Source organism: Capricornis sumatraensis, chromosome 14 (assembly GCF_032405125.1).
Source record: "Capricornis sumatraensis isolate serow.1 chromosome 14, serow.2, whole genome shotgun sequence".
Taxonomy (NCBI): Eukaryota; Metazoa; Chordata; class Mammalia; order Artiodactyla; family Bovidae; genus Capricornis; species Capricornis sumatraensis.
Genome location: NC_091082.1, coordinates 86,966,321 through 87,017,847, shown reverse-complemented (window position 1 = coordinate 87,017,847; position 51,527 = coordinate 86,966,321). Strand labels below are relative to the sequence as shown.

At 53.4% G+C, this 51,527-nt stretch overlaps 3 protein-coding genes across 4 annotated transcripts; all 3 read right to left on the bottom strand.

Moving 5' to 3' along the window:
* Positions 1-3,502: 3,502 nt before the first annotated feature.
* ADIPOR1 (adiponectin receptor 1) lies at positions 3,503-16,866 on the bottom strand. Of its 2 annotated transcripts, none has more exons than XM_068985658.1 (8): positions 16,810-16,866; positions 9,390-9,623; positions 8,261-8,377; positions 7,465-7,636; positions 6,894-7,080; positions 5,719-5,906; positions 4,593-4,786; positions 3,503-4,292 (listed from the first exon to the last, which is right to left on the bottom strand). In XM_068985658.1, exons 2-8 carry the CDS (start codon positions 9,528-9,530, stop codon positions 4,164-4,166), a joined length of 1,128 nt encoding a protein of 375 aa, XP_068841759.1. In that variant the 5' UTR covers positions 9,531-9,623; positions 16,810-16,866; the 3' UTR covers positions 3,503-4,163. The 2 variants fall into 2 exon arrangements, with proteins under 2 accessions (XP_068841759.1, XP_068841758.1); XM_068985657.1 differs by lacking the exon at positions 16,810-16,866 and adding an exon at positions 16,507-16,609.
* Positions 16,867-21,780: 4,914 nt separating this feature from the next.
* CYB5R1 (cytochrome b5 reductase 1) lies at positions 21,781-26,695 on the bottom strand. The gene is made up of 9 exons (XM_068986212.1): positions 26,650-26,695; positions 26,195-26,344; positions 26,009-26,081; positions 25,412-25,518; positions 25,062-25,191; positions 24,342-24,425; positions 23,167-23,252; positions 22,643-22,742; positions 21,781-22,342 (listed from the first exon to the last, which is right to left on the bottom strand). Exons 1-9 carry the CDS (start codon positions 26,662-26,664, stop codon positions 22,170-22,172), a joined length of 918 nt encoding a protein of 305 aa, XP_068842313.1. The 5' UTR covers positions 26,665-26,695; the 3' UTR covers positions 21,781-22,169.
* A 6,110-nt stretch (positions 26,696-32,805) lies between these two features.
* LOC138090319 (alpha-1,3-mannosyl-glycoprotein 4-beta-N-acetylglucosaminyltransferase-like protein MGAT4E) lies at positions 32,806-40,839 on the bottom strand. Its single transcript, XM_068985806.1, has 4 exons — positions 40,806-40,839; positions 35,548-35,777; positions 34,647-34,803; positions 32,806-33,953 (listed from the first exon to the last, which is right to left on the bottom strand). The coding sequence occupies exons 1-4, from the start codon at positions 40,837-40,839 to the stop codon at positions 32,806-32,808; spliced, it is 1,569 nt and encodes a 522-aa protein (XP_068841907.1).
* Positions 40,840-51,527: the final 10,688 nt, after the last annotated feature.

Sequence of the window (51,527 nt, the reverse complement as noted above, 5' to 3'; positions counted from 1 at the left end):
GAGTAGCAACAGAAATTTCTTTGGAGAGAGGAACTGGTTGTTTGGGAGAGACAGGGTGGGAGAGATTTTCTCCTCTACGTATTTTTGTCCCTTTTGAATTTTACATCATGTGGACTTAATGTATGTATAATTTAAATAAAAATAATCCCTTGTCTTCTGGCTGCAGAATGGCATCTAGATGCTTTAATGATATTGCCTAATTCCTGGCTGCAAGCAAGGACACTGCCAGCAAGAAAGCCAACACACCGAGGGGCCTAGTCAGGCTTCTTCTGTTTTCTCCAAGGGTACAGCCCTAACATGTTTTGAGTCAAGTCACGGGGACACCGTCCTCATGTGAGAATATTTCTAAACTTTGGATATCTGACTCGGTACCCTGCAGCCCAAACTGATTCTGAGTTCTTAGGTCCGTTGCTGGAGGGCTGTGTCTGGATGAGGTGAGTGGATCAGTCAGGTTCCACACATTGCCCTGCCTTGGTGTTTGGACTCCTGGGAAGACTCTGGGTGTTGACAGCTACTGAAGGGTTTCAGTAAGGGAAACATGGATGTGTTGTGGAGCTCTACATCAAGTACATCGAATGTGGGGCAAATCTCGAAACCAGTTAGGCAGAGGGCACTGCATTTTTGTGCCATCAGAGCGTGGCAGACAGGAGAATGTGCCTCATAATTATGGAATGTAATCACAGCAGGGCCCCAGCTGCTGCTTTGAAATTCATCGTGAATTTGCTCCCAGTCCTAGCTCATGCCCCCAAGGCCTGGTTCCTGGTCCTGACTGAAGATAAGGCAGATACTGAGGAAGACACTTTCTGGGGAGATGGGACTCCTTTGTCAGCGGATTTTGGGTCAAGGACTTCTTCACTCACAGGGCCTTGCTGGACCTTTCTTAGGCTGCAAGACAATAGATGTTCTACACCTGGAGATTGATTAGTCTCTTCCCTAATTGTTTACCTGATTGGAAGAGGGTAGAGTCAGAGTCTTAGCTTTTATTCTCGGCCTTTCTCTAATCAGAACTCATCACTGTTTCTCTCATCACTTTTCTCCTATAGTGCCCTCAACAAATATTTAGGAAATGAATGAACGAACCATAGCATGCAGTTAGAGAAAGAAGGTAGTACCTGCTGCTAGTTAGCAGAGTTGGTGAAGGCGAGGCTGGATAGTCAGTCAGGACTTTTAAATGATTCGAGGCTTTGAAACCTGGGGTTTAAGTCAGATCTGAACCTGGATTCAGATACTCTGATCCTGCCATCTTGTGAAGAAGTCCTGGTCTTTTAGGGCCTTAGCTTTTTTCATCTGTGGAATGGGATACTACTACCTACTATTAAGGGTTAAAAATAAAAGCGTAAAATGACGTAGGGAAAGTGCAGAGGATTTCCCTGGGGACCCAGTGGAGAGGAATCCGCTTGTCAATGCAGAAGACACAGGTTCGATGCCTGGTCCGGGAAGACCCCACACCGTACAGAGCAGCTAAGCCCCTGCACCGCAACTGCTGAGCCTGCGCTCGAGAGCCCGGGAGTCACAACTGCTGAGCCTGCACTCGAGAGCCCGGGAGTCGCAACTGCTGAGCATGTGTGCCCAGAGCTTGTACTCTGCAGCTCTGTCCTCTGTACTCTTCTGGTTTGGGAGAAGCCCCCCAAACCAGAAGCCCATGCAATGAAGAGTAGCCCTCGTTTGCTGCAGCAAGAGAAAGCCTGCACATGGCAACGAAGACCCAGCACAGCCAAAGAAAAAGATGCTCAGGAGATGTCCTCGCTTAGACCCTTTCCCTGGTCCTGTCCACCAGCAATGAGGAAACATACACACGGGGCCTCACCAATAGCTGAGGGTCTGTTTCCTCAAGTACAGTACGGATGGAGCTAGACCAGATGTGGTCCTTTCTGTACTAGTGGACGCCTCCGAGGGCCAGACAAGCGGCTGCACTGCTGGGGAGGGCTGAGGGTGAGCCTGAGAGGCAGCCCTTTGTAACGATACGGCTGCTATTGGGCTGAGGTGGGCTGCTTCCACTGTGCAGCCCACAGGTCAGCAGTTTGAGACTTCTGCACTCAGTTAATTCTGTGCATTTTTGAACAGCACCTCAGTGCAGTCACACCAGATATAGTATCTCTAAGTAGCCCTACTCCCTTCTCCTAATCTTGAGATTCAGCCACATTGTCCTTCCTGTAACTAGTTCTCATTGCTGAACTGTTTCATAAGAATAAACCAAGATTTATTTTTCCACTCAGCAGTTCTGGACATTTGGCTTGTCTGCAGTATGTTGCTATGTACAGCTACAATGAAACTTTTTAGTACAAGCTAAGTTTCTCAAGGGTGAGTTTTTTAAAATGTGAGTTGTGACCCACTGATGAGTTATGAAACAACTTAGTGAGTCAGAACCAGCATTAAAAAAAATTTTTTAAGCATCCCGTGCTGGAAGCACTGGAGCCGCTTAACCACTGACTGCCAGGGAAGTCTCCCAACATTTTTTAAATGAAGTAACTTAGGTGCCAGATGCTGCTCACACTGTAGTGTTATTTCATGTAATGTTTGACTGTTGTAACCTGTGTATCCTCCACACACCCAGAGTGGTCCCATGGATGATTCCCCAGCAGCGTCTGGTCAGATCCCCATCTGTACCAACACGCAGTCTTAGAATTCTCAGTTTTACTTTGTGGCTGCTCTGGGTCGTTGCTGGGTAGGGGTTTTCTCTAGTTGCGGCGAGTGGCGTGCAGGTCTCCATTGCGGTGGTTTCTCTTGTTGCTGAGCACAGGCGCCAGGGTACACAGGCTTAGTTGCCCAAAGGTATATGGGATCTTCCCAGGCCAGGGATTGAGCCTATGTCCCCTGCATTGGCGGGTGAACTCTTAACCACTAGACCACCAGGAAAGCCCACCATCTTAAGATTTTAATTTGTGCCAATCTGGTAGGAGTCAGTTTGGCTTTATGTTTTCCTGATTAGCGCTGGAGGCAGAGATCTGTTGGCCTCGTTCAAGTTTTTAAAAGGATCATTTATTCACCTGGTTGTTCAAATTTGACTGCTGAAGTGAATCCAACTCTGTAACTTGCGAAGACCCCCATCCGGTACCTATACTAGCTCACGAGGCCCACTTGTAGGCCTTTCGTATCCAGTGGACACAGCTTGGTCAGGACATTATGCAGAGGCAGAGAGAGGTGTGGAGTGACCTCTCGGTGAGACAGCCTTAATCACAGCGGCTTCCAGAGTCTACAGCATTCTGCGGCAGGCCGCCTGTCACGCAGGCATCTTCTGGTCACGGGAGGCTGCTGCAGCACCCTGACGGTGCCAGGGCGCGTCTGTGTCCCCAGGAGAGACGGGCAAAGCGGCCTGGAGGAGCAGGCCTGGGGTCAGCTAGGCTCGCGCACCGGCCCGCCCACGCCAGCCAAACACCTGGGATTCAGACTGGAGCCTCAGCAGAGTCTGGACCGACTCCGCTGGCTTCAGTCCTCTGGAGTTACGTGCGAAAAGCAGAGACCACACAGGTTTCAGGATGCCAAGTGTCTTCTGTACTTTATCAGCATCACAGCTTTGCATCAAGATACACAGCAATGATAGCAGGTCTCTTTTTAAAGCTTAGTATTAAATATTAAATATCTTTCCCCACTTTTTACATTACTCTGCCAAGAAAAAATTAAAACTCAAGTTATCTGAAGCCTGGACACACTCCCATGATTAGCCGGGCTGCGTAGAAGTCGGTGGCTTGTTCTTCCTGCCGTGTGAGCGGGCCCAGGCCCTAGAAAGATGGGACCAGGCTGTAATTGTTTTTGAAAAGTGTGCTACAAAAACGGACGGCCTGTTATAAGCCAGGTTACAAAGTCAGGACAGGGGTGAGGGAGGGACAGTTTCTTCCAGAAACGGAATCTCTGAGGAGTCCCAGTCCATCGCTTTTCCCCAGAATGGAGCGAGGAGGGGTCAGATCTCACCGTGAGCTTCCCAGCCCCATCTCTGGGAGGGGGCGGCTGGGGGCAGGGTGGCCGCACCTGCCCTCCCCCACCTTTCTCAGCGAGGGAATGGAGTTTATTGCCCAGTGAGTGTGAAGTGGGCTGAAGCTTGGTTGGTACTGAATTCTCTAAGAGGTTTCTTCTAGAAACAGACAACTCAGACTCTTCCTCTCACTTCAGCAAAGAAGTTATTTTAAAAGCACTTGGGAAGTTCCTCCTGCGCCCCTGGGGGCGGCTCAGAGGAGGGAGTCGTCAGTACAGCCCCCTTCCAGGCCGTATCGGAACTCCTGCAGGTTGGAGACCCCGTAGAAGTGGACGAAGGCGGCCGCCACCACCAGGACATGGAAGATCTGATGAGACTGGAACTGCAGGGACAAGAGAGAAGCTTCAGGGCGATGGCAGGGAGACCTGAGGGAAACGAGAGGCAGCACTCGCCTCTCCTAGTTCCTCCGCAAAATTTCCTGCACCATAAACCCGATACATTTGTTGAAGGAGAAAAAAAACGTGTAGGTCCTGTCAGGGATTCACTCACCCACATGCACCAGCATGAGCAGGGACACGCGTCACCCCAGACACCACCTGCCCATGTCTCTCTCTGCCTCTGACCCCGACCTCCACCTTCGGGCAGACCCACCACCACCGCCCTGCGAAGAGTCATTTCTTACCCATATGTCGAATTTTCCAGGGAAGAAGCGCTCAGGAATGCGTGCGGCATAGAGGCCGGCTCCAGTGATGTACATCACAGCCATGAGGAAGAACCAGCCCATCTGGCCCACCGTGGTGGCCTTGACGAAGCCCTCCGCGATCGTGAAGTGCATGGTAGGCACGACGCCGCTCAAGCCAAGCCCCAGGAACACCCCTGAGCAGACGGATGGAGCGTGTCAGGCACAGGGACGGCCCTGCTGCCCTGCTGATACAAGTTACTTTCTGGTGAACAGCACGTGTTCAGGAAATTTTGCACAAGATGGAGAGCCATCATCAGATGCTGCTTCAACGTCCAGAGTGGGAAGGAGGCTGGGTAAGTGCTGACACAGCCGTTCCCTCCTATGGAGCGCCAAGAACAAACATCGTGTGTTCTTTATTATCTGTTGAGCAACCTAGGCGATCATGTGCATCAGAACTCTGATGGCTGCCTCGGCTACAAAGCCGAGATGGTTAAGGAATAGGAGTCTGACCTCCTGAGGGGACAGACCCCAGTGAGAAGCCATCAGATAAAGAGCAGATGGCGCCCCTCCACACCAGGCCCCTGCCCACGGCCGCCGGGCAGGGCTCCGCTTCACCTCTGCAGACGCCCTGGGTGAGGCACCATTGGCTGGTGCTCGATGAATAGTTAACTCTCTTAAATGAGGGTTAAACCACGGCGATGTTAAGTCTCAAGGGACTGGAGACAGTGGTAATTGACGTGTGGCTGCAGTAAAGCTGGAGTCTGGACAAGACACCAGGAAGGGGCTCCTGCTCACAGCGACCCTGTCCCTCAACACGGCTCGGGCTCAAGGCACTTTCTCTACCAAGCCACGCCTTTCATTCCCATAGGAAAAGAACTCCCGGTGAGCTAGAGACTGTGTTTCTTACCTTCCTCAAACCAGATGTAAGAGTAGTCTTTTCTGCACTTTAATTACTGTCCTATTGCCATTTCGCTGAAATAGTATGAAACTTGCAGGGGAACTGAGCTTTGAGAATTCACGCTGTTTTTAAAGTTCTAAACACAGGTCAGGGTCTGGGTGGGGGCCGAGGGCTGGCCCCTTAGGCTCAAGGCCCAGACACGCCCGGGCACCCTGCCTTGCGACCCACCTGCTCGCGTCTGCCGGTGCTTGGGCGTGGCGAACCGGTCCCACTGCGCCACGACGATGGCGGAGATGCCCAGGGCGCAGACGATGGAGAGGTAGATGAGCCGCGGCTGCGGGGAGCAGTAGAAGGAGTAGTAGAGCCAGGGCACGAAGCTCCCCATGATCAGCAGCGCGATCCCTGAGTAGTCCAGCCTGAAAGAGCCAGGGCGCGGGCCGCCAGTGGAGGGGCGGGGCGGCCAGTGGGAGGGCCGCAGGGCGGGGCGGCCAGTTGGGGGGCCCAGTGGAGGGGCGGGGCGGCCAGTGGGAGGGCCGCAGGGCGGGGCGGCCAGTTGGGGGGCCCAGTGGAGGGGCGGGGCGGCCAGTGGGAGGGCCGCAGGGCGGGGCAGGCTCTACTGCCCTCGGCCCGACCGGAGCCCCCACTCCCCATGCGGTCCGGCCTGTGTCCTGACTCAAACCCCCACACGATCAGGCACTGTTTGGGGCACCTTTGAAGGGCACCCCTTTGCCCAGGCTGTCAACAGCCACACCCCCTCACAGACACTCAGCCAGGAGCTGCATCCATCACAGTCCAGCCAGGCCCCAACTTCCATGTGGCAAGGACTCTGAGTACTCCCCAGTTCTGACAGTTCTAAAGCCAAAACCCTTATCGTGGGAGCATCACTAAGGCGGTAGTAGTCTCTTTCAGTTGACTTTAATGATAAAAACGTATTACTTGTTGCTGGTGTTACTGAGAAAAACAGAACAACTCAGCAACACTTCCAGAACCAAAAATAACAACAACAGAAACGAGCAAACAGAAGCCCAGGCTCAGCGCTGGGGAGGACGGGCGTCTGGGGCTCCTGATAAGCTCTCCCGGCGGGTGGGCAGGGTGCCCGCGGGCGGCAGCGCCCTGACGGGAAGGGGGCGCGGCCGGGCGCTTGGTGCGGGAGAGCGTGGCGGCACCGCCAGCCTCTGGACAGCGCTGCGCTGGGATGACGTCTACCCACAGCGGGCTCTGTCTGGAGGAGGCTGCAGTGAGAATTTTCAAGTCGGACTTAAGAGAAAAGCTTCCTGACCCTCTTACACCCACAAAACATCAGGGAATCTTGAGGAGCCCCTGCAGTTGCCAGGACCCCCCAGCACCCGGATCACGGGCGTGAGGACAGCACGTGGCTCTCCCCCACCATCCCTGTGACTCACTTGGAGAAAGTCCGGGAGACTTTCTCTGAATGACAGTAGACAGTGTGGAAGAGCCAGGAGAAGCTGAGGCAGAGCACCGCTCCCAGGAAGAACATCCCGAACACCACCTTCTCCTGGAGCGGGGCCATGAAGTACATGTTTGGCCTCAGCATGGTCAGGATCCCCAGGAAGAGAAACAGCACAAAGCCTGCAGCAGGGGGAGAGGGGAGCCTGAGGAGAAAGGCAACAGGCGATGCTCTAACCCAGCCCTGACGCCACAGGCTGAGCTGCGGGAACCCAGAGACCCAGACCAAACAGAGCGTCTGCCGAACGCTGACGTGTCCTTTCTAGACGGTGGATCTCTGACGGGACGGAGCCGCCAGCCCCGGGACGGTGCTGACCACAGAGGACATCCGTTCCGACGTCTCCCCCACTCGCACACCAGTGATGAAGGGCCCTGCGCTCCCCGGCAGTGTAAAGACACCACCAGCTCCCTCATAATCGCGACAACGGTGTTTCTCCTTCCCGTGGACAAAGGCCACACAGCTCCCGGGCAGGAAGCAGACGAGCCCGATGTCCCCCGGGGCCTCACCAAGCAGGTGCGTCCAGATGTTGCCGGTCTCCGTGTGGATGCGGAAGATGCTCTTGAAGCAGGCGCGGAAGGAGGGCATGGGCGGCCGGTGGCCGTGCAGCAGGTAGTCATTGTCCTTCAGCCAGTCTGGGAGCACGTCGTACGGGATGACCCTCCAGCGGCCCTCCCAGACCTGCAACCACATGCGCTCTAAGCAGGGCTGGGAGCCACGAGCCTCCCCAAGGACGTGGCGTGCAGGAGAGCATCCGCCGGGTTCCAGAGGGTCCTGGGGAGCGGTGGGGGCCAGCCCGAGGCTGCAGACACCAGGATAGCAGGAGCGAGGCTGCCCCCGGACCCCCGCTTAGAGTGTCTTTGTTCTTGTGTCAGGAAGCTTATCTGGATGTGCTTATCTGAGCAGGTCAGAATATGGCAGGACCTCCTCTCAGCTACCTGAGAAATACACGTTTACCGCCCCCCCCCCACACTCTGGCGGCTGTCTGTCATCGTCCCCCCTAAGTTCTCACTGTGTTGAGACTTTTCAGAGCAGGAGTTCTTAATCTAGGAGGTAAAGACAGCGGACAGTGTCCAGAGAGCCGGTGAGCAAGGCTAGTCAGAACTCGTGACACTGCCCCCGTGGAAATCATACACATTTTCATGTCAGTTTTGCAGTTATCGGTTTCTACTCATCGCCACTCAGAAATGACAAGCTCTGATAACACAGCTCGTCGTGAGTGCGTGTTCAGCGTGTTGATAAAGGTGCAGTGCTCCCGCCTCAGCCCCGGGCGGGTGAGCCCGCCCCCTCCCCGCGGGACGGGACCTTGTACACGAACTCCTCCATCTTCTCCATGGCGTGGTGGGCCTGCAGGGGCAGCGTGAGCACTCGCACCTCCTCCTCCTCCTCCTGCGGCCCTGGGCAGGCCTGCTCCTCCTCGGCCTGTGGGGAAGGGGAGAGCGGCTGCAGCCCTGGAGGGCCTGGGGACGCACGCGTCCGGCGCCCAAGAGGCAGGCCACGCCGCCCTCTGCCCGGCCTCTCCTGCACACAGGCCTCGGGTCTGCTCTCCGGAAGCAGGATGCTACCTGAGTTTGCAATGTCACAAGCGCTGGGGGAGAGCGCGCCGCAGCGCCCAGGGGAGAGGCCAAGGGAGCCAGCGCCTGAGGCGCAGGGTCAGCAGCCCAGGCCTGCACCCAGGCCCTGGCAGCCCACCTCTGTCTCCAAGATGGTGGCCCTCAGCTTCCCCCAGTTTCCCAAACACTTCTCATTTAGACCGCTGAACGAGGAGGAATAAGACAGAGGCTCAGAGATCCGCTAAGACTCTCAATCTGATCGGTGCCCTGTGCACCGGCCCTGGGGCCCAGACAGTGTCCACCTGCTCCGGGAGAAGCCAGGCCTCAGAGCCGGCTCCACAGGAGCAGCACAGGAGGGCCTGAGAGGGCTCGCCTCCCGGGAGACCTCCAGAGCCGAGGCGGGGAGGGCAGTTCCTCCGTGGGGCGGGTTTTTCTCCTGCGATGCTTCCTCTTAGATCTTGTGATAGAGGAACACCCCCCACCCCCCACCAAATTCATCCTCTGTCCGTCTAGGCACAGAGTCCCTGGTCTCCCTGAGTGGGGATGCTACTGGGGTTTTGCTCAGGCACAACGAAAAGCCCACTTGGCTGTACAAGAGGCCCTGCCAGGTCCCTCCAGGGACAGGGCCTTATCTCCCCCCTCCGCCCCTCGGGGACTCTGAAGAATGAGATAAAGCGGCCAGGTGCGGCCTCCACAGCAGCCTGGGGCAGCACCTGCTCCTCCCACGAGCCTTCCAGCTGGCCAGATAGGCAGGGATTTTCGATGGTATATGGAGCCTGGCCTGACTGCTTCCTGCCTTCGTCAGGACAGACAGTCCAGGGCGCTGTGGCTCTGGGGAGACCAACAGGTCTCAGGAGAGGCTGACCAGGGAGATGACTTACTTTGGTTGGGCTGGTGACCGCCCGCTTGCCCTTCTCCTCGAGCAGGGGTCCCAGCTCGGCCAGCTCCACTGTGTCGGCCACCCTGTTGCTGGCGGGAGCCCCGTTGCCCTGGGCCACCGCGGGTCCCTTGTGAGACGACATCAGGATGGTACCTTGGGGCCCTCCGGCTTCAGCCTGGGGAGAGCGTGGGGTCTCTTGGCCCCAAGGGCCAGAGAGCTCCCTGTGATGGGGACACTGGAAGCAAACACAGACACAGCGTGTTGACAGTTTATCCTTCTGATGTCTCATTTCTGAAGTCAATACTGAGAAAGAGACAGCCCCCCACTCATACCCCCTCTAGTCCCAGCGGCCAGTTAACTGCACCTCTCCTCCTCTGTACCATCAGCCTTTACTGAGGCTTCACTAACCTTAAAATCTGAACACCTAGTTGCTTCAAAAGATTTGTGTGTTTTGCACCAAACTGTCACCCCAGAAAAACAGCTACCCACCCCACATCCCTCCCACAAACACGGAGCCCGTTCAGTGAGCCGAGTTTATCCTGGTTCCCAGTGCTGGCCCTGGAAAAGCCTGGCTCCAAGACTGAGCAGCAAAAAGAGGAAGCCGAAGCCTGGCTGTAATCACCACAGGCCACCCAGGCTGAGACGTGAACCAACTGTCAACTGAGCTCAGCAGGCTTTACCTACAAACGCCCTGAAACGTGTGCGCCGCCTACAAAAGTGGGCCGAGGGTGGGCTGGCGGTCCAGGGGTCGCCCTGAAACGCGTGCGCCGCCTACAAAAGTGGGCCGAGGGTGGGCTGGCGGTCCGGGGTTAACTTTGCAAGGCCTGATGCTTCTGCTGGAGGATCACCACCCGGCTCTGTGAGGAGAGCACACTTGGCTCACAGCCCTGTCTTGCAGCAGCAGTAACTCACCTGGCCGTGGGAGGCTGAAGACACGAGGCAGCCCCCCCTTGCCCTGCCACCAAACCAGCTCAGCACAGGCCTGTCCCAGCAACCACAGGTCATAACCAAGGCCCCACTCCAAAGAGCTTTGGAGCTGAGACACAGACCCTGTAGGAGGCAGTCTTTAATCAGGCCTCAGGAAGATAAGATGAACGTTAAGAGGAGGGGAAAAGTGCCCCAAGACTTCCGACCCCCCCGCTCCCAACAAAGGAATTTACTGCTCACAGCAACAGCAGCCAGAATAGTAACATTTTCCTGCATTGGTCACCTGAGCCCTGGGAGCCACCAGGCAATGCAGAGATGGCCAGGTAACACCTGCACGGAGCAAGCTGCCCTCCGGGGAGGAAGCAGAGCTCGGGGGCCACCTCCTTCATCAGGGCGGTCAGCACAGCCTCGCCCCCGAGGGGGCAGTTCTGTCTCCACAGTGGTCACTGCGCATCCACCTTTGACATGTGCACCTGCTCTTCTACCCGAGAGCCACCTCGGTTCCTTCTCAGAGATTAAGACCGGATCTGTGTGGTCAGGTGAGGGCAGCCCGCAAGTTTCCAAACAGTCATGCCAGGCTCAGCCATCGGCACAGCTGAGAGCTGGTTCAGGAGAACAAATGACCGTGACTCCGTCCACAGACCCCGCTCTGGTGCCGACACACAGGCACTGGCTCCTCCTCCACACAGGCAGGACTCTGCCAGGAAAGATGCCAGCCCACAGCCGCAGCCAACGACTGAGCCCCTGGAGAGCAGGAAGCCAGAGGCCCACGAAACCCTCAGGAGACAGGCGGCCCACGTGAGCAGAAACACTGGGCAATCTCTTTCAATAGGCTGACCACAAAGACACATTTCCTCAAACTGAAGTACTCCCGGACAAACAGCTTTAAGAAGAAACAACTGACACTGCAGTGAAAACACAGATAGCTCTGGGCACCCCAGACAAGGATGAGAAGGGGGATATACTCAGCTAGAGTCCAGTACTCGAGAGGCGGCCACTAGGGTCAGAAATAGACATTTTCTCAGGTTCTGGGATGCGGTGCCACACAGATCACTAATTTATGCATGTCCCTGATTGTGGTCAGAACCTGTATTTCAGAATAGGTGGAAGAATGACGGAGGCAGCATTCCCACCAGCAAGCATGTGACCCGCTAGCTAAGGTGTTACGCACTTGTGCCCCTGGGCTGCTCTCTGTCCCCATCCCCAGAGCAGCCAACACCCCCCCGGAATACTTAACAAGTGCACTTAGTGCCAGCGCCCCGAGGTGCTTTAAGGCACTGTGCAAAACCCCAAGTCATGCAAGTCGCTGTCCTGAAGGAGCCTGTAGCCCGGTGGCATGAGGCCGCCCGCGGCACGTGCAGAACCAGGGGCAGCGCCACTGCTCCAGCAGGAGAGCGCAGGAGAGCCCTGGGCTAGGATGGCGCACCCCCGGTGCAGGTGAGTGCTGTGGGCCTGACTCACCAGTGGGGGTGAGAATGATACACATTATACGCCGGGCAGTCAGGGCCAGAGAGCAGGCGCGGACTCCAGCCTGGCGCACTTCCAAACTTCCTCACTGGGTCTGACGCTCTCACGCCCTCAAGCCCAGCGTCCTCCTAGGAGGACCTCGGTCTTGTGGCAATCTTCAAAGGCTTTCCTCGTTCAGTCGAAACCACCTTCTGTTGCTTCTGAGCCCCTCTGGCTCCCACACCCCACCCCCAGCATTATCTCTAGACCCAGAGTCACTAACTCTGACAGGCACCCGGTAACTCACAAGCCAGGCACGTTACAGCTCATCACACAAGACACATCGCCACGCATCAAAGAACAGACGGCGACGCTCAGCGGAGGTCACGTCACCACAGTGAGCAGAGTCCACCGTCCAGCGGGGTCTTCTAAACTACCAACACAGGGACAGGAAGGGAGAGAGAGGGGGCGGAGGTCTGGTAAGAAAGAAAAGCAAGTAACGCTAGAACCTGAAAGTCTCCTTGGCAGGGTGGGCCTCTCACAGACGGCTGACGACTGGGACAGGTGAGCCTTCCGGCACCCGCTGTGCCGCGCCGGCGCCAGCCCCTGGGGCGCGAGGACGGACTCTGGGCACTCAGAGCCAGATGGCCTTCACTGTCCCACGAGCTTTGCTTCTGATATTTTAATATTTCATGGGTTTCTTAAAATTTTTTAAAGATTAATTTTATTTACGGCTGTGCTGGGTCTCTTGCTGCGCCGGCTTTCTCCAGTTGCGACGAGCAGGGGCTTCCCTCCGGTTGCGGGTGCAGGCTCTAGGCCATGCGGGTTCAGTAGCTGCTGGCTGCGGCTGCGGTGGTCGCAGCTCCCAGCTCGGGCGCAGGTTCAATAGTCGTGGCGCCCGGACTTCGCTGCTCCCTGGCATGAGGGGTCTTCTTGAACCTGTGTCTCCCGCATTGGCAGGTGGATTCTTTACCACTGAGTCGCCAGGGAGGCCCTCACAAACCTTCCTGTCCTTATATGTTCTAGAGGAGACACCTTTCTCCTCAAAATCGCCACATCCAATGAAGCAGTTATAATTGGGCCAAACTCCACTGAGTGCATTTTTGATGGGATTTCTTTACTTCAAGTTAATACATCTTTGCCACTAAGCTCTCCCACTGGATAGCCCTGTGACATTGGAGGGCAGGGCTGTGGGGGCAGGGGCTGCCTGTGCTCCTATGAACAAGATTATCTGGCGCCAAACTTGGGGAAGCACTGATTCTTAGTTGCCAGCCTTCGTTGGTGAGTTTATTTCCCTCACACTTTTGGAGACGTTTATTTTGTGAACCAGTTCCCAAGTTTTTCACATTATAGTACACTCCTTCTCAGGAGTCAAAGGCACAGAACTTCTAGAAATTTTTAATCTAGGGTCCCTGAGCCCTTGGAGGTTCCACAAGTTAAGCTCCTTCTTACGCCTACCTGACTCTCACAGTAAAGCAAGACTTGTTCTTGTTCTGACTCTTTGCAACCTCATGGACTGGAGCCCTCCAGGCTCCTCTGTCCACGGGATTCTCCAGGCAAGAGCACTGGAGTGGGCGGCCATGCCCTCCTCCAGCGGATCTTCCTGACCCAGGGATCAAATCCACATCTGCATTGCAGGAGGATTCTTTTTTTTCTTTCCTTTCGAACGATGGAGGCAGAGTTTTTTTTTGTAAAGCACACACATCAAGGACCAGTTTGCTGTTAGATCGCTGCACAGATGCAGTCCCAGCAACAGGCAGAAAACGCCACGACCACAGTGTCCATTCACATTCGGTGGGCTTGTCCTCATCAGCAGAAAGATTGAGCCAAGCAACCGTGATTTCTATGCTGCTGCTGCGTTGCTTCAGTCGTGTCTGACTCTGTGCGACCACATGGACGGCAGCCCACCAGGCTCTGCTGTCCCTGGGATTCTCCAGGCAAGAGTACTGGAGCGGGCTGCCATTTCCTTCTCCAAGGAAGATTCTTTACCACTGAGCCACCAGGGAGCCCAAAACAAGACGAGTCCAAGCAGTAAGGACAGAGAACACAGTCGTCTCTGCCGCTCTGTCAGGGAAGGTGGCTGCGTAGCGCTGCTGGGGGAAACGAGTCAAGGCAAAGGCTTACATTTGAAAACTGCTGAATTACAACAGTGGAGCCTCAGCTTTCCTATTTAAGTACAAGTGTCACCGACTTAAGAGTCTGCAATGAAAACCCAGAATCTGACTTTCTTTGTAGCTCTTCTCCAGGTAAAGCTATCTCAACAGAAACAGGTCTTTTTTGAATCCCAAACAGACAGGTAAGCTTTCCAAATGCCATAACACAAGGTAAAGTAAACAGGAATGGGAACGCGTTTCATACCAGCCCTTGATTTTAATACCTGGCTTTTAAGTACATTAACGCATCATATGGTCACTGTATACTGTGAGAGCCCAGATGAAACAAGTAAACGAGATACATGTCTAAGAGCGAATCACTCGGAACCAGTTTGCCTCGAGGGCACTTTCAAGGATCTATTCAAGCTAAGACAACTTCATACGCAGTAACCATGCCCCCAACATTTCTGAGCAGGAAAAGGCAATTCACCTTGAAAATAGTGAAAGGAACACAGTCCAGTGGGGACATGAGGGATGAATGGACATTAAGGGCAAACCTAACAACTCTGATGGGCACCAGCACCAGAAAACACCGCACCAGTACTGGTGGAGCGTCTGCACGTAGAGATGGCTTCGGTTTTCCCTGGTGGCTCAGGCGGTAAAGAATCCACCTGCAATGTGGGGGACCTGGGTTCAGTCCCTGGGTTGGGAAGATCTGGAGAAGGGAAAGGCTACCACTCCAGTATTCTGGCCTAGAGAATTCCTTGGACTTGTAGTCCATAGGGTCGCAAAGAGTCACACATGACTGAGCGACTTTCACTAACTTCACTTAGTTCACCAGTATGATCACCAGTAGGTGGGGTTGTGTTCCAAGTGTGTCAAACAGTTCCTTTCTGGCTTTATATTAAAGAAGCCAAGGAGATTTCTTAGGGAAATAAACAACAGACTTACTGGCCTAGAAAGAAGGGAAAATTCTTTACTGTCCACAAAGAAGCGTGGCGTTGTGGCTGCAGAGACAAGGCAGAGAGGAGCCTGGCCTTGATGTTAAGAGGAGGCAGCAACTCATCTGTCTCCTAGCACCGCTACAAGGCTAAACGCCATAAGCGCTGGAGGAATTCAGGAGGAAGCTCAGTTTGAGCTGGAACATCAGGAAAGGTTTTGTGGAAGATTTTAAGAAAGGATTTTGATAGGTAAAGATAGGATCAAAGCATTCCTGAGGGTAGTGCTGTGAACCTGGGCAGGCTCAAAAGAACAGAGACCCCAGGGCAGTGAATAATCCACTTTCCACAAGGAAATCTTGGAAAGGCAATGTGAGGCCAGACTTAAGAAGCTGAAGACAGTCTAAAAGCTGAAATCCGCAGTGCACTTTATCCAGTAGCAACTGGGGGCCCACTGGGAAGGGTGTGCCCTGTATGAACTTTCAACATGCAGGCAAAATAGTTGCTTAAAATTTCTGTTTATCCCCTGGGCACCAGATAGTTTCTTGGCCCCTGAGAAGAGAATGCTTTCAGATTCTACTCAACAATTAGGTACAGTTTCGGGGAGACCTGCCCTAAGATGGCTGCTTACAGGCAACACACCAGTCCTTAAGACTGATGCCCCAAGTACACGGAAGTTACTCCTGGGGTGAAGAAATTCCAGGGCGGCAATCCGTGTGTCAGCGCCCCGCCTGAATCCCAGCACTGCGTGGACACTACCAAACATCAGCAGCAGCAGCTGCGCCACAAGAGGCGATGCAAGCCTAGGTCTTAGTAAACAGCCGTAAACAGACCCTAGAGCCCCTTCACTTCAGAGAGAGCCAGTCAGTCCAGTGCTCGCTTGATTCAAGCGGGGAGCCTATACATCCTTTCCCTGCTGTGTCTTCTCCCTCCGTGGAGGAAACGCCAGATTAACATAGCAAAGCACTCTGCAGGCCTCCTGTTGCTCCTCCGACACCTGAAGCTCCCTAAATGAAATTCGCCTTGTCCGTTTCCCACTCGCCTGCGTAGCGCCTGAAACCGAGAGGAAACATCTATTCCATTAAAAACTGAAGGCTTGACCAAAAACCTCAAACAGGATGGCACCAAGGAGAGATTTCTGAGGGAATAAAATTTCCTTTTTCCCCAAAGTACTTTAGCTTTCGCTCACATTGCAGCATTTAGGGCCACCTTACACACAGGCCAACTGTCCACCAGCCTCCCCTTCCCCGCCGCCAAGGTGGGGGCACTGTCACGGTCTAGTAACCGCGGGGCTCCTCGGGCTGCCGAAGGCGGGGGCTCCCCGCCGGACGGCCGCTCCGAGCCTCAGGCCCGCAGCCCCTCGGCGCTCGCCTCGCGCGGTCTTGGGACCAGGCTCAGCTCCGGCCTGGCGGCCCTGAGCCGGAGCCTGAAGCCCGACGTCTCACCCTGGCGACTGGTGGGTACGGCCGCCACCGCGGCTGTTGACAGCGGGGGACGCGACTCGCACGGGAGGGGCCGGGAAGGCGGACAGCTGACGCGTTGAGGCTGGAGGAGCGGCCGGCCCCGAGCGGGGGTCCGGGGGCCCTGGGGACGCCCGGGAGGTCCAGCCCTACGGCAGCTGCCTCCGACCCGCGCCGAGACTCCCATGGGGAGCCCGCCCTCCGGCCGATCCCCGCCCTCCGGCCTCCTCGCCACCGAACCCAGGGGAACTTACGGCGGGCGGAGGGCTGTGCTGGGGTCGCGGCACCGGCGCTACATCCCGCGTCGCTGGAGGCGGCCTGCGGCCGAGCGGCCCGGATCGTCTGTGCCCTCCCGGGGCCGGAAGGGGCGCGCAACCGCAGGGCGTCACCTCCGCGAGAGCGTCACGTCCTCTCAGACGCTCGGCTCCCGGCTCTCGCGAAGCCCAATCACAGGCCGGCCCCTTGGACCCGCCCCCAGGACGGCCCCGCCCCTCCACCTGACCCCGCCCGCTCTAGCCCGGTGATCTTCGTTGTTCAGCCGCTAAATCGTGTCTCACCCTGCGACCCCATGGCCGGCAGCACCCCTAGACTCCTCTGTCCGGCAATCTTTCCGCAGTCCGGACCACAGGCCCGCCCCTCGGCCCCGCCTCCCCCTGTGGCCCCGCCCCTCCCGGCGGCCCCGCCCCCCCGCCGTACGACAGCGCCTCAAGTCCCAATCGCAGGTCCGTTCCCCTCGGCCCCGCCTCCCGCTCACGGGCCCCGCCCCCTCGCTCTGCTCCAATCGTAAACCTTCCCTCGCAAAGCCTCGCGGGAACCGCACCCTCCAAGTTGCTAACCTGTGCTCCCGTCGAGGAAGGAATTTCTGGGAATTAGACAGACCTGCGGAGTGAAGTGAAGTCGCTCAGTCGCGTCCGACTCTTCGCGACCCCATGGACTATATCCTACCAGGCTCCTCTGTCCATGGAATTTTCCAGGCAAGACTACTGGAGTGGATTGCCAGCAATGCTGAATTTCCTGTCCCGCACCTGTCCTCTAGGCTGGGCACTTCTTAATTCTTCTTCTTCAACCTCATGGCCCCTCCTTTCTGCAAATATTTACTGAGCGCCCCACGCGTGTGAGGCATGAGGCCAGCAGGTTCCTGGTCAGGAATAGCGGCGAGGCATTGGCTGGCCTTTCTCGCGGACTCCCTGCTCTGGCCCGGGCTCCGGCTGAGGCTGGATGGGGACCGCAGGGTGCCGCAGCCGCCATCTGGGGGCATGACACCTCATTTGTCACGAGGCTGGTAAGTGACCAGTCTATTCAAGATGCAGAGACACGGTGGTTTATTATAATCCTGATATTTCAGGGTCTTTTCCAACGAGAAGAGCCGACTCAATGGACGTGAGTTTGAGCAAGCTGTGGGAGTTGATGATGGACAGGGAAGCCTGGCGTGCTTCAGTCCATGGGATAGCAAAGAGTTGGACATGACTGAGCGACTGAACTGAACTGAGCGGATGCTTCAGGGCAGTGGGAATAATTCTCCAGGTGCTGGTTAAAACTGTAGGCTCTGAAATCACATAGACCCAGGCTTCCATCACTAGGTAGCCTCTGACCTTGAGCACGTTTTTGAACCCTCCATGATAAGTACCTCGTCTGAAAAATAGGAATAAAACAGTGCTGTTTCATGGGCTCTTTGTCAGGATTGAGACAATTTATGCAGGTTTTTGGCTTGATGCTTAGCAAATCATAAATGCTTCACAAATCTTAGCTATCATGTGCTGTCCACTGTATAAAACCCTCAGAAATGGCTGCTGTCCACAGAAGTTTGCTCTCAGCTTGGCATTAAAGGCTCTCACCCACTCTCAGGCCTCACCTGCCTCCACTTGCCCTCTGGCATTTGGGCTTCAATGAACTTGCCGAGTTCTCCAACATGAACTTCTCTTCTGTCCTTCAGGCTTTTGTACACGCCGATTCTTCTGTTGGAACACCCACCCTGTCATTCTCTGCCAAAAGATCCAAGCAACTTACAATGCCCAGTTCTGGTTTGCTTTGGACCAAGACAATCCTAGGTTCATACTCAGGCTCTGCCAGCCACTGACCAGCTATGTGACTTCCTACATGTCCTGGCTCCCAGACTCAGGATTATCATAAGGATTCAGTTACACCATGATCATGATCAAATCCCTTACAATTATACAGTGGAAATGACAAATAGATTCAAGGGATTAGATCTGATAGAGTGCCTGAAAAACTATGGACAGAGGTTAGTGACATTGTACAGGAGGTAGTGATCAAGACAATCCCCAAGAAAAAAGAAATGCAAAAAGGCAAAATGGTTCTCTGAGGAGGCCTTACAAATAGCAGAGAAAAGAAGAGAAGCGAAAGCAAAAGAGAAAAGGAAAGATATCTCCATTTGAATGCAGAGTTCCAAAGAATAGCAAGGAGAGATGAAAAAAAGCCTTCCTCAGTGATCAGTGCAAAGAAATGGAGGAAAACAATAGAATGGGAAAGACTAGAGGTCTCTTCAAGAAAATTAAGAGATACCAAGGGAACATTTCATGCAAAGATGGGCTCAATAAAGGACAGAAATGGTATGGACCTAACAGAAGCAGAAGATATTAAGAAGAGGTGGCAAGAATACACAGAAGAACTATACAAAAAAGATCTTCAAAACCCAGATAATTACTATGGTGTGATCACTCACCTAGAGCCAGACATCCTGGAATGTGAAGTCAAGTGGGCCTTTGGTAGCATCACTACAAACAAAGCTAGTGGAAGTGATGGAATTTTAGCTGAGCTATTTCAAATCCTGAAAGATGATGCTGTGAAAGTCCTATACTCCATATGGCAGCAAATTTGGAAAACTCAGCAGTGGCCACGGGACTGGAAAAGGTCAGTTTTCATTCCAATCCCAAAGAAAGGCAATGCCAAGGAATGCTCAAACTACTGCACAATTGCATTCATCTCACATGCTAGCAAAGTGATGCTCAAAATTCTCCAAGCCAGGCTTCATCAGTATGTGAACCGTGAACTTCCAGATGTTCAGGCTGGATTTAGAAAAGGCAGAGGAACCAGAGATCAAATTGTCAACATCCATTGTATCATCAAAAAAGCAAGAGGGTTCCAGAAAAACATCTATTTCTGTTTTATTGATTATGCCAAAGCCTTTGACTGTGTGGATCACAAGAAACTGTGGAAAATTCTTCAAGAGATGGGAATACCAGGCCACCTGACCTGCCTCCTGAGAAATCTGCATGCATGTCAAGAAGCAACAGTTAGAACTGGACATGGAACAACTGGTTCCAAATAGGAAAAGGAGTACGTCAAGGCTGTATATTGTCACCCTGCTTATTTAACTTATATGCAGAGTACATCATGAGAAATGCAGGATTGGATGAAGCACAAGCTAGAATCAAGATTGCCAGGAGAAATATCAATAATCTCTGATATGCAGATGATACCATCCTTATGGCAGAAACTGAAGAACTAAAGAGCCTCTTGATGAAAGTGAAAGAGGAGAGTGAAAAAGTTGGTTTAAAGCTCATCAGAAAACTAAGATCATGGCATCTGGTCCCATCACTTCATGGCAAATAGATGGGGAAAGTGACAGACTTTATTTTGGGCTCCAAAATCACTGCAGATGGTGACTGCAGCCTTGAAATTAAAAGGCACTTGCCCCTTGGAAGAAAAGTTATGACCAACCTAGACAGCATATTAAAAAGCAGAGACATTACTTTGTCAACAAAGGCCCATCTAGTCAAGGCTATGGTTTTTCCATTAGTCATGTATGAATGTGAGAGTTGGACTATAAAGAAAGCTGAGCGCTGAAGAATTGATGCTTTTGAACTGTGGTGTTGGAGAAGACTCTTGAGAGTCCCTTGGACTAACAAGATCAAACCAGTCCATCCTAAAGGAAATCAGTCCTGGATTTCACTGGACGGACTGATGCTGAAGCTGAAACTCTAATAGTTTGGCCACCTGATGCGAAGAACTGACTCATTTGAAAAGACCCTGATGCTGGGAAAGATTGAAGCGGGAGAAGGGGACAACAGAGGATGAGATGGTTGATGGCATCACTGCCTCGACGGACATGAGTTTGAGTAAACTCTGGGAATTGGTGATGGACAGGGAGGCCTGGTGTGCTGTAGTCCATGGGGTCACAGAGTCAGACACAACTGAGAGACTGAACATTTAGCACAATGCCTGCAGTATGGCTGTTAACTAAAAACCATGCTTCTCTTCCTCTCAGAATCTTTTCCAAACTCTTACCGTCTGCACCTTCTATCTGTCCCATAGTGCTCACCGTGGTGCAGTTATTTATCATTGTCTTCCTCTAGACTATGAGTTGTTTGGGGTCTAAGAACAGTGAACCCTCAGGACCTAGCACAGGGCTTGGGGCATGGAATGTTTGTATACTGAGTGGATAAGACAGCAACCCATGCGAGAGAAGGAATGAGCTTCTGTGTAGGGAATTCTCTCTGCTGGGGTGCTTCACTCTCTGAGCCCAACAATCCTAAGCAAGATTTTCCTCTTTGGTGGTTAGGTGTCCAAGTGCTCACATAGCCCAGTACATACACATGGCAACTGATCAGATATGCCTGAAGGGACCCCAGGAGCAATTCAGTACTGGCTCTACCCTGGGGGGGGGGCCACAGCCATTCTTTCTGGGGCCCCAGGAGAAGTCATACACAGTTCCATGCAGAAAAACAATGCCAACCTTCCTCCTGTCCTGATGCATTGTTCTGTGCCAGTGTGACTAACAGAGGATCTGAAGAGGGAGGGACCCTGCTGTGATGCCGAGAGGGAGTGGACTGGGACCAGTTGCTGGAACAGGAAAAGGGCAGTCAGGACAGATGGGTCCAGGGAACTCTGTCCAGGCACCAGCCAGTCTGGCCAGGGCTGGTGAGGTCAGGTTACTTTTTAAAGGACCAAGGCTTCTCTTCCAAATAGAAAGACAATACTTTGACTTATTTGCCAGGCACCCTGAAGAATAAACGCAGTGAAGGGCCAAGAGAAGGCAGGAGAGCAGGAGCGGCCAGACCCAGGACCACTGTGAGGGCACCTGGGCTCCAAAGGCTTCCCTCTCACTCATATTCTCCTTCATCCTCCTGAGGCGTCTCCAGGGAAACCCTGCACTTCTGGCTTTGCTGGGACAGCTGCTGAGAGGAGTGTGGACTTTGGGGACAGCTCACGTTTCAGCCAGGGCACAGCCACTCCGAGGTTCAGTGGAAGACCTGAAGAAAACTCTATGCTGGGAAACAGTTCCTCCTCACATTCTCAGCATGAAAAGCCTTGGAAACAAGGACCCCAGACACAACAGCCTCTTAGCCTAACCCCAGGGCCTGCGCCCCATTTATTTGCATAAGCCAGAGGTTTCTGCCGCAGTAGCAGTCTCAGACCAGGGGCAGCCCCCTCCCTCCAGCCTCGGCAGGTCCAGAGCGAGACAGACACCAGACACAGTTCAGATTCCTTTCTCTGAGGCTGAGGAGACCATTTCCCCCCCTCCCTTGTCTTTAAAAGACGAGGTCTCTAAGCCTGCATCCCCACCCCCATACACAGTCTGCTATGGGTTAAGTGCCAAATATTACATGAAACCCATTACACAGGGTTCTTTCACCACAACGACTGCGATGCCATCGGGGAACCAGCCAGTCTGGGAACAGCTGTGCCCGCTTCCTTCTCTCCGACTCATGGGAGAGTCTGCTCCAGGAGCCTGACTTGCATGTCATCACAGGGAGACTGGGGGCCTTCCAAGGGAAGACTCGGCCTGGGCCGTCTTCCATGACTATAAGGATGTTGTTCCTGCAGGGACCGTCCAGACCTGAGCTCTGAGTAAGGCAAACAGGCTGATACTGTCGGGAAGGGCGTCCGGGGCTTATGGCCTTTGGGTGCTGACTGGGGGCAGGGGACAGCCACGGGGCAGGGGAGTGCGGGAGGCTCAGTAGGTGAAGCGCATCTTCGGCGAGTAGCCCAGTTTGTCCAGGCTAGGGTGGCAGGCCTGCTGCACCATCGGGGGTGGTCCACAGAGCAGCAGCAGTGTGTCCTCCCCGGGGGCAGGCAGGTGCTCCCGGATCATGTCCGCAGAGACGAAGCCCTTGCTGTAGGCCCAACCTGCATGGGAGAGGAGCGCGCCACCTTCCAGAGCTGCGCTGGCTGCAGGGGCAGTGTGGGTGGGGCGGGTGCTCTGCACCCTCTGGACTGGCTCCTCAGAAGGCCTCCAGGTGCAGCAGCACCAGTGGTCAGTGGGACAGCTAGCCCTGCCACCCCCGGTCAACAGGAACCGCAGGGAAGGGTCCAGGGGAGCACTGAGTCCATGCACCCGGAGGCTGGCAGCATCAGCGGGCTTCACTGAGACCAGAACCCACGGGAGGGGGAACCCTGATCTGCGACGCCCAGCAATGGGGATGGCACCTTCTGGGGGGTGATCCAGAGTGAACCAGAGCTTAAAGCGGTTGGGGTGTCGGGCCTGCAGCTCCTCCAAGTCCTCTCGTAAGATTATGTCCTTTTCAGTCTGAAATGAAGCGGAGAAGCAAAGTCTTTAGGAACCTTCTCAGATTCTGAAACATAAAAAGTTCTCTGCTATAACAACTCTCCAACCAGGAAAGAAAAAGCAAGCAGAAGTTCAAGGGTATAAGCAAGGCTTTGAGGGAGTTAGGATGAAAGGAAGGAGCCTTTACTGACACAATAAAAGGAATGAAGATCGACTGTGTAACAGGAAACTCAGGGAGCCAGTCTCTGCGCTCTGTAAATGTTTCCTCTTTCTCTTTCCTCAGGGGCCAGGGAAGGAATCTGGCTCAATGCTCTGTCCTGCTTACTGTGGGGAGGACCCTCTACCCCAGTGGGGCCCTGGGCAGAGGCTGGGCCAGTGTATCCACTAGGACCACCCTCCCCACACAGTAACTGTGAAATCCCAGGACTGAGAAAAGCGAAGCAACCTGATTGGCAAACAGCAGAGAGCACTGGGTAGGATCTTCTGGGTCTTTCAGGATGGCCCGGATCAGCTGCAGCATTGGAGTGATTCCTGCGCACAGACACCCCACGGTGAGACACAAGGCCCACTTCCCATCCCTGCCTGTGAGCTGCCCGACCCGATCAGCTTAATTCTACTCACTCAGCCCTTCACTCTGCTTTCCTTCATGTTCTAATCCTCTGTGCTTCTCCTGTGACTTCACAGCACCAACATTTCTGGACGGATGTGCCCTTTATCCCAGACTCACTAAATTTCCTATCTGGTAGGTGACTTGGGATCAGGTGCTCAGTGTTCACATAAGTTCATGTTGTTGAAAAAAAAACCTCAAAGTGAAAGTCGCTCAGTCACGTCCGACTCTTTTTCAACCCCATGGGCTATATATATAGTCCACAGAATTCTCCAGGCCAGAATACGGGAGTGGGTAGCCTTTCCCTTCTCCAGGCGGATCTTCCCAACCCAGGGATTGAACCCAGGTCTCCCACATTGCAGGCAGATTCTTTACCAGCTGAGCCACAAGGGAAGCCCTCATGTTGAAATCCTTCTAAAGAACCAATCCAGGACTCTCCTGAAGTCCGCTGGAGGGTAGGGCTTGATATCCCAAATGACTGTAAGCACCTACTGACTCCGTGATGAGGGTCCTAGAACCCTGGACTTGCAGGTTAAGTGCCTGAGCTTTGGAACTGGGCAGAGCTGCACACTGACCCTGCCTCCAGCCATGTGCGGAAAGTGTTCAACCTCTCCGAACCTCCGTTTTCTCATCCCTAAAAAGGGAAGGCTCATACCTACGTCACAGACACATACGGAGAGACGAGCACAGTGTCTGCCGCAGGCAAACGTCCAACGCCAGTTTTCTTTCTCCACTGTCCTATTCCTAGCGGCTTCTCTGTTCTCACCCCAGATTTATTAGATTCATTCAATTTGAGGTCTTGGGAGAGCCCACCTCATACTGTCAGCTGAAAATAAATTCTGGGAGGGCTTCTACCTGATTACGATTTTGCTTTGCAGCACCCGGGGGGCTCTAGGCACTGCTGGGGACCCCCCAGTTTGGCCATGATTACCAAACCTTCTGAGGGGCACCCGGAGCTGTCACGGCCACGGTCACAATGGAGGGAGGGAGAGGGCAGCCCTGGGGCCATGCACCTGTGCCTCCGGCAATCATTCCCAGGTTCCTGGCCACGCGGGCTTCTGGTGGAGCCTTTTTGTTGGGCTGGATGTTAAACTTCCCTGAGAGGTTAAGCGGAGAGATGGGAGAAAGAACAAAGTCAGTTCAGCGAAGCAAGAAAACAAATGCAGAGTTGGAAACACGGCCCAGGCCAGCTCAGCAGCTGCTGTGGAATCCGATCCTGGGGCGGCAGTGTTGGGCCAGCCCTGACAACGAGACATTTGCGGGACAATCAGGCCAGGACTGTCTGTCCCACGTGATGAGCAACAGGGAGTCATTAGCTGGCTCCTGCAGAGGGTCGCTCCCTGCAGAGGGCGACAGGCATGGGGCCAGGTGGGACTCTACCTCCCCAGGGGCCTAGAGCAGCGCCCAGGATGCCTAATGTACCCGCTGTTCCCATGGGAAGGGCAGACGCCATCGTCAGCCCTGGCTCTCTGCAGCCTGGCCTGAGAGTGAGTCTCTGAGGCGGAGCAGGAGCAGCGCGCCTTTGTCGGCCATCCCCACAGCTGTCATGGCTGCTGAACTGTGAGGATGCGGGACTGGCCTCGGGCACACGGGGCTGCGGAAGACGCCTGTGTCTAACACCGGGGCTGCGTCCACAGGCGGGGCAGGCGGGCCTCACCCCCGTGCACGCACACACAGAGCCACAACCCACAGAGAGGTCCGCGGGCACCAGAGTTGCAGGGGTGGGCCATTACCTTTTCCCGCGTAAGTGAGCAGCCCACTTGGCCCCCGAAACTCCACCACGTCCCCAATCTTCAGGCTATCCAGGTACTGAGACATCTTCCCTCCCTCAGGAAATTTGGGGTGCACGCCCTTCAGATAGACCTGATAAGACAGAACGGAAAGAAGTTTATTTGAATGTCCCTGGCTTCTGAGTCCCCCGGTGACAGAACCTTCCTGAAGCTGGGCAGGGATGACACCAGGGCTGTGTCCTCACGTCCACCAAAGAACATGCAACGCCTCCTACCCAACACATCTTGGAAGTTTCTACAAAGCTCAGAGGGAGGAGGATAAGGGCTCCGGGGGCTCCTTCTGACCCTCTTACCTTGATGACAAGATCCACGTAGCCCTGGTCCTCATCGCTGGTGACGGGAGTGTACGGCCTGATGACCAGGCTGCCGTCGATCCGGGCAGAGAGGTAGACATGTTTGCCTGGGGACCACGTGAGAGCTACATGTGGACCGGCTGCATCCGGCTGCCTTTCAGAACACTCTGGGAGGTCTGAGAGGAGGAAAGCATCTTGCTCCCTACCGGGGTCCCCGTGAGCTACCAGGCAGGGAGGATTCAACCCTTTGAGGCCCTAGCTGGACCCTTCAAAAGCTGCCCTCTGCAGAAACTCTTATCAGCGACTGCCAGGACTTGACTGGAGAGCTGAGGGTCTGGGCAATGGGGAGAAGGGCAGAGATTGCTCAGGAGCAGTATTTGCTCAAATCCTGCAGGAAGGAGGGGGAGTGTTGAGTGCTGAAGATGTCTGGGGGCACCGAAGCCACGCCCAGAGTGGCCCAGGGCACCACGCAGCCTGGAGGGGAGAGGGAGACAGAGCGCAAAGGCAGCGGAAGGGAGGAATGCGGTGCAGGAGACCCCAGGAGGGGAGCCACCCTGTCAGGGCACCAGGGACAGGAGCCCACGCCACCCTTCTTACCCACAGGCAGCCCCAGAACGTGGTGAGCCGTGGGCAGGGCAAAGCGGAACCTCTTGGTGTTGTGGTTCACGGTCTGGAGGACAGATGACAAGCGTCTCACCAGGCAGGTCTGGTGCGGCCAAGGCTCCCGGGCACCCCAGCCACGGTCTAGCGGAGCTCCGGCCCCGCCCCTACTCCATAACTCACAGTCTTGTCTAGCAGTCGCAGCCGGTACTTCTCATTGGGGTCCAGGAGCGTGACTGGCGGCCGGCGGGACCTCCGCACCAGGTAGGCGCCCAGAGCCACGCCGACCAGCGTCAGCAGCCCCACGCCCAGGGAGGCCAGCAGGACCGGGCTCTGCAGGCAGAGAGGGCAGTGACAGCCGCGCTGGGGAAGAGCCCACGGCGCGGGCGGGGACGGGCCCCGGCGACCTGCGCCCCAGGAGGGCTAGCCCGGACTCCGGCCCAGGGGCCAGCCGAGGCCCGGGGGCAGCCTGGGTGGGGCCCCCAGCCCGAGCGTGCGGCCCCGGGACCCCGGCATCCGGGGAGGACGTGAAGCCCTGCTGGGCGGGGCCGGCGGCGGCAGCCCCTGGTCCGGACCTGAGTGCCGGCTCCCAAAGGGGACGGAGTCCCCCGGCGCGGGGTACAGAGCGAGGGTCTTACCGGCTGCAGCCCCATGACGAGAACCGCGGGGCTCGCCGCGCAGCCGGCCGCCGGATCCCACAATGCGCCGCGAGGAGGGAGGGGGAGGGGCGGGCGGGGCCGATGGGCGGGGAATGTGGGCGGGGCCGATGGGCGGGGCCACCGGCGCTCCACCCCTTCTCCCCAGACCCAGGAGCCCTACCCGGAGGGGCTGCCGCTCCAGCCCCTTCTCCCCAGCCTTCGGTCGGTGGCCGCTTGGACCGCTTCGGCTCCAACAGGCAGAGTTCTGTCAAACGTAGACATACCCTGCGGGAGCTGGGAATCTCAAGCGTGCAGATGCTCAGCGAGAGACAGGCTCAAAGCGAGAGTCAGGCTCAAAGAAGAGCGGGAGGGCCTGCCAGTAACTAAGGGTTGTGTAGTCACCTTGGTTTCTCAACAGGCAGAATTTCAACCGGAGGATCCACAGCCTGGCCGAGTCTCCTCAGGAATGACAGGGGCAACTTCGTTGTTTGCTTCCGTGACTGATTTTGCTCGCACCCGGCCAGCAGGCTCATTCAGGAGCTCACTTTGGGTCCAGGTCAAGATTCTCCAGCTTGCTGGGTGGCTCAGTGGTCAAAAATCGCCTGCCCATGCAGGAGATGCGGGTTCCATCCCTGGGCCAGGAGGATGCCTGGGAGGAGGAAAGGGCAACCCACTCCAGTATTTTTGCCTGGAAGATTCCATGGACAGAGGATCCTGGTGGACTGCAGTCCATGGGGCCACAAAAGAGTCGGACAGGACTGAGCACAAGCTCCTTACCAGGATCGGGGTTCTCCTGCCTCCAGGGCCGAAGACCTGGCTTTGGGGGTAGACGAAACTGAATCAGAACCTGGACAGCTTACTCAGCCTCTCTGTGATTCCTGTCTACAGATGGATGTGTGTTATTGTCTGTCTAGTTCATAGGCTGATGTGAGACCCAAGTGAGACATGTAATGTACTTAGCGTGTGGCCTGTCACAGAGCAAAGCCCTCAACAGGCATCAGTTGCTGCAGTGACTCAGCAGACAGTACTGATGCTCGGTTCGGGATTACAGCTGAGCTCTGCTGGCAGGAGTAGCCTGGGACAAGAGGAGTCAGACACAGATGCTGACAGCCTGGAGCACACGTTGGCCAGGATGGCCATTCTCTCTAATGCGCAGTTCCCAACTGGAGTGGCGTTTGCCCTGGATTTCTCCCGAGGCTTGATCCCTTGCTTGCAGATGGCCGTCTTCTCACCATATCTTCACATGGTCTTCCCTCTGTGTGGGTCTGAGTCGGCGCCCTTTTTCTGCTTGGTCAGACAGTAAATATTTCGGTGGCATACAGTCTGTGTAGCAACTCTTCTACTTTGCTGCTGTAGCATGAAAGCAGCCACAGATGATACAGAAATGAATAAAAGTAACTGCTTTCTAGTGAAATTTTATTCACAAAAACAGATGGTCAGTCCTCATCCAGCATTACCAGAACCCCTCAGATAAACTGGTACTCAACCCCTTCCAGACCCCACAGAAAAGCACTCAGAGACCTGTTCTGGTGGAGGGGGTTGGAGGGGCGGCCAGACACTCCAGTCACAGAGACACACTCCCAAGTGACCCAAAGGACACCAGCTCAGGTGGTGAGCACTGACCACCAGGCTCCCCACAAAATAAGTCACCCAATTCCCGCCCATCCCCCGCCATCCAGCCCCTCAGAACCGCCTTCACTAGACTGGACAATGGGTGGTGAAGCTCCAGGCTCAGAAGAGCTCCCTAACTCCCTCCTCCTGATACGACCTCCCTTCTCCATCAAAGCCCTCATACCTTCAGCGACTCTGAAGAACACTGATTGTCTCTGTGTCCCATTGATTTATCTCTTAGGTGACTCTGCTGGGCTTCTCCTTTGAGCAAAGTGACTGGTGGGAGAAGCTTCCGTAGTTGGTAAGACTTGGCTATCAGCCTCAAATGACATGGCAGGGGGACTGCTGGCTTCGCGGCCCTTTAGGAATTTGTATTAATGGGATCATACAGTATGTGGTCTTTTGTATCTAACTTCTTTTTTGCACTGTGGTGTTTGTGAGATTTATCTGTATTGTTGTGATCATAGTTTCTTCATTTTCATTGCTGATTAGTGTTCCGTTGTATGAGTGGATCAAATTTATCAATACCTACCTGTTCTACTACTGATGCCCATTTGGGTGGCCTCCAACTTGGGGCCGTCACAAATGATGCTGCTATATGCACTGTCCTCCATGTCTTCTGGGGCACAGGCGCTTGGGTCTCTGTTGAGTGTGTGCCCAGGAACGGAATTGCCCCATCGTTAGGTGCTCGGTGTTAGAGGCAGTGGATTCTGCAAACAGTCTTCTAAAGCAGTTGTGGTGGTTTGCCCTTCCACTAGCAGAGAGGAGAATTCTTGCTTCTCTACATCAGAGGCTGACAAACGCTTTGTCTAAAGAGCCAGACAGTAAATGTTCTAGATTTTGTGAACTATAGCATATCCGTCACTGCTATCCAACTCTGGCCTTGCAGCATGACAGCAGTCCCAGGCAGCGTGTAGAAAAGTGATTATGGCCGTACTCCGATACAGCTGTGTTGGTGAAGCAGTCCATGGGCTGTGTTTGGTCCACAAACAAAAGGTTGGCTGCAGTTTACCAACCCTCGTACATTCTTTCCAACGTGCGGTACTTCCTAACTCAGACGTTCTGATGTTTATTTGCAGTTCTTCGAGGAAAAGTGAGAGGACCTCCTTGTGAAGCACTTCCGCATTCGCACGGCTCCTTGTTGAGGTTTTCGGCCCATGGGGTCGCCTGTCTTTTTCTCACTGAGCTCTACTTGCTCTTTATGTACTTCTGGGTGGATATCCTTCGTCTGTCACACGTTGACAGTCCTCTCACTGCATAGCTTGCCTTTTCTTTCTCTTTACGATGCTTCTTCATAGGGCGTTAAATCTGGCCTATATTGAAGGCATCCTGCCTTATATTTTCATTGTTTTTTTTTCTTCTATTTTTGCTAAATTCTTATGATGGATGCTTACCTTTTTAATTTTTAGTCTCGTTTATTTTACTTATTGGTCTCACTTGTTTTCATGTAAGACTGTAAATTTCCTTCTGGAACAGGATTAACTGCATGACCCAAGTTTTCCTATTAGTAATTCCATTATGATTCAGCTGTAAATATATTCTAGCTTCCATAATGATTTTTCTTTAGCTTATGAATTATTTGGAAATATGTGTTTATTTTTAAAGTATGGGTTTAAAAATCTTTCTTTTTGTCATTAATTTGGAAACCAGGTGGGTTAGAAGCTAACTGTGCTGCCAGAGGCCTTGGAGTGTCTCTGCAGTCGTCTGGGACTTGCTGAGCGGCCGCCTGGTCAGTTTTCAGGCGCGTTTCCAGCTTTTCGTGTTGAATGTGGGCTCCTGGTGCTGAGGCTTAGCTGATTGCCTCCCGCACCTTGAGATCCTGTCCTTTGCTCGTCGCCTGCACCCCGCTCCGCCTACTATCACAGACACTGGATTCCCTCAGGGCGAAACCAGCTTAAGTCGTTGTTTACCTATCTGGAGTCCCATTTTTGTTTAATTATTTGGTCTCTGAGAATTTCAGATATTGTTTTCATCCCAGTAATCACCAACTCAATGGACATGAGTTTGAGCAAGCTCCGGGAGTTGGTGATGGACAGGAAAGCCTGGTGTGCTGCGGTCCGTGGGGTCACAGAGTCAGACGCGACTGAGCGAGTGAACTGGACTGAATACACATGGCAGCAGCTTTTACGTGTTACATCTGGTATATTGAGTTGTTTTATTTTGTTGGAAGAGCTTCTGCATCTGCTCCTTTCCGGCTGCGCTGGGTCTCTGCCTGCGCTCAGGCTTCCTCTGGTTGCAGTGGGCAGGACTCCTCTAGTGGCGGTGCTCTCCCCATGTGGGGCACAGGCTCCAGGCTGCGCGGGCTTCGTGGCTCCTAGGCATGTGAGATCTTCCCGGACCACGGATCAAACCTGTGTCCCCTGATTTCTAACCACTGGATCACCAGGGAAGCCCTGTTCAATGTAAGGGTTCATAGTCAGACAAACTGCCAGTAGCAAAATCTTCGATAGTTTATTTGTGATTATACTGAGTAGAAACGTATAGATATTTTGCATAAATTAATAAATTCTGTATTGAAAATATTGTCATGAAGCCTGAGTATTTTCATTTAATGGTTGTATCTTGAAGCTCTTTTCAAGTCGTACTTAAAAGTTGTTTTTTTTTATAATAGCAATCAGGTAATTTGAAACTTCTTATTTCAGACAAACTAGAAAAGTTGAACAAATACATACAGCATCTGATTGAAAGCGACAGCAAGGTTTCAAGGTAAGGAAAAATTACCAGGCTAATGCAAAAAGGGCTTCTGTCAGCTGAAAAAAGCCGTATCAAAATTGAAATGGAAATTCACCCAAAGACTTAGCATTCATTTTACTGGTTAACACGTATTACAAGGAACATGGTATTTTTTTTTAAATCTTTTTTAGATGTATAGCTCACTGGTAAAGAGTCCGCCTGCCAATGCAGGAGATGCAGGTTTGATCCTTGGGTGGGGAAGATCCCCTGGAGAGGAAATGGCAACCCATTCCAGTATTCTTGCCTGGAGAGTCCCATGGACAGAAGAGCCTGGCGGGCTGCCGTCCACAGTTGCAAAGAGTCGGACACGACTGAGCGACTGAGCGTATGTGCATGTGTGGTCTTCCGTGATGTTATCCTGTTTCTAGTGAAGTGGCTGAATATATCCCAGGGAGAGGCAACTAGTTATATTCAAACACTATTTTTTAAAAAGTTAACTTCAGGAAAAATTTCAAAACCCCCTCAAAACCCTACAAAACCCTTTCAATTATGTTTTTATTGGGCTTCATCAATTTCGTTCATCAAATGAAAGAGAACTGGTACCTGTGTTGCATTTAATTTTAATTATTGATGTTTGCATTAAGTTCTCTGTTGGTGTCACTCAAGCTTGGTTCATATTATTACTACTAACCTTGAGTCTGTACCCAAATATTTCCTAAATAGATACAGGCAGGAATGTGTGATTCTGACTCCTTATTTTTCGATGGGCATAGAAAGATTTCCAAGTTACATATTGTTTCTTTCCTCTAGAAGGTTATAGCTGCTGGTTCAGCTATTCATAACTTTATGAGGCAGATAATGGACATTTCAGTTCTCTGGTGAAAGTAAATTGCCCTCTCCTTAGAAAAATGCACATGTGTAAACACAGTTCTAGCAGAGTCATGAATACTTGGCGCGTCCGTTCCTGAGTCCCAGCCGAGCAGGCTGAGCAGGCTTTCCTCCAGCAAGGTCTTAACCTTGACACCTTAGAGGCTTGGGTCTTCCTGTGGGGTGTGTGTGTCCCCCCGACCCCAGAACTCATACCTTGAGATCCTAACCCTCAAGGGGATGGCAGTAGGAAGTGGAGCCTTTGGGAGGCGAATGGGGCTTGAGGAAGGGGTCCTTTCGAATAGGATTAGTACCCTCATAAAGGAAGTCAGAGAGCCCCCTGCCCCCTTGGTGCGCGTGTGAGGACACAGCAGAGAGACAGTGTCTGTGAACCAGGAGGTGGGATCTCCCCAGACACTGAACCTTCTGGCACGTTGACCTTGGACTCCCAGCCTCCAGGACATGAGAAGTAAAGTTCTGTTGTTTATAACCCCTGGAACATAACGGCCTGAACTGGCTGAGACAGGCGTGTGGACGTGAGCCGCTGTCAGCCCCTCCATGATCATGGTGCTGTCACGACTGTGGAGAAGTGACAGGTTCTTCCTGGAAAGATCTTGGGATGTTATAATTGTGTGTGGATGAGAATCAAGGCAGTTCCTGGTGCCTCCCTCCCTCTCTCTGGACCCCGGAAGCCAGAAGGGTGTGGTCTCATTGGCGGCCCTCATTGGTCTGCGCCTACTCTCTGATGCAGCCTACGAAAATCGAGAGTTGGGGTGGCAGTGCCTCTCAGCTTGCCTGGGGCAGGCCGGTGGTGTCTGCTGGCCTGTACACTTTCACTACTGCTTCCTTCCACTATCACTCTCAAGTGTCCCAGGCAGGAGAGCAAATCGCGTGCTCACCCAGCTCAAGAGTGAACAGGCCTTGACCAGTTTCTAGCTTTATTTCTTGCCAGCCGAGCCGATTCCATCTCCAAGCCCCACCCTTCCCGGTTCCCCGCAGCGCGGTCTACACTTCCTCTTCCTCGTCATACTCCGTGGTCCAGACTCTGATCTGCCTGATCAGAAGCCAGGACTCCTGGGCCTCCAGCACCAGCAGCCGGATGCAGCCCAGCGCCTCCAGGGAGTCTTCTTCATAAGACACCACCTGGTCCAGGCGTCCCTCCACCACGGGGCCGAGCAGGGTGTAGCGAGCACAGCCCTGGAGGTCCTCCAGGGGCCCATAGCCCAGCTCCACCTGCCCTCGCTGCAGCTGGTGCTTCCTGTCTTTGTCGGAGCCCGTCAGCACCTCGACGCGGGTGACCTTCTGGGGCTTCTCCAGGATCACCGTCAGGTAATTGCCTCGGATGGGGTTGAGGGTGGCGAAGCTCTCCTTGTTCAGGGTGTAGGCGTACTGCGGGATGTTGTTGGACAGCATCACCATGTCTGTGCGCACACTGGCTGTGGGGTTGTCGGGCTCACCAAAGACCTTCTCCTTGTCTGCAGGGAAGCAGGAGCTCTCCAGCCTGGAACGGTCGCCCACATGGTGGAAGACTGAGGAGCCGAAGCGGATCGGCGTGTTCTGGGCCAGGAGAAGAGGGAACTCAGAGAGAAGCACGTGCGTGGGGGTGTCCCTGGGGAACACGAGGAGGAAGGAGGCCAGGCGGGGGAGGTCGCTGGAGTGGAACACCTTCCCCGCGAAGCTCAGGCTAGAGAACTCCAGGGTCACCCAAGGCAGCTCCTTCCAAGCAGACAGCGTCCAGTAGATGGTGGAAATGAACCTGGGCTTGCAGCGAACCCGGTCGTCCAGCATCAGGAAGTATTCGGAGAGGTTGGCAGCGAAGTTCATGAGGAGGGCGTGGTCGGCCTTCTGCGCGGAGTACAGGGCCTCGCAGGGCGAAGGGCGGTCCTCGGGCCTCAGGGTCCCCAGGGGAGGGGGCCCACCGAGCTGGCCCCAGAGCACCAGCAGCTGCCGGGCCTCGATGTGTGTTCGGAAGAGGTCAGAGATGCTGGCCACCATCTGGCTGAGCCGTTCAGGGTCGGAGTCCGACAGGGACACCAGCACCACGACACAGCCCAGCTCGGGGCCCGAGGACGCCTGGAACAGGGACCGCAGGGTGTCCAGGAGGCCGCTCTCGTGGGGATGCAGTGCCGAGGAGACGCCCACTGTCAGCAGCTCTGGGAGCGGGGAGCAGCGGTTAGCACCTCCCGAGGGTGGGCAGGTCCCAGGCCTCACCCTGCGGCCACCCTAAGGGCCAGTGCCCGAGACAACTGCCCACTTCCATTCCCAGGGAGAGCTGACTGCTGGGCAGGAGAGGGATGCGGCTTGCTTTCCTCTCTGTTTTGAAAGGCTGTTGGCCGGGGCAGGGGGTGGGGGCCGTGGGGGGTGTCCTTTGAAGGACAATGCTCCCTTCGATGGAGAAGGTTGCCAGGTCCAACGGGATGTTTGCTGGCCTTGACCTCAGAGTTATCCTAGTGGCTGTGTGTCTGCCAGACCTGGGTTGGAGGCTCTTCGGGGAACTGTGTAGACCCGTGGGCCCTGGCAGTGCGGAGCCCAGGGTCCCTATCTCTGCCCCTCCCCGTCTGGCCAGGCTCTCTCCTCACCTCCCGCGGGCTCTCTCCCACCTGTCCCCCTCCCCAGGGGGCCTGTCCTGAGTGAGTTTCCCTGATGGACAGTCCTTGAGAGGCTGCTCTGTGCTTCTTAGCCTGTTGCTCACGCGGGCGCGGGCAGGTACGGAGCAAAGACACCTGCCCCGCACTCCGCGACCGGCCCAGGCTTGGAGCACCCTCTGTCCCCGCCCTCCTTCTCCTGGCCAGTCTGTGCCCTGGTCTGCCGTCTCCCAGTCTGGCCACCACCTTGCGCCTACTCACTCTTTTCGTGGGGAGGGGCCCCAGCCAGGAGCTTGTACTTGGCGCGTTGAAGCCCCGGGGAGGCTTTCTCCATGTCCCTGAAGGCCCGCAGACGGTTCTCGACTTCGGAGCTGATTTGCTGATGGCTGAGTTGCCATAGGATTTTCTTCTTTTCCTCCTGCTCAGAGTAAGGTGAGCTGAGAGCCAGGCCAGGCAAGCCTGGCATGCGGCCAACCAGTACCCCCCTCATCATGGACACACACAAGGCTCTCTAAAAGGGTTAGGGGGTCCCCCAGCTTGTGCAGAAGGCCGACGGGAAGGGCCTGGCTTATGCAGCATGGAGACTCACCTGGCCCTACCTGGCCCGTGTCTGACTACTCCACCCTCGAGCTGGCAAAGGTCACTTAACTCGGCTCAGCCCGTGCTGGGCTCTGCGACAGACGCTGAAGGCTGGTGTCTGGTCCTGTGCTCAGCTCTGTTTGGCCAGTTCTGACCGCACACACATCTCTGAAGCACCTTCCTTCACCCACCCTATGCTAAGCTCGGGCTGGTCTGAGGCCTTCCAGAACAGCGTGGGCTCTAGGCCCAGGCATGGCCTGGGTGGGACTCGGTCTCCTCCAGGTGCAGCAGTGCCTGCTGCTGAGGAGTTCCTTCGGGGCTCAGGGATGTGGCCCCCAGGTGGCCCTCCCGGCAGGCGGGTCTTGGCAGCCCCTGTGCACGTGAACACCCTCCCTTCCTCCTCGCCTTTACCCCAACTTTGTATCAAGGCTGGCTCAGCACTGATCCTGTCTCTGACCCTCTCCTGATCCTTCCAGAGATTTCTCCTTAGAGCGCACGCGGTGAGGCTAGGGCGTCTGCGTAACTGGGAAGACTCCCCGCTGAAGGACCGGCACGTGGTCCGAGGGGACTCACGGGGACTCACCGCCAGTAAACTGTATGTCAGCTGCTCTTCAAGCCTGTCTTGGAGGAAGGAGCCCAGGAGGACCAGGGGCATGACGACCACGAGGCACTTGCAGAGGCAGCCGTGCACGGTGCGGGGAGCGGGAGCAGCTCTGCGGAGACAGGCAGGTATGGGCCTGGCGCGCTCCGGCTCCACTTCCTCCCCGCCTCTCCTGGAGTCTCCGGAAGCCTTCCTGCCCTGCTGACCTGCCCCTGCTGATGGCCCCCGGGAGACAGGCCAAGGCTGATGGCCCCCGGGAGACCGAGGCCAAGGCTGATGGCCCCCGGGAGACTGAGGCCAAGGCTGATGGCCTCCGGAGATACCGAGGCCAAGGGGGCTGGTTGCGTCTAGCCCCCTCCCCTTCTTCTCTTCCGTTGGGGCTTCCAGCTGAGACCGGAGCAATGTCTGTCCTGTATCTGCTCTTGGAGTGGCAACCCTGCCCAAAGGACGCATTGCCAAGAGGACAGGCAGGGCTCGGCGTTAATTAGGGCTTCCCCAGGCCTCAGACTCAACTGGCATCTCCACCCGGGTGTGACTGGCCAGTGACAGGGGCCCTTCTGTCAGCTCTCACTGCCTTCTGAGCCTGCTCCTTCCCGGGATTATGGTTGACAGATTACGAGGTTCTGAGTCAAGTCAGAGGGACTGAGGGAAGCTGATTAGTTCATGTCTCTCTCCCATCCCTGGCTGGTCAGAGGGTGGAAACCTTAAGTGGCTGGAAATTCCTAATCACGTGACGTCTTGACCGGGTTTAGAGTGTTATGTCCATGGAGATTTTTTTCTCATAGAAAAGGTGCTTTGAGGGTTTATCAGAGAGCAGAGATTTCCCTGAGATCAAGGAGAAAACCCTTTAATGCTGCAAGACGGGGGCCCAGAGGGCTCTTCTGAAGTGGCCGAACCTGGGCATCCCTCCCGGGGGACCCTGCTTGACAACCCTTGTTCACCTTGAATGGGGGCTGCCCAGCACCCCAGCCTCGTGGCCGGTACCTGCTTCTGGGTGAGGCCAGGGTCAAGTCTGCAAGCCAGCTTTCCAGGCTTTTGTCTCAAGCCCAGGAGTCTGGAAGTTAACTGTCAGTTTGAGTCAGTAGATGAGGGGTGGGTATTGAAGAACCCCTTCCCCGACCGGAGAGCTCCCATCCTGCCCTCCATCCCAGGCTGCATGCTGGGTCTCTAAGGCATCACAAGCTGGTCCCAAAGCTCCAGTTCTCCCCCAGGCCCAGGACTGCCCAGGCCTCTGAAGTTCCCTTCTCTTCTCTTTCTCTGGCCTTTTTCGTTATTAAGAATATATTTCAGTTCTTTCTTCTCTCCCTCCCCAGCTTAAGGTAAACAGAATAATAACTTTACTTATATAAACTGCAAAATGATTACCACCATAAATTAACATTCGTCACTTCATACAGATACCAAAAAGAAAAAAAAAGGAAAAAAAAGTCCTTATGATGAGAATTTTTAAGATTTACTTCCTCAGCAGCCGTCAAATATACTCCACAGTAGCGATCACTGCGGCCGCCTTGCCGTCCATCAATCGGCAGGACCCACTCATCTGATGCCTGCAAGCTCGAGCCTTTTGATGCCCTTCCTCTAGCGCCCCCTCCCACCCCACCTCTGGGAGCCACAAATCTGATCGCTTCTGTGCCTGCTGTTTATTTCACAGACCACTGAGATCGTACAAAGTTTGTCTTTCTCTGTCTGACTCATTTCATTTAATAGAGTGCTCTCCGGTTCTGTCCTGGTCACAAACGGCAGGATTTCCTTCTTTTCGTGGCCACACGGCATTCCTTTGTGTGTGTCTCTGTGTGTCCATCATGCTTTCTTTATCCATAATAGTGTGGTTTTGACTAGCCCACCTAAGAACTGTAGTCTTCTAACCGGACAGAACCTTTTGAACTAAAGACTTTTCTCCCCTCCTCTCTTCCCCTCTTTGAATCTTCTTCCAAGCTTTTCCCCTTCCCCCCGCCCCCACCCCCCGTCTTTTCTCCTCTGGGAATCAAAAAACAAAAAAGCAAGCAAACAAAAGCCATTAAAAGCTTTGTTCTGAAGTTAGGATGGTTATAAAGAATCTCTAGAAAAATTTTTTTCCTTGCATTAAAAAGTTATGTATAGGGACTTCCCTGGCGATCCAGTGCTTAAGACTGCGTCCACCGCAGGGGCACAGGCTCGACCCCTGGTCCAGGAACTAAGGTCCCACGTGCCTCATGGGCAAAATAAATGAATAAAAATACTTTAAAACCTCAAATAGTCATGGATTACTCTGATGTTCAATGTACTTTTTTTCTTTTATGGTCACTGCTTTTTAAACCCTGTTTAAGAAATACTGTATACTAGATTTGCAAAGATATTCTCTTATGAATCTTTCTAGAGGCTTTACAGTTTTGGTTTGCCCCTCCAGCTTTATTGAGTTATGGCTGACAAATAAAAATTATGTGTATTAAGTGCACAACTTGATGCTTTGACGCAGATTTACACTGTGAAGTGATTGCCACAGTCGCCTCACGTGGCTGCCTCTTCCCTCCTTCTCTCTTCTCTCTTCTCTTCTTTTGGTTACTCTCCTCTGCTCTTTCAGCAAATCTCATGTACAACACGCAGCACCGGTGACTATGGCTACATTGCTGTACCTTAGCTCCCAAAGCCTATTCATCTTTGCTTCTTTTGATAAGACCTGCCCCCTCTTCCCCTCTTCCAGGTTCTGGCAACTGACATTTCTATTCTTTGCTTCTGTGAGTTTCACTATTGTAGGTTCCACATATAAACGCGATCAGGCAGCAGTTATCTCTCTGTGTCTGGCTTATTTCGCTTAGCACGCGGTCCTCAAAGTTCCTCCGTGTTGTCACAGAAGGCAGAATTTCCACCTTTTAAAAGGCTGTGTAATTCTCCCTTCGGTGTTTACGCAGCACGTTTTCTTTATCTGCTCCTCTGTCGGTAGAAATTTAGGCTGCTTCCTTTCTTGAATGATGCTGCAATGGACATGGCCGTGCAGGTGTCTTTTTGAGGTCCTGATTTCAGTTCCTTTGGATACATGAGTACCAAGAAACAGTATTGCTGAATCATAAGTTAGGTCTATCTTTAATTGTTGAGGAACTCCCATAATGGCTGTACCAATTTATGCTCCCATCAACACTGTACAAGTGTTTACTTTCCCTCAATTCCTAGCCAAAACTTATTATTATCATTAGTAAAAGCAATCCTAATAGAAGTGAGGGGATATCTCATTGGGGTTTTGGTTTCAATCTCCCTGATGACTAACGAGGGCTTCCCTGGTAGCTCAGACTCTGCCTGCAATGCAGGAGCCCCCGGACGACTAATGATGTTGAGAGAGAGTCTTTCCATGTGCCTGTTGGCCATTCACAATGCCTGCTTTTGAGAAATGTCTCTAAAGGTCCTTTGCCCATTTTTAATTGAGTTGTTATTATTGTTTTTTTGCTGTGGACTTGAATGACTCCCTTACGTATTTTACACATGAACCCCTTGTCAGATAAATATCCCGCAAATAAATGCCTTCTGTTTAGGGGCTGCTGTCCCGTTTTCTCATCTGTCCATGGTTTCCTTCACTGTGCAGAACACAGTGCTCGTTTTTAACTTCAGGTCTATGTTCGTCTCAAGTTCACGTTTGCGTGTGGTGTGAGTCAGGGGTTGAGGTTCGTTTCTTTGCACGGACACCCAGTTGTTCACACTGGTTTTGGAAAACGCGTCCCCGCGCCTTCTGAGTTACCTTGGCATCTTGGCAAAATCCAGGAGGGGTGTAAGCCTGCAGCTGTGTGCACTCCCGTATCGTCCTGCTGGTCTGCTTTTGCTGCAGCCTGTGTGACAGCACGCTGTGCCCCTCCCCCTCCACGAGGTCACAATGCCGGTGTCCTGTGTGTTCAGTTCAGGAGCCTGCGTGGGACCCAGTGCCGCCGGCTCTCCCGCGTGGACGAGCAGGGGTCCACGTGCAGTGCCATCTCTGTGACAAACCACAGCGGTTTCTGCGCGCCCCTGTTCCTTGGGGATGGTTCTCTAACCTGGCGCCTAACCTGTACCATTTTCTTAGAATAATTTATTAGTTTTTCAGTTTCTAGGTCAGCTTTCTTGATGGATGCCTTACAAACCATTTTTGCCGTCCGGCTCACGGCGCTTTAGCAAGTGTGTGCAGCTGTGGAGCCGCATTGCCATCGAGATGGAGGGCAGTCCCTGGAGAGGCGCTCTGTGCCCTTCACAGCCAATGTCCGCTTCCCCGGCCCCAGCCCACCCCCAGGTCTGGAGGACCGCTGATATGTTTTCCATCACTGTGGTCTGCCTTTTCTAGAATTTACCTATGTTTATCTTTCTATGATTTCTGAGGAGCATTTCAGTTGTTTTAGCGTTTGAATACAGTGAATAAAGCTGCTCTAGAAATCAGCGGGCAAGTTTCTGGGTAAATAAGAGTGCGATGGCTGGTCTGTGGGGTAGGTGCAGGTTTAACTTCGTAAGAAGCGGCCGGGCTGTTCCCCAGAGTGGCTGCACCCCTGTGCATCCCCATCAGTTGCCTGCTTGGCCGCACTCGCTACTTCAGTCCTTCAGTCTGAGCCATTCCAGCAGGGCTGAGTTGGGGTCTCACTGTGCTTTATCCCTTTTGTAAATTAAGACGATTTACATACAGTAAAACCCACCTTCTTCCTTGTAGCGTTCCCTAACTTTTCACCGCACACACCCAGCTGCGCAGTCACCATTGCAATCAGGCTGCGGCCTGGCGCGACACCATCGCCTCGAAAGCTCCTCGGGCGCCTTTGGAGCCAGCCCTTTCCCTCACTTCTAGCCCACGGTGACCACGCTCCTGCTCTCTGCCCCCAGAGCGTCCTGGCAGTGGAGCCACGCCGTCTGTCTCCTCGAGCCTGCCTCTTCCCCATTCACGCTGCTGAGAATCATGCTTCGCGAAGCTTGGCGCCTCCTTCGTCTTCCCGCTGAGAGACGCTCTACTGCGCGTGTGGTCCGCAGCATCTCTGCAGTCACAGTTTGCTGGATGTTTGGGCTGCTTCCAGCCTTTGGCAATCACAGATAAAGCTGCTAAAGACGTTCCCTTTCAGGTTTTTGTGTGATGTGTTTTTATTTCTCTCAGATAAACACCCAGGAGTGCAACTACTGTCATATGATGTATTGTTCACGTTACAAGAAACTGCTGAACTTTTTCTAAAGTGGTGCCTCATTGTAAACACCCACCGGCATTGTACGGGAGTTCCAGTTGCTCTTCAGCGATACCTGCTTGTCAGTTTAAAAAATTCAACCCTTACCGTAGGTATACACGTAGTATCTATTAGCAGCCATGGCTTACGGTGGGCTGGCTAAATTTGTAGGTGTGCCCACCGAAATGCAGACGCAGTGTCTCCGGGACCTCACTCACCAGTGGCTCCAAAAGACAGTGGTGAGGGAACATGCTGGGGGGACGTGCCAGGCCATCAGCTGGCATAGGAGCGGGTCGGGGTTACGTCCTTGCTGACCCATGACAGCAGTGAACTCCCTGGCGGGCTGGTCAAGAGCCTGGAAGTGTGGGGACAATGTCCGGGCTAGAGGAACGTGGCTGGATGACCGGGGACGTGCGCAGAGGGGGCAGGTTCACATCCACCAGGGAACACCCGTCGTGGAGGAGAGGCTGGGGGACGAGGAGGGCGGGCGATGGAGACCCCCGTGGTGCCAGCACGGCACACGTGTGAGCTGAGTGGCCACAGGGAGCCCCACCTGGATGAGGACTCGTTAAGGCTGACTCTGCTCCTGTTGTTCCTGGACGCACAGCCTGCACTCAGGACCGCGTGCAGAGACACCCAAGAGCATCCTTCCCCAGAAGCCCAGCCAGACGCCTCCCTGCTGACAAGCGGACCGTCTTCTCGGGAACAGGCACTCTGTCCACGTCTGAGTTTGCTCGCCTGCCTGAGGCACCCAGGCAGCACCGCTCTCTGAGGGTCGAGTCCACTGGCATGGGTGCCACAGGGCACAGCCCCAGACCAGGAGACCCCACCCCCAGCAAAGGAAGAAGGGGTGGGGCTCACGCCACCCTCTGACAGGCGTGTGGGGCGCCTCCGGGAGCTGACCACGTGCTGGGCTGCCTGCGGGGTGCGTGCAGCCCCTCAGCGGTAAGATTGTGAGGGTGGGCGTCGCCTCCCGTCCACACTCTCGGTGCTGAGAATGGCGCTCCCCCACCCGGCCCCCTGCAGCCAATCTCCAACCCCATCCAGCTCAGAGAGCCGGGCTCTCAGAGCTGCCTCAGCTCCATGACTCAGCGCTGTGCCCTTTCCCGACACGGTGCCACCCCTGGTGACCCCCGCCTTACGTGGGCACAGCAGCACCGCTCAGGAGTGCTGGACACGGTGCCCCAAGGCGGCCCAGCGGCAGCACCGTGCATTCAAAGTGACCTGCCCCCAAACCGGCCATAGACACGGCGGTCCCGAGTCCAGGGGTGTGCCTCCCCCAAGACCACTGCTCAGGAGACCCAGCTTCCACCATCAACCTTCTCCGGGCTTTGCTCTTCCACCTCTCAGCAGACACCTTGCTGGGTGACTCACAGAGAGATCAGATCCTTCTGGCAAGAGCAGAATCACCTTCCCAACACACGAGAAGAGAACAGGCCCATCCCTGTCCCCCGCCGTCTTGCCTTCCCTGCCCGCTCGGCCTAATTAGGTCAGAATAAGCTGCCCTCCTGTCCGAAGCGAGACCGCAGGCAGAGAGGACCTGGGTGTAAAGAAACTGGATGCTGCCTGGAGCCACGGCCTCTCTGGCCGCACCGAGCCGTGTCTCCTGTTGCGGGGCACGCGCTCTAGTGGGCACCGGGTCAGCAGTGGGGGCGCTCAGGGCTCCCTTGCTGTGGTGCTTGGGCTTAGCTGCCCTGCGGCCTGTGGGATCTTCGTCCCCCAACCAGGGATCGAAGCGACATCCCCTGCATCAGAAGGCAGCCACTGGGCCGCCAAGGAAGTCCCTGAGCTACTTTAAAAAACACCAGCAAAACGGAACAACCCCCCAGCCCACCCTCAACGCAGCAGGTGCCAGAGGTGTGCGGAGCCTTCCCCTCTTTCTTCCAGCAAGCAGGAGAGGACACCTCTCCCCAACCCGACCCCCATGGAAGATGTCCTCCGTCTGCTGGAAGGAGCGTGACGACGTTGCTGTCAGGGGCAGAGAGTGGATGAGAGAAGTCTGCAGACACAGACTTGGCTCAGCAACATTCTCATCTTCCATCACGTCCCCACGTCTGCGGTTCCTTCTGCACACTCGCCCCTCTTCACTCAACCCAACAGGAAAGCATTTAGGTTTTGCTGCTTCTCTGGGTCTTGATTTCCTCAGGAGGGCACCCTGGGTCACATAAAACCCGTGGGAAATGAGTGTGAATGCTCCTCTCCCGTGTACCTGCCCTGTGTCCATTTATTCCCAGGCCCAGCTCTGTGACCTATGCTAGGACGTTTCCGAGCATAGAATGGCAGGAATCTGTTCCTGCTCGGCGGCCCTCAAGAATACTCGGAGCCCATCAGAAGGGGGTCAGAGCTCCCCAGGTGACCCTAGCGGTAAAGAACCCACCTGCCAATGTAGGAGACGTAAGCGGTGCGGATCCGATCCCTGGGCCGGGAAGCTCCCCTGGAGGAGGGCATGGCACCCACTCCAGTATTCTTGCCTGGAGGATCCCGTGGACAGAGGAGCCTGGTGGGCTATGGTTCACCGGGTCGCAAAGAGTCAGACAGGATTAAGCAATTTAGCCCGCAGACTGGTGTCAAAGTTGTTGTTATGGACGACGGCCACGGGGTGGCAGCATTGCTTCAGGCGCAACGCTGGTTACTCAGGTGACCAGGGCCTGGGGGGAAGGTCCCGTTCCTTGCTTGTCAGTTCCAGCAGAATGTGCCAGAAGAAAACCCCAAAGCTTGTGTCTCAAGACTTCTTCTCCCTGTCCCTTTATCCCCTAGAACATCCCACTTCCTGCAACAGCACCATGGGGTCGGTGCTGGCATCACGGGTGGGGAGACCCTAACTGAGGAGGCTGGAGGTGGGACGCCCATCCCCAAGACCAGGAGCCCACGGAGCTCTGAGAGCTCCTCCCCCAGGCCCCAGCCCCGTGTGGGTGCAGCCGCTTGGCTTCACTTCAGGAGGGCATGCCCTGATCTGGACACTGTGGGCTCAAGCAGGGGAGCAGGCCCTCCAGGGCCATCAGAGGCACTCGTGGGTGGGCACACCCTCCCAGCGCCCCCAGCCTTGGGAACCAAGCTTGCTCAAGCTCTGGGGCTGCGACCCCAGCTCAGGCCACCAAGGCCTGTGGGAACAGAGTCAGCGTTCTGGTCTTCTTTTTTCAGTATATTTGGAATTGGAGTCTATAGGTGATTTACAACGTCCTAGTTTGATTTTTTTTCTTTTTGATCTACAGCAACTTGATTTGTTTAGATGTCAGTTCAGTTCAGTCGCTCAGTCGTGTCCAACTCTTTGCGACCCCATGAATCGCAGCACGCCAGGCCTCCATTACCAACTCCTGGAGTTCACTCAGATTCATGTTTATCGAGTCAGTGATGCCATCCAGCCATCTCATCCTCTGTTGTCCCCTTCTCCTCCTGCCCACAATCCCTCCCAGCATGAGTCTTTTCCAATGAGTCAAGTCTTCACATGAGGTGGCCAGAGTACTGGAGTTTCAGCCTCAGCATCAGTCCTTCCAGTGAACACTCAGGGCTGATCTCCTTTAGGATGGACTGGTTGGATCTCCTTGCAGTCCAAGGGACTCTCAAGAGTCTTCTCCAACACCACAGTTCAAAAGCATCAATTCTTCGGTGCTCAGCTTTCTTCACAGTCCAACTCTCACATCCATACATGACCACTGGAAAAACCATAGCCTTGACTAGACGGACATTTGTTGGCAAAGTAATGTCTCTGCTTTTCAATATGCTGTCTAGGTTGGTCATAACTTCCCTTTTTTCAGGCTCTTTTCCATATAGATTATTCCAGTGTCGAGTGGTGTTCCTCCTGCTATACAGCAGACCCTTGATTATTTTGTAAACAATAGTGTTCATATGTTAGTCTGAACCAGCTAATTCTTCCTGGCTTCCCACCTTTCTTTTGTGGTAGCCGTACGTTTCTTTTCTAACTCTATGAGGCTCTTTTTCGTTTGTAGAGTTCATTCATATACGTGTTTAGACCCCACCTTGGGCTCCAAAATCACTGCAGATGGTGACTGCAGCCATGAAATGAAGACGCTTGCTCCTTGGAAAAAGGGGACGACTGCCGAGGTCCAGCCCCCACAGGATCCAGGGGAACCTGAAGGAAAAGCAGCGTCGGCGGATGATTTAGAGAGAGATAAGGAAAGAATGTTGTAGATAAGAAAACAGAGGAGAGAAAGAGGCTGATATTCCTTGGTTTACATAGAAAGCCAATAACACTCCGAGACAAGGAGCTTGCCCTGTTCACGAAGGCCACAGGGGCCCTCCCGGTCTCCCGAGGGAGTGAAGACGCAGAAGGTTTTCCCGTTCAGGTCTTAGAAACACGAGCAGATAAGTGAATGCAGGGAGCCTCCATGCTCCAAGGGATCAGCCTGAAAAAGAGAGTAAGAGAGAGAAAAAAGAAACACGGGGTGACCAAGCTGCTTCCGTGAGCGAGGCCCATTGTTTTTATCTTCAAAAGGGTCTTTTATACCTTTACTTGTACATAGAAGGACATGAAAGATGCAAAGTCATACAGAGTCAGCGCAAACATTACATCTGTTTTGCCTTTATCGAAACCAGGATTTTTTTCTGCAAACCTTTCCCATAGACAATGTTGTGTACATATCTTCTGGCCTTGGAGGCCTGTGGACATTTTATGACCCTCTTTTGATAAAGGCTGCTCAACCAGAAAACTTATTTTCCCTTGAAATGTTTTTTCTCTATATTTCTAATCTATGTCAGCCTCAGAAAGTATTAAACAGAGTTACATTTCTCAAGGAGCAAATGTGCAGTGAGTTACAAGAAAGAACCAATTAGCTCAAAAGTCTGATGTGGTTAATTTCAAGGCTACACTTGTTTTTCTCACTTTCCAACTATGTTAACTAATGCACTCCCAGGTGCACAGTGGATAAGAGATACAGGAACTTAGCAACAAGCATTGGCCCAATAATGAAATCTTACACCAGCACTACTCTAATAACTTTTAACTCTTTGAAAGGCTCTATGTTTTAGGCTTCCCGTGCCTCTCACACTTGGGGGGCTGTAAACAATCACATGCATAGTTGTAAAAGTCTGGGGAAACCTGCCAAGCAAGCTAGAATGCTAACAGAGGGGGTTTGAGCTGAGACACTCCTTTTATATGCAGGAGACTGTAAACTGGAGCTCTAAGTTAACTTTTTCCAGAGAAAGATGGTCAGGGATAGCCCACTGTTAATGTCAGAGGAGTTGGTGAAAGTCATGAAATAGTAGAACAGACAGACTCTGCTTTGGGGGCAGATGCTCGAGAAAGCCTAGGGAGCCCCTTGAGTCCTGAAGCCTTGCCTAACAGTTCTCCTCCACACGACCTTGTCATGGGGGGATCTCCCGTGGTGGCTCCCGGCAGACGACAGAGGATGAGATGGTTGGGTGGCATCACTGACTCGATGGACATGAGTTCGAGTAGGCTCTGGGAGTTGGTGATGGACAGGGAGGCCTGGCGTGCTGCGGTTCATGGGGTTGCAGAGAGTTGGATACGACAGAGTGACTGAACAGAACTGAGGCTCCACTGAGAAGTGATATCAAGGATATTTGTCTTTCTCTGTTTGTCTTACTTCACTTACATGATCATCTCCAGTCTCTTCCCTGTGGCTGGAAGTGGCGTCATCTCCTCCTGTTTGAGGGCTGAGTGATATTGCATTGTGTATATGTGCCCATGCTCTTTATCCACTCATCTGTCCTTCTGCACAGTTGTGGGGGGTGGGATAAATTAAGACTTTGGTGTTAAAACATACACAGTTCAGTTCAGTTCAGTCGCTCAGTCGTGTCCAACTCTATGCAACCCCATGAAGCGCAGCACGCCAGGCCTCCCTGTCCATCACCAACTCCTGGAGTTCACTCAGACTCACGTCCATAGAGTCAGTGATGCCATCCAGCCTCTCATCCTCTGTCGTTCCCAATCCCACCCAGAATCAGGGTCTTTTCCAATGAGTCAACTCTTCGCATGAGGTGGCCAGAGTATTGGAGTTTCAGCTTCAGCATCAGTCTTTCCAATGAACACCCAGGACTGATCTCCCTTAGGATAGACTGGGATCGCCTTGCAGTCCAAGGGACTCTCAAGAGTCTTCTCCAACACTACAGTTCAAAAGCATCAATTCTTTGGTGCTCAGCTTTCTTCACGGTCCAACTCTCACATCCATACATGATCACTGGAAAAACCATAGTCTTGACTAGATGGACGTTTGTTGGCAAACTGTCTCTGCTTTTGAATATGCTATATAAGTTGGTCATAACTTTCCTTCCAAGAAGTAAGCGTCTTTTAATTTCATGGCTGCAGTCACCATCTGCAGTGATTTTGGAGCCCCCCAAAATAAAGTCTGACACTGTTTCCACTGTTTCCCCATCTATTTCCCATGAAGTGATGGGACCAGATGCCATGATCTTTGTTTTCTGAATGTTGAGCTTTAAGCCAACTTTTTCACTCTCCTCTTTCACTTTCATCAAGAGGCTTTTTAGTTCCTCTTCACTTTCTGCCATAAGGGTGGTGTCATCTGCATATCTGAGGTTATTGATATTTCTCCCGGCAATCTTGATTCCAGCTTGTGCTTCTTCCAGCCCAGCGTTTCTCATGATGTACTCTGTATATAACTTAAATAAGCAGGGTGACAATATACAGCCTTGATGTACTCCTTTTTCTATTTGGAACCAGCCAGTCTGATCACACAGACCATAGCCTTGTCTAACTCAATGAAACTAAGCCATGCCACGTGGGGCCACCCAAGACGGGCGGGTCATGGTGGAGAGGTCTGACAGAATGTGATCCACTGGAGAAGGGAATGGCAAACCACTTCAGTGTTCTTGCCTTGAGAACCCCATGAACAGTATGAAAAGGCAAAATGATAGGATACTGAAAGAGGAACTCCCCAGGTCAGTAGGTGCCCAATATGCTACTGGAGGTCAGTGGAGAAATAACTCCAGAAAGAATGAAGGGGTGGATCCAAAGCAAAAACAATACCTAGCTGTGGATGTGACTGGTGACAGAAACAAGGTCCGATGCTGTAAAGAGCAATATTGCATAGGAACCTGGAATGTCAGGTCCAGGAATCAAGGCAAATTGGAAGTGGTCAAACAGGAGATGGCAAGAGTGAACGTCAACATTCTAGGAATCAGTGAACTAAAATGGACTGGAATGGGTGAATTAAACTCAGATGACCATTATATCTACTACTGCGGGCAGGAATCCCTTAGAAGGAATGGAGTAGCCATCATGGTCAACAAAAGAGTCAGAAATGCAGTACTTGGATGCAAACTCAAAACGACAGAATGATCTCTGTTCTCCACTTTCTTCAATTTAAGTCTGAATTTCACAATAAGGAGTTCATAATCTGAGCCACAGTCAGCTCCCGGTCTTATTTTTGTTGACTGTATAGAGCTTCTACATCTTTGGCTGCAAAGAGTATAATCAGTCTGATTTCGGTGTTGATCATCTGGTGATGTCCATGTGTAGAGTCTTCTCTTGTGTTGTTGGAAGAGGGTGTTTGCAATGACCAGTGTGTTCTCTTGGCAAAACTCTGTTAGCCTTTGCCCTGCTTCATTCCGTATTCCAAGGCCAAATTTGCCTGTTACTCCCGGTGTTTCTTGACTTCCTACTTTTGCATTCCAGTCCCCTATAATGAAAAGGACATATTTTTGGGGTGTTAGTTCTAAAAGGTCTTGTAAGTCTTCATAGAATCGTTAAGCTTCTTCAGCGTTACTGGTCCATTCAGGTATGACCTAAATCAAATCCCTTATGATTATACAGTGGAAGTGAGAAATAGATTTAAGGGACTAGATCTGATAGACAGAGTGCCTGAAGAACTATGGATGGAGGTTGGTGACATACAGGAGACAAGGATCAAGACCATCCCCACGGAAAAACATACACACTAATGCATATCAAATAGAGAACCAAAAAGGACCTACTGAATAGCTGCTGAACACACCGTAATAACCTATATGGGAAGAGGAACCCAAAAAGGGAAAGATATGTGTCTAAACATAAATGAGTCAAGTTCTTGTACACCTGGAACAAACACAAGATCTGACCAGCTCTGCTGCTGCCGCTGCCGCTAAGTCGCTTCAGTCGTGTCCAACTCTGTGTCACCCCATAGACGGCAGCCCACCAGGCTCCCCCGTCCCTGGGATTCTCTAGGCAAGAACACTGGAGTGGGTTGCCATTTCCTTAAAAACCTGTGCTGGTGGGCGCTTAATAGTCACAAGACCTGCGGGGCTCTAAATCACCTCCCCTCAAGACATGTCCTAGGGGAGGTCATCGAAAAAGAATTCAAGAGATCGCAGACATTCAAGAAGCCAATTTCAAGAGGTAAATTTTACTCGCACTGCTGTATTTAAAATGGATACCCAACAAGGACCTACTGCCTAACACAGGGAACTGTTTTCCATGCTCTGCGTCAGCCCGGATGGGAGAGGAATTTGGGGAGAATGGACACAAGAGCATGCATGGCGGAGCCCTTTGCTGTCCGCCTGAAACCACCACTGCACTGTTAGTCGGCTCTCAGTTCAGTTCAGTTCAGTCGCTCAGTCGTGTCCAACTGTTTTCGACCCCATGAATCACAGCACGCCAGGCCTCCCTGTCCATCACCAACTCCCGGAGTTCACCCAAACTCATGTCCATCGAGTCGGTGATGCCATCCAGCCATCTCATCCTCTGTTGTCCCCTTCTCCTCCTGCCCACAATCCCTCCCAGCATCAGAGTCTTTTCCAATGAGTCAAGTCTTCACATGAGGTGGCCAGAGTACTGGAGTTTCAGCCTCAGCATCAGTCCTTCCAGTGAACACTCAGGACTGATCTCCTTTAGGATGGACTGGTTGGATCTCCTTGCAGTCCAAGGGACTCTCAAGAGTCTTCTCCAACACCACAGTTCAAAAGCATCAATTCTTCGGTGCTCAGCTTTCTTCAGAGTCCAACTCTCACATCCATACATGACCACAGGAAAAACCATAGCCTTGACTAGACGGATGTTTGTTGGCAAAGTAATGTCTCTGCTTTTCAATATGCTATATAGGTTGGTCATAACTTTTCTCCCAAGGAGTAAGCGTCTTTTAATTTCATGGCTGCAATCACCATCTGCAGTGATTTTGGAGCCCCCCCCCCCAAAAAAAAAAACTCTGACACTGTTTCCACTGTTTCCCCATCTATTTCCCATGAAGTGATGGGACCAGATGCCATGATCTTCGTTTTCTGAATGTTGAGCTTTAAGCCAACTTTTTCACTCTCCACTTTCACTTTCATCAAGAGGCTTTTTAGTTCCTCTTCACTTTCTGCCATAAGGGTGGTGTCATCTGCATATCTGAAGTTATTGATATTTCTCCCAGCAATCTTGATTCCAGTTTGTGCTTCTTCCAACCCAGCATTTCTCATGATGTACTCTGCACAGAAGTTAAATAAGCAGGGTGACAATATACAGCCTTGAGGTACTCCTTTTCCTATTTGGAACCAGTCTGTTGTTCCATGTCCAGTTCTAACTGTTGCTTCCTGACCTGCATATAGGTTTCTCAAGAGGCAGGTCAGGTGGTCTGGTATTCTCATCCCTTTCAGAATTTTCCACAGTTTATTGTGATCCACACAGTCAAAGGCTTTGGCATAGTCAATAAAGCAGAAATAGATGTTTTTCTGGAACTCTCTTACTTTTTCAATGATCCAGCGGATGTTGGCAATTTGATGTCTGTTTCCTCTGCTTTTTCTAAAACCAGCTTGAACATCAGGAAGTTCACGGTTCACGTATTGCTGAAGCCTGGCTTGGAGAATTTTGAGCATTACTTTACTTAGTCGGCTATACTCCAATATAAAATAAAATGTTTTTTTGTTAAAAAGTCAGTTTTGGTTAGGGTAATCCTTTAGAATAAATGCAGCTCTGAGTGATTAAAATTTAGATCAACCAGTCAAAATGGTTTATCACCCATTGTTCTAAAACACTGACCCAGGGAACAAGTTGTGCTGGGGTAGCAGCGTATCCCTGCCCTCTAGCTGTGGTCCTTGGGCATCTGACTGCGGTGGTGTCTCCTGTTTCAGGCCGAGGGCCGCAGAGCGCAGGCCCAGTAAGTGCACTGGTGAGCTGCTCCACAGCTCGCGGAGGCTCCCTGGATCAGGGATTGAACCCGCATCCCCTGCCCTGGCAGGAAGAGTCTTGTCCACTGTGCTGCCAGGGAAGCCCCTCGTGGAGGTCATGTTACGTGCACGCCCACTGCATCGGGGGCTCCAGGCTTTCTTTCCCTTCGTACAGGAGGGGGCTGACAGGAACCGTCTTGCCAGCGGTTTGTTTTGGGAGAGCTGATCTCTGTCTGAAATCTGCCTGTGTGCATCTGAAGACGCTTCTCTCAGGGACACGGTGCTCGAGGAAAGCGGTGCAGCTACAGACAGCCGGTCCCGCCCAGCTGCCCGTTGGGCCCCTGTCCACCCTCCGGGAGGACCTCACCCCATCCCCTGTCCCCCTCCGGGGCTCAGCCTCACCTGATCCACGGTCCACACTGCGGATGGGCACGCTTCCTTTGCTGTGGCTGTGCAGTCGCTCAGGCGTGTCTGACTCTTCCGGGGAGGTCATGGGACCCGTCTTCACTGTCCTAGGAGGCTTCCTACACTGATTTCCACCTCCTCAGGCTGCGCCCTTAACTCAACAGGAGTAAAAATTCACCTCACAAGTGCATTTGCCGTAGTGAATGTGACTTTATTCCACAGCGCTCTCTTGGCCTCTCAGGGAGCCACTCCATCACTCCGTCCACCCTGATACACAAACAGCAGGAATGTTCCAGTCTTCGGGCTCATTCATCTCCGGACAGCAGTCATGCTAAGCGCCCGCGTTACTTGAGAAGCCTTTGCGTTCAA

Excerpts from the sequence above, each read along its gene's own strand:
- ADIPOR1 (XM_068985658.1), bottom strand. The coding sequence starts at position 9,530 with ATGTCGTCTCACAAGGGACCCGCGGTGGCCCAGGGCAACGGGGCTCCC. Across the intron at positions 7,637-8,260 it reads TGGAGGAGTTCGTGTACAAG|GTCTGGGAGGGCCGCTGGAG; the intron begins GTCCCGTCCCGC and ends ATGTGGTTGCAG. Across the intron at positions 7,081-7,464 it reads CATCTGGACGCACCTGCTTG|GCTTTGTGCTGTTTCTCTTC; the intron begins GTGAGGCCCCGG and ends CCCCTGCTGCAG.
- LOC138090319 (XM_068985806.1), bottom strand. The coding sequence starts at position 40,839 with ATGGCTGCTAATAGATACTACGTGTATACCTACG. Across the intron at positions 35,778-40,805 it reads ATACTACGTGTATACCTACG|GGGCAGGTCAGCAGGGCAGG; the intron begins GTAAGGGTTGAA and ends GGCCATCAGCAG. Across the intron at positions 34,804-35,547 it reads TGACATACAGTTTACTGGCG|GAGGAAAAGAAGAAAATCCT; the intron begins GTGAGTCCCCGT and ends TACTCTGAGCAG.
- CYB5R1 (XM_068986212.1), bottom strand. Across the intron at positions 26,082-26,194 it reads TGCGACTGCTAGACAAGACT|ACCGTGAACCACAACACCAA; the intron begins GTGAGTTATGGA and ends TCTGTCCTCCAG. Across the intron at positions 22,343-22,642 it reads TCTGGATCACCCCCCAGAAG|GTTGGGCCTACAGCAAGGGC; the intron begins GTGCCATCCCCA and ends TCTCCCATGCAG.